Source organism: Oryctolagus cuniculus, chromosome 8, assembly GCF_964237555.1.
Source record: "Oryctolagus cuniculus chromosome 8, mOryCun1.1, whole genome shotgun sequence".
In the NCBI taxonomy this organism is placed as follows: domain Eukaryota; kingdom Metazoa; phylum Chordata; class Mammalia; order Lagomorpha; family Leporidae; genus Oryctolagus; species Oryctolagus cuniculus.
Window position 1 is genome coordinate 142,378,223 of NC_091439.1, and position 72,089 is coordinate 142,450,311.

Consider the following 72,089-nt stretch of genomic DNA (forward strand, 5'->3'; position numbering starts at 1 on the left):
CACACTTAAAGATCAGTGCTTGGTCATACATTATGTGGATGATAGCTTACTTGCTCACAAGAATGCAGCAACTCTGAATGCCTGTCTAAGTGAGACAGTAAGAAATTTACAATTCCTGGGTTTATCTATTGCCACAGAAAAGGTACAACATTTTCCTCCCTTTCAATTCTTGGGTTATCAAATCTCCTCCCATATATCTCCAATAGGACCAAACCTAAAAGTGAAACATAAATACTCACTTAATTAACTTCAGCAACTATGTGGCCAAATCAATTGGCTGAAGCCTTTCCTTCCCCTAACACCTGCAGAACTTAGACCGCTATATGATTTACTGACTAAGGGAAACAGCCCTTCTTCCAAATCACACTGACAGCCAACCAAAACCAGCTGAACAAGACTGAGACTCCACCTTGTTAGCAGACATACCTGCCCTATCATCCTACCTGAGGAACTTCCCATAGCCATACCTGTTACTGTTTTATGCCCCACTAGCTCTGGTCAGCCACTCAAATGGCCCACAGCTTGTGTGCGGTCATGCCATTCCTGATAACCATTATTCCTCATTCCTACCCCTATCTGAGCAAGCAATCCTGTGGTCTCTCGATTTGAGCACTGGTTAGTCAATGATGGGTAAGATCCCCTGGGGAACAACCTAAGACAGGCACAGCTGTGTACGGAGACCACATGGAAATGGGGTCAACAATGTTATGGCCAAGAATCATGCCTCCCGTTGCTCAAAAATAAATGAAAAGGGGGAAATGTGGTGGAATGAGAAGGCCATGCCAAGGTGGCCACTGGCAAGCGAGTGTCAGTTACTCAGGAATGGCTTTGAAACCCACCTGGCAATGGAGCCTGCCTGGCAACAGGCTGTGATTGGTTGGAGCATAGACTGCCCCTTGACCACATTGGCTGGTCTTGACTATATAAGATGTGATTCCAACCGTAATAAACAAGTCTGCAGGCTGCTTGCCTCAAGCCTACTTTCACCCGACTCCTGGGGTCTGTGTGCTGACTCCGCATCTCTTGCCCCCACCACGCTGCTCCTCTCAGAAATGAATACACTGCAACATTCTTGAGAAAGCAACAGCAACACTACACTAGCTCTTTTTGGGTTTCTTTTGGCATAGAATATCTTTTTCCATCCTTTCACTTTCAGTCTGTGTGCATCATTGTTGGTGATAGCTGTTTCTTATAGGCAGCAAATAGATGGGTTTTGATTTTTAATCCATTCAGCCAGTCTGTGCATTTTAACTGGAGATTTAAGGCAATTTTCATTCAAGGTGACTATTGAGAAGGAAAGACTTGCCCTGCCTTTTTCCAAAAATATTCCAATTTTTTACTTTGGATTTCCTTTGTACCTTTACTGGGAGTTTTCTTCCCTTAACTTCTTTCATAATGATGACCATGTTTTTGTGTTTCTGTGTGCAGCACATCCTTAAGTATCTTCTGCAGGGTTGGATGGGTGGTCACAAATTCTTTCAGTTTCTGTTTGTCATGAAGGCCTTTATTTCACCTTCATTCATAAGTGAGAGCTTTTCAGGGTGCAGTATTGTGGGATGACAGTTTTTTTTTTCTCTTATGACTTTGAGTATTTCTCGCCATTAACTACTGGCCTGTAGAGTTAATTATGAGAAGTCTGCTGTGAGTCTAATTTCAGATCCTCAGAAAGTAATCTAGCATTTCTCTTGTGCACATTTTAGAATCTTTTTTAATGTTTTATTGTGGAGAGTTTGATTACAATGTGTCTTGAAGACAATCTTTTCCGGTCATATCTATTAGTTCTATGTGCTTCCTGTAATTAGATGTCCCTTTCATTCTTGAAATTGGGGAAAATTTTCTGTTACTATTTCACTAAAAAGTTCTTATAATCCTACGTCTCTTTCCATGCCTTCAGGAATTTCTAGAACCTGTATGTTGGTTCATTTGATAGTGATCTATAGATTCCCACCAGTGTTTTTTATTTTTTATTTTTTAAATTTCTTCTTCTTGTGTTTGGTCTGACTATAATTTCCTGTGCTTTGTATTCTAAATCAGATAATCTTTCCTTTGCTTAACTGATTCTGTTATTAAGACTCTCCATTGTATTTTTATCTGTTCTATTGAATTGTTCATTTCCAAGATTTCATTCTGATTTCTCTTTAAGATCTCAATTTCATGGGAACAGCCAGGACTCAATTCAATGTCCAGTGGGATGCCAGCAACTCAGGTGGCAGCTTTACCTGTTATGCCACAATGTAGTTTCCCATTTTTGGAGTTTTAGAAGCACTCATACCTCTAATTTTTTAGCCAAATTATTAAGACACCTGACCCCCACAATGGAGAACCTGGATTTAATTATCTATCTGGCTGTGACTCCTAACTCCAATTTAACACAAAATCAAACCCTGGAATACAGTGATAATAGCATAATTAATTGGATTCTTTCTACCCATATAGGAGCCTAAGATTAAGTTTCTGGTCCTGTCTTCTCCCCATTACAGGTAGTTGGAGAGTGAACCAGTGGATAACATGGGAGCTATCTCAATCTTTTTTTTTTTTTCTTTTTTGAAGGTTTATTTATTTACTTGAAACTTGGAGTTACACACAGAGAGAAGCAGAGGTAGAGGCAGAGGCAGAGGCAGAGGCAGAGGCAGAGGCAGAGAGAGAGAGGTCTTCTACCTGCTGGTTCATTCCCCAAGTGGCCACAATGGCCTGAACTGTGCCAATGGGAAGCCAGGATCCAGGAGCCTCCTCCGGGTCTCCCATGTGGGTGCAGGGGTCCAAGGGCTTGGGCCATCTTCTTTTATTTTTTTAACTTTTAATAAATATAAATTTCCAAAGTAAACCTTGGATTATAGCAGCTTCCCCCCCCATAACCTCCTTTCCACTCGCAACCATCCCATCTCCTACTCCCTCTCCCATCCCATTCACATCAAGATTCATTTTCAATTATCTTTATATACAGAAGATCAATTTAGCATATATTAAGTAAAGATTTCAACAGTTTGCAGCCACACAGAAACACAAAGAATAAAGTACTGTTTGAGTACTAATTATACCACTAATTCACATCGAATAACACATTAAGGACAGAGATCCTACATAGGGAGTAAGTGCACAGTGAATCCTGTTGTTGATTTAACAATTGACATTCTTATTTATGGCATCAGTAATCACCCTAGGCTCTTGTCATGAATTGCCAAGGCTATGGAAGCCTCTTGAGTTCGCCAACTCTGATCTTATTTAGACAAGACCATAGTCAAAGTAGAAGTTCTCTCCTCCCTTCAGAGAAAGATGCCTCCTTCTTTGATGACCTATTATTTCCTCTGGGATCTCACTTAGAGATCTTTCATTTAGGTCATTTTTTTTTTTTTTTTGCCAGAGTGTCTTGGCTTTCCATGTCTGAAATACTCTCATGGGCTTTTTTGCCAGATCTGAATGCCTTAAGGGCTGATTCTGGCTATCTCAATCTTAATCTCTGGGTTCCTGCTTCCCAGCTTTTTCCTGGCCTAGCCCCAGCTATTGTGGGAATTTGGGGAGTAATCCCACAGATGCACAATCTCCCTGATTCTCAAAGAAAAAATATATGATTAAAAAAGCCCTGAAAGCCAGCACCGCAGCTCATTTGGCTAATCCTCTGCCTGCAACACCGGCACCCCGTGTTCTAGTCCCGGTTGGGGTACCAGATTCTGTCCTGGTTGCTCCTCTTCTAGTCCAGCTCTCTGCTGTGGCCCAGGAAGGCAGTGAAGGATGGACCAAGTGCTTGGGCCCTGCACCTGCATGGGAGACCAGGAGGAAGCACCTGGTTCCTGGCTTCGGGTAGGTGCAGTGTGCTGGTCATAGCAGCCATTTGGAGGGTGAACCAAAGGAAGAAAGACCTTTCTCTCTCTCTCTCACTATCTAACTCTGCCTGTCAAAAAAAAAAAAAGCCCTGAAAACCAACTTGTGAAATTTTGCCCAGTTTGTACTTCTAGTGTTGATTTACATTTTTATTCCATTACACTTAGGGAATGTGCTTGGTACAATTCCAAGTTTCTAAAACTATTTGAAACTGAATTTTCTGAACTACAGGTGATCCCACCTGAAGAATGGTTAAGAACATGTGATCTGGGATGGGTGTTGTGTTATAGTAGATTAAGCCACTGATACTTCTGTTCCAGCTCATTGCTAATGTGCATGGGAAAGCAGAAGGTGCCTCAATTCCTTGGCCTCTGAATCCTTGTCAGAGACCTGGAACAAGCGCCTAGCTCCTGGCTTTCGCCTGACTCATTCCTGACTGTTGTGGCCTTTAGGTGAGTGAACCAGCAGATGGAAGATCTATCAATTTATCTCTTACTCTCTTTCTCTGCAACTCTGTCTTTCAAATAACTAAATAAACTTTTTTTTAAAAGTGTATGTGTTCTGATGCTGTCAGGTAGAAGGCTCCTTATATGACTGCTCAAAAAGTTGATCTACACTGTTGTTCAAATAGACTATTCTGTCAGGGTCTCAAACCCAATGCTAACCCCTGACCAGCAGGGGCAGCGCAAGCACACCCCAATGGAAGGCAAATGGGAGGGGTAAGGTCGACAGGTGATGAACACACCACAAGCACCCGTGAGTTCTGTGGAAGCAGGAACCACTTTATTGAAGAAGTATGCATGCTTATAAAGCTTACAAAAGACATGGGCAGTAGGGGAGCCAATCAGCGAAAAGGTCATGCAGGCATGGGTGGACCATGCACAGGGGCATCTTAAGCAAAGTGTAGGTATCACGCACTGTCCACATGTCCAGAACTAAAGCAGACCTATCCCTGCCGGTGGTCTGATCAGCAGCTGCAGACACGCCCCTCGAACATCTGCCAGGTGCCATATTGTAATGGAGATTTTAAGCAATGCCCAAGATTTCCCCCTTTTTGTTTTATATTAAAGAGAGGAAGAGGAACTGAGTGGATAGGGTGCCTGTCTTAGGTTTTCCCCTCTGATTGGTATCAGCCTTTTAGGGAGCATGTCTACCTTAGGTTGTCCCCCTCTGGGGATCTTACCTGTCTTTGACTACTTCTCCAGCTATTAAGGGCTGCCCCAAGGGGATCTTACCCATCATTGGCTACCACCTCAGCAACTCAGAGTATGATGTATTATACCTCTACATCTTGGCAGCAGCCATGGGCAAATGTATAGGGTTTCCAATCTGGTGCTTGAAGAGCAGTATAACCCGGTTCTTAAAGAGTGGCATATTGTTGTCTGACCACCATTAACTGGACTGCAGTGATGCAATCTTGGACAAATTTACAAGGACAATGGAGACCAAGGGGCCCACAAGGGAGAGGAGATAAGGAAGCCATCCCCAAGCCCCGACCACAGGTAACTAGAGCTTCAAGGTCTTCTTGGAGGGTCTTTATCTTGTCCTTAATGATGCTGGAGCAATTAGCATAAAAGCAGCACTCCTGATGTACCATGATGATCCAGTCACAATGAGGCAGAGAGTCCAATACGGTCTTTTCATCCCTGTAAGAGAAAAAGAAAAATCACTCCTCAGGAGGGGGTCCTCCTGGGTGACCTTCTTTGGCAGGGTACCCATATGGGATTAGAATTCCCCTGAGGGAAGACACATCCAAATCCTTTACTAACACTTATCAGTGGGTCTGGTCCTTGCCAGCATCCTGTCAGTGGGTCCTTCCATTTTACCCTAACTGAAGGGTAGGATACTTGGAGGGACCAATGTTTGTGAAAGGCTGACAAGGGCTGATGTTTTGGAAAATTTAAAATATGAGCATGGCCATTAGTAGCTGGTCTTGTGGGGGTATGATTCCCCCTTTTTGTTTTATAAGTTTTTTTTATAATCTTATTTTGTTTTTTGATATGTTTAACCTGAGCATTTTAACCAAGGCTGTGGGCTAGATCTGATCAGATTTAAGGTAATCACTCAAACATTAAAGACAGGCAAATCCAATAAAACATGAAACCTTCAAGACACGTGCAAACTTTCATCAGATAAGTTAGCTATAGCAGCACAGAGAAGGGCTGGTTATCAGTGTAGGAGCCCATTGCTTAGGACAGGGAACACATCTCGACTTAATGTTTCTGATTGGCTTAAAGGAACAGTCAGGCATGTCTTTCGTATTCACCTGTGAGGACTTAAGAGGTAGAAGTTTAATCCAAATTTCACGGAGGTAGTCGTGTTCTCTAGCACCTGGTAAGGTCCCTTTTATTTAAGCTGAAACTGATCTGAAGAGGATCTTCTTATGAATGGCTTGCTCAGGAATTTCTAATGTTGGAATTTTTGTTAAAAACTCCTTGATTCCTTGGAACACCTTTGCAGCTCCCCTGTCCAACACAGTGTCTGTTTCAGAGGCTTTTAAGCAAACACAAGGCTTAGAATACAAATCCTGGACTCCATAACAACTTTTGTAGTTACCCTTTTCAGTACAAAGTCTACATCAGGGCCTCTTTAAAGCTATACACAAAAGTTTGAAATACAAATTTTGGAATCCAAATTCCATAGAATCCTGTCATCAGTAATTCCCAATACCGGAGCTTTTATTTAGAAGCTCCTTAGTTCTCTGGAACAACTTTGCAGCTACCCTTTTCAGTACGGAGACTGCATTAGGGCATCTTTAAAGCTACATGCGAAAGCTTGGGATCCAAATTTTGGAGTCCAAAGTTCACAGAATTGTGCCATTCTCAGAAATCTCCTTGGCTGCCTTTAAATATCTGACCCTATGTTATGGCCATGCCTGCGTGGGTGCAGCAGGCCACATTGACTGGAAGAGAGTGCAGAGAAAGGCTGTGGTCCCCCATTTACAGGGAAGACTGCGCAGGCTGTGGGGTTGGGTAGGCACACTGCTGCGAAGGCTGTGGGGTTGGGTAAGCACACTGTTTACAAGATGGCAGTGGGTGATCCAAGGGAGGGGAATACCCTTAAAGGGGTGACCACAGGGGTGGTACTAGGCCAAATGTCCCCTCTGTAATTGGAGGCATGGTGGGTTGAGACAGCACTAGGCCTTTAGGGGTTGCCACCACACCTGAAGGCTCTACCTGAGTTTTAACTGCCTCTGGGGATTTATGAGCCTTCTGACGTTCCTCATTAAAGGCCACCCAGCCCATCTGTTTCATATCAACCAGCTTAGGTGTGCAAAATTTTTTGTGTGGCTATAAGCCTTGAGTCTTTAGTATGTATCTCAGTGCCTTAGGCACTGGGTCCTCAAATTTAGCATGATATTGCCCCATCCTTTCAGGGATACCTTACCTCGAGAGCCTTGCTTAGCCATGTCCGCCAGTACTTTCACTTAAGCCGGAGTCAGTCCTTCTTCAGGGCTCTTTCGAGTCCATCGTGCCCCACATTGGGCACCACTTGTTGGGGTCTCAAGCCCGATGCTAGCCCCTGACCAGCAGGGGCAGCGCAAGCACACCCCAACAAGGCAAATGGGAGGGGTAAGGTCAACGGGTGATGAACACACCACAAGCACCCGTGAGTTCTGTGGAAGCAGGAACCACTTTATTGAAGAAGTATGCATGCTTATAAAGCTTACAAAAGACATGGGCAGTAGGGGAGCCAATCAGCGAAAAGGTCATGCAGGCATGGGTGGACCATGCACAGGGGCATCTTAAGCAAAGTGTAGGTATCACGCACTGTCCACATGTCCAGAACTAAAGCAGACCTATCCCTGCCGGTGGTCTGATCAGCAGCTGCAGACACGCCCCTCGAACATCTGCCAGGTGCCATATTGTAATGGAGATTTTAGGCAATGCCAACACTATTCCTTACTGATTTTCTGTCTGGTAGTTCTATCTTTTCTTGGAAATTATGATTTGACATCTCTTTCTAGTTATTCCATTGCTATCTGATTCCCCTTCTGATGTGTCAATCTTTACACTGACTATTACTCATCATAGAATAATTCACTACAACCTAGATTTGGAAGAAATGTCCCTCTAATGATAAACTTGTGAAGAAAACATGCACACAGTGGGATTTATTGCAGCCATAGGAAAGAAGAAATTCCTTGACATGGATGAACTTTTAAGACATTGAAATAAGTAAATAAGCCAAGCAAAGAAAAATATTGTAAGACTCCACCCAAATAAAATATTTAAAGCAGTCAAAATGTTAGAAAGCAGAAATGTGGTTATGGATGTCAGGAAGGATTTATTGTTCAATGACAAGAAAATATACTAGAGATTCATTGCACAACAATGTGCTTATGTGTGCACTACCAACTGAATATATAAATGTTAAAGATGGTAAAGTTAATATCATTTGCCTTTATCGTAATTATGAATGAGTGTAGTTTTATTTTTCTTGTGAGATGCTGTATCTAAGTCCTCTTGTGCCTTACTCTAAAAATATGACTCTGCCTATGGTCTTATGTCACTCTGAGATTGCATGTGGGCATAGTTGGTAACAGGTCACTCCCAGGAGGATGCTGGGCAATCCACGACTGGTGTGTCTAGGAGTATTGAGAAACACTGCAAGCCCATGTCTCTTTTCTCTTCCCCCAATCTTTTCTGTGTAGTTATCAGAATGTCTTTTCATGAGAACACAGGAAACCCTAGAGGACTCTGGTGAGTTCATAACAATGCAATTGCAGTGTCTTATGAATGGGACTTCCATTTGTCAGTAAATGGACAGTTTCCTTATCTTGGCTGAAGACTTTCAAGTACACCCAGGAAATGTTAATTCCAATTTTACTTCACTAAGACTCTGGTAAATGTATATAGCAGTGCAGAAAAGAATCAAGTATGTATAACGTTCCCCACTTTTTTCTTTTTTTTGACAGGCAGAGTTAGACAGTGAGACAGAAAGAGACAGAGAGAAAGGTCTTCCTTTTCCATTGGTTCACCCCCCAAATGGCCACTAGGGCCGGCGTGCTGCGGCCAGCGTAACGCGCCAATCTGAAGCCAGGAGCCAGGTGCTTCCTCCTGGTCTCCCATACAGGTGCAGGGCCCCAGCACTTGGGCCATCCTCCACTGCACTCCTGGGTCACAGCAGAGAGCTGGACTGGAAGAGGAGCAACTGGGACAGAATCTGGTGCCCCAACCGGGACTAGAACCTGGGCTGCTGGTGCCACAGGCGGAGGATTAGCCAAGTGAGCTGTGGTGCCGGCCAACGTTCCCCACACTTTCACTAACACTTCATTCTCCATTAAGAATGTTTTTGCAGAAAAGGAACATGAGAGACTGGCATTTTTCTTTTCTATCCCATCGTCTTGGTGAGGAAATCATCCTCTATTAACTGTGGCAGTGACTGTAGTGGGCTGTGTGCTGTGAGCACAGGAGACAGCTGAGTGAGAGAAATTCAGTGCCCTGTGGAGGCAGCACCTTCCTCAGCGGGCTCAATAAACACAGTGGTAAAAGTGCTGGAAGAGGGCCGCGTAGCATTGATGGAGGAGAAAAGAGGGGTTAGAGTAGGCAACAAGAAGGAATCATGTGTTTGTGTTCAAGTTTTAAATCAGTAAAAGTTTTATTTAGGATTTAATGGAACATTTTGATAAATTCTTAAAATAATTTAACTTTCCTTCCTGTTTCCAGCAAACCTGTTTGCCCCTTGGTAATTAGTGTTTATTACAATTATAATATAGTTTAAACTTATTTGAGTGACAGAAAGAGACAATTACACAGAGAGAAAAAGAGCTCCCATTCACTAGATCAATCCCCAAATGTCTGCAATCATTAGGACTGAGCCAATACCAAAGCTGGGAACCTGGAACACACATTGATGCCCAGAACCCAATTACTTAATCCATAATGGCTGCCTCCCTGGGTGTGCATTAGCAGGAAACTGAAGTCAGGTATATCAAACCCAGTCACTATGGTTAGGATGGAAGTATCTTAACTATTAAGCAAAATGGATACCCTTCATTCTCAAAATTTTTAAAATTCGTGAAGTTTATGGCAAATATCGTTTCCTTACTTTTGGTCATGTGGTTAGTACATAACAAAAAAAAAGTGGGATAATGTGAAAATTTTTGAATGACTAGTGAAGTCACATTGAATTGAATTTTCTTCTATCCATTTAACAGATAAATACATTAAGATACAAAAAAAAAATGACAACTGGTATTTGGAGGCTCCAGAGAAGAGAACAGGAGGTCTCACCTCCTGGAGAGACCACAGGAAGTCAGGTTATGACCATCCTTTTCTACAGCAGTCTTAGGGTTCCAGGCCTATCTTCTGACTGTACCTTATTTGTTACTGTGAACACATGGCTGTAGAGATGAGGGAAGCTGCACCCACTGATGTCCATGCTGTGTTTAGACCATATAATCTGCAGAATGCTGAACACTGTTTCATCATCCTTTGCCACCTTAACAACAATAAGAAAAAAAGACAATGGTTAGGATGCCAGCATCCCGTATTGGAGTGCCACTTTGAGTACCAGCCAATCTGCTTCTTACCCAGCTTCCTACTGACATGCCTGGGAGGACACCGGATAATGGACCTAAGTGATTGGACCCCTGCTGCCCACCTAGAAGACCCAAATGGAATCCCTGGCTTTTTAAAAAATATTTATTTATTTGAAAGTCAGAGTTACACAGAGAGAGGAGAGGCAGAGAGTGAGAGTGAGAGAGAGAGGTCTTGCATCTCCTGGTCCATTCCCCAGATGGCCGCAATGGACAGAGCTGTGCTGATCTAAAGCCAGGAGCCAGGAGCCAGGAGCTTCTTCCGGGTCTCCCACTTGGGTGCAGGGACCCAAGGACTTGGGCCATCCTCCACAGCTTTCCCAGGCCATAGCAGAGAGCTGAATTGGAAGAGGAGCAGCTGGGTCTTGAACTGGTGCCCACACAAGATGCCAGGGCTTCAGGCCAGGGCATTAACCCACTGTGCCACAGCACCAGCCCCATCCCTGGGTTTGATTTTGGACTTGTCTACCCCCAGGTGTTGCAAGTTTTGTAGAGTGAACTAGCAGATGGACGATCTCTCTCTCTTCCTCACTCACTCGCTCGCTTTCTCTCTCTTTCAAGTAGATGAAAAATAAATACACATAAAAAACAGTGTTTTAAAAATGTATGTTTTTGATTCTGGGGACTAGCATTGGAAAGGTATTACTTTGTGCCTAGCGCTGTGCCAGGACTTGAGCCTACTGTTAGTTCTTAAAGACTGAAACAGACAGCAACAAGACTCTGGTCATTTTTCCACTGGAAGTTTTCAGAAGAGGGTAAGCTTTCCATTAGAACCTCAGCACCTCCTGTCTGAATGAACCACTGTATTTGTGTCAGGTGTTGCATTTTTACTGATAATATTTATATGCATATGCTGTAGAGTTATATATACATGTGTTTATATACTCCTGTTTGGGAGATTTAATAATTATTCATGTCTATATAATTCACTTGAAAGTAAGATATATCAGTATATGTGTAAGTCTATCCATACATAATGGAGTGAACTTATGAGTGTCTTCCATGTTATGGTGAATCATCTAGTGAGAAATATGTTTGAATAAACATGCATTTCATAGACTCTCCAGGTATTTTCATTGTAGTGTGTACATTTGTTATCTTTATTTATACATTTTAACAAACATATACCTACAGATGTGTGTCATTGTTACTTCTTAATTTACAATTGATTATTTGTGAGTTTAATTACCCAAGAAAACCACATAAAGATCACTCACTATTGCTAAACTCCTGAATATTGTCTGAAATCTTCCTAGGGCTAAAAGCCCAAGTGCTCAGATGGGCTTGAGTCCTCTGCCTTGAGCATGCATTGCAGCATGTCCTTTGCTTTAAACATCACAGAAACATCCTCACACTACACCTCAAACACAGGAATGAAATGCATGATCAGAAATACGGGATCTCTCATTAAATATACTCCTCATCCAACTGCCTTGAAATGGGGGTGGGGCTAATACTCTAATTTTGACCAATTGTTGCTCCATCACAAGTCTTGCTAAACACAAAGATATCTGATCTATTCTCCACCTGCAAGGCACCTGAAAAAATGAGCCCTCAAGGATGCTTGATCCCCAGCTTTGTGGAGTCTAGATAATGAGCAGACAACAGACCACCAAAAGAGAAATGTCTGCCTCCTTGTGGACATGGATAGAAATTATCAGACCAAGAATGTGAAGTCCCAGAGTCAGGGTTCCTTAGTCTGGCTTTAGGATATTTTCAGAAGGCCATAGGTGCTGCTTTAAACCCTGGCAACATTTCCCCCCATTCTGAAGCTCTCTTCCTTTCTGTATTTTCTTACTGTTCTCAGGGCTGTCTGAGATCCCAGAGTTGGCTATAGTTCTCCTCAAGGCAGAGCCTGAACCCTACTCTCAGCATTGCCAAGGCACACTCCAAATCTTATTATTTAAAACATGAGTTCTTATCCTGGAGCAACTCTATATAAAGGATGCCAGTATCTCACTGGGAATTTTGTATCTGTAGTAGGCCTGGTTAAAGGCCAGGCTCTAGTGGTTTCTCTCAGTCATAAGTCACCTGCAATAGGCAGCAAAGGCTCCTTTTCTCTGGAAATGTGGCTCTGAGCAGAGAACGAGAGGCTTCTCTGGCCCCTCTCCAAACAAACATGTTTGTTTCAGATTTGGTTTGTTCATACTAGGTTTTGGGGTTTTTTTTGTATAGTGGTCAAGCATTTTGTAGATTTGAGTATATTTTCTTTCTATTCTTATATTTGGAAGATACATTAATTGGTCCATATTCATATAATTTATTTCACAAGAATGTATGTGTTTATTTAGGTACAAATTTATATACAAATCTGTATTCATGCCCTTTCTTTATTTTCTATGGTGAAGCACCTCAGACTTATGAATTTTACTTGTACAGGTTCTGCAATGTTCATTACATATATGATTTTTCACAATGTGATGTAAAATGTTACTATATTAAATCTATGCACACACATGCATAAAATATACAACATAATCATTGCCTAAGGAAATTCATAAAATATGAAATTCATATATTCATTCATTCATTCATGAGAAGGATGAGTATAGACTGTTGTTTTTTCATTATAAATATTTATTTTATTAGCACCAGTATTGTGGCATAGTGCCTTCAACAGCCACCTGCAATGCTGGAATCCTATATGGGCCCTGGTTTTGGTCCTGGCTGCTTTAGTTTTGATCCAGCTCCCTGGTAATATGCCTGAGAAAGTAGCAGAGGATGGCCCAAGTGCTTGCACCCCTGCACCCATGCGGGAGACCTGAAGGAACCTCCTGCTTCCTGATTGTGGCCTGGCCCCGCCTACACCAGCCATTGGAGCCATCTGTGAATTGGACCCATGAATGGAGTACCTCTCTGTGTGTATCAATTCATTTGTGTTGAAGGCATAGTTACAGAGAGATGGAAAGAGAGAGAGAGGTGAAGAGGCGGGAGGAGAGAGAGATTTTCCATCTAGTATTTCACTCCCCAAATGGCTGCAATATTCAGGGCTGAGTCAGGCTGCAGTCAGGAGCCAGAGCTTCATCCACATTTCCCCCATGGGTGCAAAGGCGTAAGTACTTAGGCCATCTTCTACAGCTTTCCTGAGCAAATTAGCAGGGAGCTGCATCAGATGTGGAATAGTTTGGGATGTGAACCAGATGCCCATATGAGATTATGGCATTGCACGGGGTAGCTTAATCTTTACTGACAGCAAGTAGAGAAAAAAACTTCCAGGCAGGCCATTTCCAGCCAATTGCAGCTGCCCATGTCTGCCAGGAACTTCTAGAACTTGGCCCTCTAGCCAGGTACAACCAAAGGTATAGCATTCTTAATGAGATACTGGCTTCTTTATTATTATTTCCATCAGCATAAGAATTCATCTAGTGGACAAAAAAACGGAATTTGGGATTTTGCCACACAGTGCCTTGGCTGGAGTTGATACTCTATCTTAAAGCAAAGCTACACTAATTCTGAGGTTTCAGGTTCCCCTGCAAACTTACAATACAGAAGAGTAGATAACACCAGGGTGCTTTCACTGGCTGATACTCTGGGCAGATCAAAAATTTTTATTCTGACTCTTCAATGTTTAGACCTGATGATCTCCAAATTTGTCTTCAGCTTTTCAGTCACATTGCAGGAAGACATGAATCCAGCAACCACCTTGGAATGGCCCACATCCTACTGAAGAAGAAAAGTCTGAGTAGATGGATCAAAAAGTACTGGGGCCAGCACTGTGGTGCAGTGGGTTAACACCCTGGCCTGGAGCATTGGCATCCCATATGGGCACCAGTTCTAGTGCTGACTGTTCCACTTCGTATCCAGCTCTATGCTATGGTATGGGAAAGCAGAGGAGGTGGCCCAAGTCCTTGGGCCCCTGCACCCAAATGGGAGACCTAGAAGAGGCTCCTGGCTCCTGGTTCAGATCGGGTTATCTTATTTGCAACATCTTCCTTTACTTCACAATTTTTGGTGCATTCCTTAGAACACACTGGAAAATGAGACCAAAATTTTGACTGGGTAACATTTTGTGGCCCAGTTGAACCTCACCCTTCAGAGTTCCTGGTCTTCTAACTCCCCATTTTCTCATGAACAGTGCAGAGGACAGTGGCAGAGAGGCTAGCCTAGCTCATTTATTCTACTGTAATTTGAGGTTCTGGCCTCACTGAGGTGGCTCCAGCCTTGGAAATGTTGCCACTGGTCCTCCTTGCCCCTCAAGATGCTCAGTGGCTGCACTGAGTATATTTGCTTGTATGATATCTTGGTAGAAATAAGTGCCACTGACCCTCATTGTGTGGCTATAAGTGGTCTAGAAATGTCCACATAATGCCTGGCTTCTGGAATCTGAAGACCCCCACCACCTAGATCAAGCAATGCTCTAGCATGAAGTTTGACTAGCCAATCTGAGATGTACGGCACAAGTAGGTTAGCATCCCTTTGGCAGATTTAGCCCATGACAAATCAATGGTTTGACTCCCTCCAAGACATCAAGATCCTTGTTACTGCCTGTGGTTTGGGAAGTTTTCAGGGATGTCTGGCACTTTTTCCTTCTTTCTTTTTTGATCAGACTGGATTTCAGGCTAGATGAAACTCTTTCCCTCTGTTCCTTTCCCAGTACACCTTAATGGGCCATGGTAAACTTTGACTTTCTCATAACCCAGCTCTAAATTTTTGACCTCCATCATTATTCTGTCTCTACTTAAGTTGCCCAATTTTTGTGATTGCATTTTGTGTATCTGGTTTGTCATTTTCCCAAACAGTGGATTCAGAAAAAAGTCCTTATGGAGACATTCATCTTCTCGAACCCCATGAGGAATGAGAAACCACCCTCTTCCTCTTTTCAATAAGGCAAACTCATAGGGAGGCTGTCCTCTTGAGTTGTTCTATCTCAGAGCTTATTTCTGACTTCAACCTTTGTCAGTTCCTGCCTACTGAAAGCCAAGTACAAGTGCCCAATTGGATCTTTATTTTTAAATTACAGAGACTGGGATAACCAAATATGTGAAAGTAGTCATATTTATATGACCTAGCTTCAGGTCAGCAAGATTTATAGTTTTATTTTGGCAAAATTTTGATGTATCTGTGTACCTGTTAAAAGATCAGGGAGCAGGTATTATGGTACAGCAGATTAAGGTGCTGATTATGGCACACACACCTCATATTAGAGTGTCATTCAAATCCTGGCTACATTCCAGGTTCCAGTGAATGTGCCCAGGAAGTAATGGATTATATCTCAGGTACTTGAGTCTCTGTCATTCAAGTAGAAGACCTATGTGAGGCTCTAGTTTCATGACTTCTGCATGACTCAATCCCAGCTGTTGTGGTGACTTGGGTATTGAATCAACAGGCGGAAGATCTCTCTCTCTCTCTCTCTCTTTCTCTCTCTCTCTCTCTCTCTGTCATGCTGCCTATCAAAAAAATCTTTTGAAATGCCTTTGAGATGTTAAAAACTCTGAGAAAGAATTATAGAATGCATTGAGGCAAGTCTCATGCCGGAGAGAGTAGACAGGGCTGCAACCTCCCAGAGTTTGAAGGCCTTTGGTTACACCTCATTGATCTAGAAGCAGATGATCTTTCTTGTAGCACATCCTGACTGCAGCATTCATTAGGAAATATGAAATGATGATCCACATTTGAACACCACATTATAACTGGACTTACACTATAAAATGCCTAGAAGTTGGGAGCAAATCCCATCATGTTCAGTGGACTGTCAGAATGAGGGATTGCACAGAAAATGGAAATTATTTTTTGTATTTATTTGGCAGATAGAGTTATAGACAGTGAGAAGGAGAGACAGAGAGAAAGGTCTTTCTTCTGTTGATTCACCCCCCAAATCGCTACTATGTCCAGAACTTCTGATCTGAAGCCAGTAGCCAGGTGCTTCCTCCCAGTCTCCCATGCGAGTGCAGGGGAGAAAATGGAAAATTTATAGACTGAAAATGTTGAACTTTAGACTTGAAAATATTTCCTCATACTACAAGTTTTGTGGGTGAGGAAGAATTGCTCCTCCAGGCTAGGAAGTAATGAAAAGGGCACATGAGGATAGGCCCCGCTCACAACTTCAGCCTTAACCCCATCACTGAGTCAGCTGGTCAGCCCTGAGAGGCCCCAGGACCAGAATATACCCTTGCTAGAGCAGGGCATCAGGAGCCCAAAATCTCTAACCCCAGTGGGTTTGTCACTCTTCTGTGAGCTTGTCTCCTCAACAGCCCCAAATCTTTTACCATTCTCTCACACAGAGCTCCACTAGATCAAGAATCAGCAACAAGACTAGAATGGCCCTGCAAAGGCAGGGGCCTGGTGATAAGAGGAGACCTTCTGATGCTCATGACCCCTTATCCAGAGCTGATTTACATAATTAAAAGGCACACACTGTTCAAGAAATTCAACAACAAAATCAGCAATCCAGTTAAGGAATGGGTAAAGGAATTGAACACACATTTTCAACAGAGGAAATTCAAATTGACGCTTGAGAAAATGCTCAGGATCACTAGCCATCAGGGAAGTGCAAATCAAAATCCCAGTGAGGTTTCGCTTCATCCCAGTTAGAATGGCTGCCATAAAGAAATCAACAAAATATAAATGCTGGCAAGGATGTAGGAGAAAAGTACCCTCATCCACTGTTGGTGGGAATGTAAACTGGTGCAGCCCCTATGGAATACAGTATAGAGATATTTCAGAAATCTGAATATAGACCTACCATGTGATCCAGCCATCCTCCTGGGAATTTACCCAAACCAAAACAAATCAGCATATGAAACAGTTATTGGTCCACTCATATTCATTGCAGTTCACAATAGCTAAGATATGGAATAAACCCAGATGTCCATCAAATGTTAGCTGGATAAAGAAATTATAGTGTGTGTGTGTATATATATATATATACACTCAGCTGTAAAAAAAAAAAAGAAATCCTGTCTTTTGCTACAAAATAGATGCAACTAGAAACCATTATAGTTGGTGAAACAAGCCAGTCCAAAAAGACAGATACCATATGCTTATCTTGATCTGAAATAACTCACAGAATACCTAAAATAATGTAGTGGAGTGAAATGGACATTTTGAGATTCAATCATTCCTTATAGTCCATGTCTCTTCTATTGAGGAACAGCAATTGTTTTTTTTTCTTCATGCTATTTGTTGAACAGTTTTACTTAGTGTAGAGTTAACTTTATGATGATTAAATAAATTGAAAATATATTTTTGTAAAAAAAATTAAGAGTGGGAATGGGAGAGGGAAGAGGAAGAAAGTCTGGAGTATGGGCAGGAGGGAGAGTAGGGTGGAAAGTATCATAACTTTCCTATATCTGTGTATCTGAAATACATGAAACTCATGTAAGTTAAATAAATTTTTTTAAAAAGAAAGGCACACATCACAGGGCACAGAATTGAGTCAGAGAAATTTATAAACCTAAGGATTTTCTCTATGCACAGTCCAACTTGCATAAATATTCAAATTCTGGTGCCTGCTCACCTCCCTGTGGAGAAGTTGGCTTTTCTGCTGGAGATGATAAATACAAGCTAGGGTAAAGAGTTAGGAGACTCAGTGAAGAGGATCTGCCAGGGATCTGCCCTAAACAAGATCCACAAGATCCTGAGGGACAAGAGAAATTAGGACATTTTGGAGTCTCCTATTGAAGGCAATGTGGCTACTAATCACCCTCCCAACAACTGCTTTATCTGAGAGAGGTCCAGCAGGGCCCTGGAGAAACCACATCACCTTTTGCAGAGGTGGCAGGACTGCCTCAGAAAATCTGAAAAGTAGAGGTCTGAGGCCTGAGCAGTGCAGTGGTTGTTTTTAGAGATTTATTTATTGATTTCAAAGGCAGAGTGACTGAAAGAGGGAAAGAGAGAGAAATATCTCCTATCAACTGATGCACTATCAGACCACAATGGCCAAAGTTGAACCAGGCCAAAACCAGGAGCCCAAAACTAAATTGAGGTCTCCTACATGAGTGTCAGTAGCCTAATACTTGGGCCTTTTACCACGGCTTTCCCAGTCACATTAACAGGGAGCTAGGAAAGAACTAAAACAGCCAGGACATGAACCAGCACTGCCATCTAGGATGCTGGCATTGCAACAGCTTTACATTGTACCAAAAATATGGCCCCAGGGAAGTGGTCCTAAATATGTACTTCATATCTCAGAGTGCCCCACACATCTGGAGATAGCTTCAATAATTGATGATATGCCCTGATACTAACCTTACTCATTCAAGATACTATTCAGTGTTTAACAACTAAGGAGTTCTGAGGAAAGAAGACAAAAAGATACAAAGATCACAAAATTCTGTGAGCCATGACTCCCCACTCTGCTGGAAATAACTGGGGGAGAGGAAGAGATGCTATGTATGAATAACTATATCCTTCACTAATGGCATAAAAAGGACATCAACAATACTTGGGCTTATCAGTATGGTTATTGCAAACAAGAAAAACAGTGGAAACAAAATGCTTGAAATATCTACAAAGAGGTAAAGAATCAGAAAGAACTGAGTCATGCCAATTTCATTTGGCTTAAAACAGATGACGACACAATGAGATTCTCCAGTTAGTCCTTGACCACATCTTCATCTCCCATGAGGGTCTCCAGGTAATCTAGTTAGAGACAAAGTTAAATTTATGCTAAATACTGGAACCTTATCTTCAGTGTTAAATATTCATAAGGAAGACCTTTCTAATAAGAGATGTGATATAAAGAGAACATCAGAAGAGAAGAGACAAAGAGGTTTCTGTAGTCTTTCACCTGTGGAACAGGGATAAAGATGTGAACGCATTCCATTCTGCTTCTGCCAGAATCTCGTGTTTCCATGTTAGAAAGGGAACATTATGTAAGTTAGTGGCATTAATAAACTGAGTCAGACAAAATTTAGATCCACATACCTATACATTGTGGGTTTATTGCAAATACAATAGTGCCTGAAATGGAAAGGATTCCTCCAAGTGTCCTCAGTTGAATTAACTTGGAAGTTGCAGCACAAAGCTGAGTGGACAAGTGGCTTCTGCCATTCCATTAAGAGTAGAATTAAAAGAGATGGATCCCTCGACTGGTGCCGCGGCTCACTAGGCTAATCCTCCACCTAGCAGCACTGGCACACTGGGTTCTCGTCCTGGTCAGGGTGCCGGATTCTGACCCAGTTGCCCCTCTTCCAGGCCAGCTCTCTGCTATGGTCAGGGAGTGCACTGGAGGGTGGTACAAGTGCTTGGGCCCTGCACCCCATGGGAGACCAGGAGAAGCACCTGGCTCCTGCCATCGGATCAGCGTGGTGCACCGGCTGCAGTGCGCCAGCCATGGCAGCCATTGAAAAAGTGAACCAAGGCAAAAGGAAGATCTTTCTCTCTGTCTCTCTCTCTCACTGTCCACTCTGCCTGTCAAAAAAAAGAGAGAGAGAGATGGATCCCTCAACATGGGAACTGGACACACAGCAGATTCATAGACTCACAAATGCCCTAAACAGCACTCTGGCCTCAGAATCAGCCCTCAAGGCATTTGGATCAGGCTAAAAAGCCCATGAGAGCATTTCAGGCATGGAAAGCCAAGTCATTGCAGCAAAAAGATAACCTAAATGAAAGATATCTTTGAGGGAGATACCAGTGGAAAGAAGGAACCATTAAAGAAGGAGGTACCTTTCTCTGAAGAGAGGAGAGAATTTCCACTTTGATTATGGCCTTATCTAAATAAGGTCAGAGTTTGTGAACTCAAGAGGCTTCCATGGCCTTGGCAGCTCATGACAAGAGCCTCGGGTGATTACTGACATCATAAATAAGAGTATCAACTGGTAAATCAACAATGGGAGTCACTGTGCACTTACTCCCCATGTAGGATCTCTGTCCTTAATGTGTTGTTCTATGAGAATTAATGGTAAAACTAGTCTCCGTCCTTAATGTGCTGTACATTGTGATTTAATGCTATAACTAGTACTCAAGCAGTATTTTACACTTTGTGTTTCTGTGTGGGTGCAAACTGTTGAAAGCTTTACTTAATATATGCTAAATTGATCTTCTGTATATAAAGATAATTGAAAATGAATCTTGATGTGAATGGAAGGGGAGAGTGAGTGGGAGAGGGGAGGGTTGCAGGTGGGAGGGAAGTTAATGGGGGGAAAAGCCATTGTAATCAATATTCCGTACTTTGGAAATTTATATTCATTAAATAAAAGTAAAAAAATAAGTAATATTCTAGCAGGTTCCTCAAAATGAAAAAAGACCTATTTCTTCTCTTACAGGTCCTTTTGCATGCCTGCCTGCAAAAACAAAACCAATCTCCTCAACTCTGTTACCATTAGTAACCACATGCAAATTTTTTTTACTGTTTCTTTAAAAAGTAACCTCATATTGGAAAGATACATGATATTGATGGTCCCAAGGCCAAACAATCTGAAGCTATACAGGTGCATAGCAAGAACAGAGATGAACCAAGGCCATTTCCCAAAACTCAAGCCTTCCTGAATGTCCCCCAGGTTCTGTTTCTGTTCCTATGGTAAGCCCTTCCCTGAACTAGAGGGAGAGATGAGGTTTGGAGCAATAGCCATTACCTCAGTGCCTCTAAGTTGGACTATAGAGAGAACTGAGTGACAGATGTCCTTCATTCAGTCCAATAACATTAACTTTGACACAGAATAGTTTATTTGTAAGATGAGTAACTTGAAAAAAGCATTATCTAATAAGTAATGTGATCTGTGTTTTATTTTTAAAGTTCTAAAAAGAATTAGACTTTCTGGCAAAGGAACATCTGTGCAAGAAGTTTCCTGATGTTGACCTTCAATTTGTTGAGGTATCATGTGAGGGCATTCACAGGAAGCTAAACAGTTTCCGTTGCTGATTTTTTTTCTATTTTTTAAAGAATTTATTTATTTGAAAGGCAGAGATCACAGAGACAGGAAGAGAGATAGAGACAGAGAGAGAGATAGAGAGAGAATCTTCCATCAACTGGCTCACTCCCCAAATGGCCACAACAACCTGAGCTCAGTTGATCCAAAGGCAGGTGCCATAAGTTTTTTCCAGGTCTCCCATGAAGGTCCACGGGCTGAAGCACTTGGCTATCTTCCACTATTTTCCCAGACATATTAGCAGGAAGTTGGATCAAAAGTGAAGCATCAAGGACTAAATTGGCACACATATGGGATACTGGCACTGCAGACAGTGGCTTAACCCACTGTCATAGCACTGGCCCCTCAGCTGCTGATTTTGCTATTCTGGACAACAAGCAGTTGAGGCTAACAGAACAGAAGCAATATACAGACAGATCTTGTGTTCTGATTCCAATGCTGGTATTTTGTGGTATACATCTGCCAGACCCTAGCATACAGATGGGCAGAAAGTCCCCAGCAGTGCATGCATGGTTCTGATTTTATCCTCTTCCTACCCACAACACACAGTTTCTTATGGACTAGTGTTTATATATATTCTGCTGCCTCTTCTCCAACCTTCCTGACATGAACAGACAGGGTAGAAATAGGTTTAGAGTAATTTTTATTTTAAAAGCACAAAGCTGAAAGCAGGAAGTTTCCCTCAAACAGGGCAGAGAGCTACTGTTTCTTAAGTATTTCATCCAGAATCCAAGAACACAGCCAGCACCACCAGGAACACATGTTATAATACCCCATTACAGACAACAAGGCTTCTGATCCACCAGTAAGACCATCTTTGAAACGTTAGGAGTTACTTTGACTTGTCACACTCAGTTGCAGCACCACCACAACCATGACGTGAGAACGGGAATAGAGTTCACAGCAGCAAAATGACAGGTGTAGGTGTAAGAATCTTAGTGCTGGGGATAGACAGAGTCATGCCAAATGTAAGACCTTGTTAAAATCAAAACCCTGGGGCCAGCACTGTGACACAGTGGGTTAAAGCCCTGGCCTGAAATGCCAGCATCCCATATTGGCATCGTTTTAGTCCCTGCTGTTCCTCTTCTGCTTCAGCCCCCTGCTATGGCCTGGGAAGGCAGTAGAAGATGGCCCAAGTCCTTGGACCCCTTCACGCATGTGGGAGACCTGGAGGAAGCTCCTGGCTCCTGGCTTCAGATCAGCACAGCTCTGGTTGTTGTGGCCATCTGGGGAATGAACCAGTGGATGCAAGATCTCTATCTCTCCCTCTGCCTCTCTTCCCTCTTTGTGTAACTCTGACTTTCAAATAAATAAAATAAAATCTTTAAAAAAATTCTTCAGTGGCTTTTTAGGCTGTTGGGGAGAATCTTAAGGCTTTATTTATTTAGTTTCTGGGTCCTTCTCTAAGTTCTTTTTCTAAATCATTTCCCATCTCCTTTACCTCACCTTCTGTTACACTTACACTCAATAATTGTCTTATAGTTGCCCTGGTCTCCTTGATACTTCTCAAACAGTCTAAGTAAGCTATTGCCTCAATCCTCAATTCCACTGAACTTACCACCCCTTTGCCTAAAACTTGCTTCCACTGAATACCAGAATTTTGCAATCCTAACTTCATTCAGGTCTGTTCAAATGTCCCCACACCAAAGATGATTCACTGAATATTATTTCCTTATCCAAATTGCTTATAACTCTCCAATCTGTCTCTAAATGGTTAATTTTAACTCACACTTTGTTCATCTCATCAAGTGACACTTCCTCAAGTAACACTAAGCCCAAAATCTAAGTCAACTTATTTGCTAGTTTCTCCCACACAATACACATTTCCCCAAATTTACCCAAGTTGGTAGTTATTCATATCTTGGCATGAATATTTTATTTTCATACTAGATTTTAAGATCCATTAAGACAATGAATATCCAGCACCTACCTAAAAGAGTGCCTGGCAAACAGTAGATAATTAATAAATTTTTGAAGCTAAAAAGAAGGCTAAAAACCACTATATGCCCTATTCCAACGAGTACAGAGGAAAAAACTGTGAGAAATATGGGTGCCTAATAAAGATGTGGTAGTCCTTTAAATTAGGAAAAGAAGCAGTCTTTAAAGATGCATGCAATAAAAAGATGAAGCATAACATTTTGCTAGACTACATTTACCTCCGACCCACCCTTGTCTTTCATGCCTGCCTTTTCTGATGTTCAACAAAGTCAAGTAAAGAAGGAAAGTTACCTTTGGAGAGGTCTAGCTCTTTTGCCTTGAGCTCCAAGAAAGTAATTTCTAGGTAGTTGGAATTTCCTGCCTGATAAGAATGTTTTCCTTACTTGGTGGCCTTGTGCTGTAGGATATCAGCTTGACCTCCAGAAAAGTGAGAGGCTGTGATCAACCGCATGGTCAACTTTGTGATACAGCCAACGTCCAATTAAAATCCTGGACCTTAAGGCTCAGATGAGCTTCCTTGTTTGGCAACACACCGTGTGTATTGTCAAACATGGTTTCTGGAGAAATTAGTTTGCTTGCCACTCCACTGGGAGAGGAATGTGAGAGATCACAAATGTGAGTATAACAACTTTCAGTAAGTTCTATGAGTCTTGTTGGTATATTATTGAACCTGAATGTAATCCTGGATATTCCTGAACTTGCAGTTGATGCCAGAAGTGAGGGTAGTTGAGGCTGGCACTGTGGGGCAGTGAGTTAAAGCCCTAACCTGAAGCACCAGCATCCCATGTGGGTGCCAGTTCAAGACCCAGATGCTCCACTTCCTATCCAGATCTCTGCTATGGCCTGGGAAAGCAGTACAAGATGGCCCAAGTGCTTGGGTCCCTGAAACCATGTCGGAAACCTGGAAGAAGCTCCTGGCTCCTGGCTTTGGATTGGTGCAACTTCAGCTGTTGCGGCCATCTGGGGAGTAAACCAGTAGATGGACGACCTCTCTCTCCATCTCTACCTCTCTATGTAACTCTGTCTTTCAAATAAAAAAAGAAGTGAGAGTAGTCTTCAGCTTCCTGAAGTCTACATAAAGTCACCTAACCCAGGTGGTACTAGCAGAATGAAGTAGACAAATGAACTATTTTGTTTTTTCCCCTAGGTTTCTCAGATGTTTAACATGAGCCTTAGAGTCTATGACTTACTACATTAGTTATATGACTTAGGGCCTCTCTCACACCCCTAAAAATCATCAATAAAAACAAAAAATAGTGTAGCTCCCTCAGAGAATGACTGATGTTTAAATATAAAGTGCTTAAAGCCCAATGTATGGAATGAGAAATTAATCAGTGTTCATTATAGATTTTTCTGACTGTTTCTCTGACTGGTTTTCCTTCTTTCCTCTTATCCGTAGAGTTGGAATTGTCCAAGTTTCTCCCCATGATATATGCGGCCAAGACTTTAAGACATTTGCCAGAATATTTTTACTCTTCTTCAGAGATACAGTTAGACCTATTTCTCAGGCTCCCTTGTAATTAACTGTTGTGATGTTAGACGAAATTCTAACCAAGGAACACCAACAAACGTTCCAAACCTGAGGCATTAAATATTTCCACACGCATTTCTTCAGTACTGGCTGATTAGAAAGTTAGCCCCTGCACTGATTTTGGAAGCCTACTAGAAAGACATTAGTATAGATGATTTAATATTTAAAAGTGGGCCCAACACCCCACCTAATTCCCTGGAATATTCCTGGTCCATTTTGTATGGGTGAAAAACAAACTTCTACTACATTGAACCATCACAAATTTGAATCTTTTATTTACTGTGGCCTGGTTTATCCCAGAAAATATACATCTCTGCTTTTATTTTTGTGTTTGTTTTCCTTCATTGTATCAACTGCAAAATTAATTATTACACTTTGGATAGTATGTCTAATCTGTAAGACAATTTTTCTTCTCAGAACTCTTCAATATGAAAACCTCATTTATTTTGCACTGGTATAAATTTAATTCCCCTAACAAACAGCTTTGACTATGATTCTCCCTTGCTTAGAATATTAAGAGAATTCCCTGAATTTATAACATAAAATCTAAATGCACTAGCAATTGGGGCTTCTTTTAAGGATTTCAGTTTATGCTTAATTTCTCTTATTTAACTTCAAACATTTTGCTCTCATCACTCTTCATAAAAATGTTCTTTATTTTCCATTTAAGATGTCATGCTTGATTAATTCCACTGTTCTCACCTGGGAGCAACTTTCTGCTGCTTCTGTACATATCTACCTTGAGATACCATCTCAAATATCATATAAAATGACTCTTTCACTGCTTAATGAACATAACATTTCATTAGTCCTTGGGAGTGCTGAGAAGTACATACACTTATAAATGTATACATTTATATCAATAGATTTATTTACATTATAGTAGAGATTCACTCAGATATACATAAATATAGATTTACAGATTGAGAAATGATTCCTTGCTCAAGTTCTCTGGAAACCCTAGTAAGGGTTATCCATGAGAAGGTAAAGGTGTGTGGTATGCTAGAGACTGAACAGCAAGTTTGAAAAAAGTACAGTCACACTAGAAGCAAATTATATACACAAAATGAGAGCACCTACTTATAAAAATGTTTTGAAACAATAAGAATGATAAGTATGTATCTTATATAAATGTCCTTACAAAATCCTAAAAGAAAATACAATGTGGATTTCCTCTCAGACAAAAACTGTCTTGGATGATTTAGAGTGGCAATGTTCAGTGAGTTTATTGCTACACAGTGCCTGAAATGTAGCTACCATTAACCAAGATATGCTGTCAGTGTGAGTCTCACAACAGAGTCAAAGATTTGGTGTTGAAAAAAGAATGTAAAATTCTTCACCAATAATTTTTAATAAGTTGAAATATATTTTATATATTTAGCTGAAGAGAATGGCATTAAATAACTTTATCTCTTTATTTTCACTTTTTTAATAATACTACCAGAAAATTTATAATTACAACTCACATCTGTTTCTACTGAAATCACCTGTATGGAAGTAGAACAGACATAGACACTTGTCCCAGACCTTTGAAATTACAGAATATTAGTTCCCCCAGCTTCTAGAGTAATTTAACTTGAAATCTTCTCAATTTCAGAAAATAAAGGAATAGTGAGGACCATGATATCATGGTAGACCTGCCCCACTGCTAGCGTAGCTGGCTAGGGCCAGGACTATCACTGATTTATAGCAAGGATTTCCTCATGCTCTGCTCACCATTCTTCTGTCTTGATAAGCCTGACTTAATTTTTTTTTTTTTTTGACAGGCAGAGTGGACAGTGAGAGAGAGAGACAGAGAGAAAGGTCTTCTTTTGCCGTTGGTTCACCCTCCAATGGCCGCCGCGGCTGGCACGCTGCGGCCGGCGCACCGCGCTGATCCGATGGCAGGAGCCAGGAGCCAGGTGCTTTTCCTGGTCTCCCATGGGGTGCAGGGCCCAAGCACTGGGCCATCCTCCACTGCACTCCCTGGCCACAGCAGAGGGCTGGCCTGGAAGAGGGGCAACCAGGACAGAATCTGGCGCCCCGACCGGGACTAGAACCCGGTGTGCCGGCGCCGCTAGGCGGAGGATTAGCCTATTGAGCCGCGGCGCCGGCCCTCCTGACTTAATTTTTGAAATAGGATGGGGGCAGGGAGATATGAGGGCAGGACACTGACACGGAAACCTGATTAAGAGGGAGGACCTAATACTTGAAAAGAAGGCATAGATCTCCTAGGACTTGCATATGCAATTACATGGAAATGAGAACATATACACATGAATGCATGTGTGCATGCACACACACACACACACACACCCGCTCCTCCTGGCTTTTCATTCATGGTTTCTAAAGATAAATTTAACACACTATCTAAAAGGTAATCTATAGAAGTGAAATTGACACATCGGGATATGATCACTTTGAACAACCTTGTCTCAACTGTTGAGAAACAGTTTTTTTTTTTCATACTATTTGTTCAACTCTTTAATTAGTATAGGGTTAAAAATTTTATAAAGTTAACTGAAAATAGATCTTACTAAAAATAAGAATGGGAATAGGAGAGGGAGGAAGAAGAAGGGTGTAAGTGTGGAAGGGGAGGAGGGTAGGATGGAAAGAAATTATATTCTTAAATTTGTGTTTATGGAATCCATGAAGTTTACCTTAAATAAATATTTTCCAGGTAAAAAAATGAAATGAAAAAATGCTTTCTCTACATCTATTCAGATCATACTATGCTTTTCAGTTTCCAATTTGTTAATATGCTTCATGTTTATTGATGTTCATATGTTGGGCCATCACTGCATCCCAAGTGATAAATCTTACTTTGTCTAGGTAAAGATCTCTTTGATGTGTTGTTGAATGTAATTAGCTAGCTTGTTAAGAAAAAAAATTATAAAAACTGAAAATAATGTCTGAGACTTATGGGAGACTTCAATCAACCAAACTATGTCTGAGGAGTTGCTGAAGGTGTGGAATGAGAGAATTGATTAGAAGGCCTATTCAGTAAAATAGTAGCAGAAAAAACCCCTAATTTGGAGAAAGATAGGGACATCCAAGTACAAGAAGCACAAAAAACTCCTAAAAGCAATTATCAGAAAATATTTTAACACACTGTAAATTTTCATAGGTAAAACATGAGGAAAATGTCCTAAAGTGTACAAAAGAAAAACACTAGATTACCTTGAAAGGATCTACAATTAGATTGACAGCTGATTTCTCCTCAGAAAATCTATAGCCTAGGAGATCATGGAGAGATAGTCCAAGTACTTAAAAAAACCTGTCAACTGTCAATCTAGAATACTGTACACTGCAAATCTCTCATTTATGAATGAAGGTGAAGTAAAGACCTTTCAAAGCAAACAGAATTTGTCAGCACTCAAACAGCTTCACAAATGATACTTAAGGATGTACTACACACAGAAACAGAAAAAGATAGCCACATCAAACAAGAATGTGAAGGCAGAAAATCTAGTAAAAGTATAATAGAAATCCAAATCAAATAATAGGAATATTTATGGGAAATGGCAAGAACAAATTGATACTTATTGATAATAATCTTGAATGTAAATGGCCTAAATTCTAAAATTAAACACACAAACTGATTGAATCAATTTTAAAAAGGACCTATCTGTTGGCTCTCTACAAAAACACAAACCTCATCAACAAAGATATACACAGACTGAAAGTGAAATGATGGAAAAAGTTATTCCATATTAAAAAGCCAAAGAAAAGGAGTAGCCATCCTAATACAAACAAGGTTAACACAAAAACTGTTATAAGAGACAAAGGATGGCATTATGCAATGATTAAGGAATCAATGCAATAGGAAGATGTGAATATAGTGAAGATATATGCACCCAATGCTAGGGCACTGGATATTTAAAGTAAATGTTAATGTACATAAAGGGAGACATAGTTTACAAAGCAATAATAATGATGTACTTCAACACCCCACTTTCATGAATGGACAGATCAACTAGACAAAAAACCAACAGAGAAACAACAGAGCTAATCCACACTATGATCAAAAGGACCTAATTAATATTTACAGAACATTTCATCCCACAGATGCAGAATACATATTCTTTTCATCAGTGCATGGAATTTTTCTAGGATATACCATGTGCTAGGCCATAAAGTAAGTCTCAACATTTTTTTTTAAAAAGCTGAAATCGTATTATGTGTTTTTTTTTTTCTGAACTCAATGGAATGAAGCTGGAATTTAACTCCAAAAATTACACAAATGGAGACTGAAATCAAGAGACATCAAAAAATTCCTAGAAACAAATGAAGATGACAGCATGGCATTTCAAAATATGGAATACAGTAAAAGCAGTGTTAAGGGGGAAAGTTTATAGCAATTAGTGCCTACATCAAGAAATTGAAGATGTGTCAGCTACATGATCTAACAATGCCTCTCAAGCATCTCCAAAAAAGAACAAACCAAATACAAAATTAGTAGGTGAAAAGCAATAACAAAAAATTAGAGAATAAATAACAAAATTGAAGCAAAAAAGATACAAAAGATCAAGGAAGAGCTTTTTATTAAAAAAATGATACATCATTGGCCCAACTAACCAAAAAAGGGGGAGAAGACTCAAATTAGTAAATCAGAAATCAAAAAGTGATGTTACAATGTTTATCACAGAAATAAAAAAAAATCAACAGGCAATACTACAAACAGCTATATGCCAACAAACTGGAAAATCTGGAAGAAAATGATAGATTCCTGGACACATACAACCTACAATAATTGAGTCAGGAAGGCACATAGAGGTCCAATGATCTATCCATTGCACAGCAATGCCAGCTCATGAAGCTATACAAAATGTAAACAGACAAAAACCAACATAAAAATTTCAAATTTCATCAGAAATATACTCTCCCAACAAAGAAAACCCTGGAACCCAATTACTTTACTGTTGAATTCTACAAAACTTTTAAAGAATAATAATTCTAATTCTTCTCAAACTATTAAAAAGTATGAAAAAGAGAGAATCCTCTAAACTGCTTGTATGAAGACCATGTCACTTGAATTCCAAAACCAGAAACAGATTTAAAAAAGAGAGAACTACAGATGATGGGATCAGATTAACATAGATGAAAAAATCATCACCAAAATACTAAGTGAATTCTTTTTTTACAAAACTTTTATTTAATAAATATAAATACCTGAAGTACAACTTTGGGGTTATGGTGGTTTTTCCCCCCATAACCACCCTCCCAAATGCAAACCATCCCACTTCTACTCCCTCTTGCACCCTATTCTTGATTAAGATTTATTTTTAACTATCTTTATATACAGAAGATCAACTCTATACTAAGTAAAGATTTCAACAGATTGCACCCACACAGACACACAAAGTATAAAGTACTGCTTGAATAGGAGTTTAACCATTAATTTGCATAGTACAACACATTAAGGACAGAGATCCTACATGAGCAGTAAGTGTATAGTGACTCCTGCTGTTGATTTAACAATTTTTAATTAATTAATTAATTATTTGCCAGGCAGAGTTAGACAGTGAGACAGAGAGAGACAGAGAGAAAGGTCTTCCTTATTCTGTTGGTTCACCCCCCAAATGGCCACTAGGGCTGGCGCGCTGCGGCCGGCACCCTGCGGCGATCTGAAGCCAGGAGCCAGGTGCTTCCTCCTGGTCTCCCATGTGGGTGCAGGGCCCAAGGACCTGGGACATCCTCCACTGCCCTCCTAGGCTACAGCAGAGAACTGGACTGTAAGAGGAGCAACTGGGACGGAATCCGACGCCCCAACCAGGACTGGAACCCAGGGTGCCAGCACCACAGGTGGAGGATTATCCTAGTGAGCCACGGCACCAGCTGATTTAATAATTTTTAAAAGATTTTTATTTATTTATATGAGAGGTAGAGTTACAGTGAGAGGGAGAGACAGAGAGAAAGCTCTTCCTTCTGTTGTTTCACTCCCCAAATGACTGCAAGAGCCAGAGCTGATTCGAAGCCAGGAGCCAGGTGCTTCTTCCAAGTCTCCCATGCAGGTGCAGGGGCCTAAGCACTTGGGCCATCTTTTACTGCTTTCCCAGGCCATAACAAAGAGCTGGATTGGAAGAGGAGCAGCCAGGACTAGAACCAGTGCTCATTTGGGATGCCAGTACAGCAGGTGGAGGATTAACCCACTGCACCACGGAACCAGCCCCTGTTGATTTAACAATTGACACTCTTATTTATGATGTCAGTAATCACCCAAGGCTCTTGTCATGAGCTGCCAAGGCTATGGAAGCCTCTTGAGTTCACAAACTCTGACCTTATTTAGACAAGGCCATAATCAAAGTGGAAGTTCTCTCCTCCCTTCAGAGAAAGGTACCTCCTTCTTTGATGGCCTGTTCTTTCCTGCAGGATCTCACTCACAGAGATCTTTCACTTAGGTCATTTTTTTGCCACAGTGTCTTGGCTTTCCATGCCTGAGAAACTCTCATGGGCTTTTTAGCCAGATCCGAATGCCTTAAAGGCTGATTCTGAGGTAGAATGCTGTTTCGGGCATTTTTGATTCTATGAGTCTGCTCTGTGTCCCGCTTCCCATGTTGGGTTGGTCTATCCTTTTTAATTTTATCAAGTATTATTAGTGGATACTTGTCTTATTGATGTGATCCCTTTGACATGCAATCCTATCTGTATGATCAATTATGAACTTAAGCTGATCACTTTAACTGGTAAGATGGCATTGGTACATGCCTACTTAATGGGATTTTGAGTCCCATGGCACGTTTCTAGCTCTACCAACTAACTAATTGAATTCAACAGCACACCAGAAATATCATTCACCTGGACCAAGTGGGATTTACTGCCTGAGTGTGCAGGGATGGTTTAACATATACAAATCAACAAATGCTATATATCATACTAAGAAACTGAAGAATACAAAAACATGATTGGGCTCAGCACTGTGGCATAGCAGGTAAAGCTACTGCCTGCAGTGTTAGCATGCCATATGGGCACCAGTCCTGGCTACTCCTCTTCTGAACCAGTTCTGTGCTCTGGCCTGGGAAATCAGTAAAAGAGGGCTCAAGTCCTTGGGCCCCTGCATGCACTGGGGATATCCAAAAAGAAGCTCCTGGTTCCTGGCTTCATATTGGTGCAGCTCCAGCTGTTGAGGCCAATTAGGGTGTGAAACTGCAGATGGAAGACCTTTCTGTCTCTCTGCTGCTCCTTCTCTCTTTGTGTAATTCTGACTTTCAAATAAATAAATAAATCTTAAAAAGCTTATGATTATCTCAAAAGATGTGAACAAAGCAGTTGATAAAACACAAATCACTTCATGATTAAAAAACTTAAGCAAATTGAGCATAGAATTTACACATTAACACCATCAAAGCAATATATCACAAACCCACAACCAGTATCACATTCAATAGGGGAAAGCTGGAAGCACTTCCACTAAAATCTGGAACCAACCAGTATGTTCATTCTTACCATTACCACTCAATATAATTCTGGAAATTTTAACCTGAACAATTGCACAAGAAAAAGAAATCAAAGGGATGCAAAGAGGATGGGAGAAAGTCATATTATATTTGCTTGCAAATGATATGATCCTATACATATGGGAACAAAAGACTCCACTAAGAGATTACTGGAACTCATAGAAGAGTTTTGAAAAGGTGCAGGATATAAAATCAACAAACAAAAACAAATAATCTTTATATAAACAAATAATTTCATGGCTGAGAAATAAATAGTAAGATCAGACTCATTCATACTAGCTTCAAAAAACGTATATACCTGGGATAAATTTAACCAAAGATATGTAATAGTGCTACAATTTATAATTGTAAATGAGACTCACATAAAAATGAAGGTACTCCAAAAAGTTTGTGGAAAATGGACTTCAAAGATACGTTTATTTTGCTATGAATATTTTTAAATTCATACATAACTTTTTAATAATATGCACTTCCACGAACTTTTTGAAGACCTCTCATGTATATGAAAAAAGAGGAAACAAATATGTATGTAAAATAGTGGGAAAGGAAGTAATTTCTGATTACAGCTTTTCATTCTTCCAAGTATGCAAGAGAATACACTTTTCTAATAATTCATGAATGTATAGACATATTTCAAATTAAGATAGTAATTTAGTTATACCTCAGATCTCAAATAAAACTGCTATAAGTTATATTTCTATTTGAATTTATTTTGATTGTAGAAAATGACATTTAAGATTTTGGTAGAAATGCACAAATAAGGGATCCACAGATGGCGTTTACCAACCAGCACTAAACTTACTTGTTCACTAACTCCTGGTTGATGCAAGTGTAGATCAGATAGTGCTGGGTAAACAGTAAGTATGAGATACTAGGCATGGTGCTGGTCACGCATGAAGAATAAGATTGCTGTTGTTATGCCTGCAGGTGGGCCATCAATAAGAACATGATGGTGTAAGCACAAGCAATGGCTGCTTTGAAAGGCAGAGGTCAGGTGCAAGGGCACTGCATGGTGAGAAGCTGTCCTATACCAACAGGGTATAAAAATGGCTCCGGAAAACAGACAGTGATACTCTACTTCAAAATGAGTAAGAATTATCAAAGGGAGAGGGCAAGAATTATCAAAGGAAGAGGGCGATGTAAGTGTGTTATTGCAAAGGGTATGGCCAAAAGCTCTGAGGTGGAAGAACATGTGGTATATTCTATCAGATACTGCAAGCCAAACTCGAGAGGTTTTGAGCTTCTAATTCTAGCTCTACCAATTACAATTTATGTTACCTTAGGCAAAATGTAAAACTACATGTCAGTTTCCTTCATCTGTAAAATGAAGACAATTATTATACTAATACTTCATAGGCTGGTCGGATCAAGAAAATTAACATACAGACAGCATGTTCCTAGTATTGTTAGATAGTATTATTGTTAGATATTATTATTGTTAGATGTTATTGTTAGATATATATGTTTTGATATTTTATACTTTTTTAGATAAAATTAAAACACTGATTATTTTCTCTTCTGTGAAAGGTTCATGCCCAAGTTTATGCACATAGGAATGGATCCAATCCCAACATGTAACTCCAGAGCATACATATTTAACCATGACATAACTCCACCCTTTATGAAATGCTTCCAGAACAGAAATACATAGGAAATGAGACATACTATACAATTAGCCTCTTAAATGCTGTTTATAAATTTTCCTAATTATGTTCTCTTCCAAATAGTCATTAGAGTACAGTGCTTAAGGGTACACCTTACTTTGTGTTGTCAAGCTGCTTGATCTCATTTGGCCTCAGTTTCCTTATACATAAAATAAAACCACTGTGCCCAACCCACAGTGTAGCAGAGAGAATGAAAAACAAATTTGTACAGAATTCTAGGCTCATAGGAAGCACAATAAATGGCTACTGCTATCAGTATTCTTAAACAGAGCACTGGCTCCCACAGCCTCCAGCCAAAGCTGAGTGTACTGCAAATTACTGAAAACGTATAGGATTTTAGGTTTTCCCATATCGTCCAATTTCTTTGGGCACTTCTACTCATTCAATAAACATCTAAGCAGTTTCAAATTCATGTCAGGCTATTCAAAGGTGTGAGCCAAATAGAAAACATGTCTTCTAATCACTGAATAGTGCCCTGGCTGTCTAAGAAATCATCCTTCACCCCCAACTTGGTCTTCCTTCCTGATAAAAAATTAGAGGGAACCTCACTCCCTGCTGACAAATTTACCAATATATTAAACATTGAACTCCAATGAAATTGGAATTATTTTAGGACATTCATGCAAATGAATTTAGTCTGAAAAAAAATTCTTTGACATGTAAAATTGGACTGGTTGGGGCCGGTGCTATGGAAAAGCAGGTTAAGCCTGTGGTTGCCAACATCACATATGGGCACTGATCTGAGTTCCTAGCAGTTCCTCTTCTGATTCAGCTCTCTGCTTTTGACCTAGGAAGGCAGTGGATGATGGTCCAAGTGCTTGGGCTCCTGCACATACATGGGAGATTGAGACAAAGCTCCTGGTACCTGGCTCTGGATAGGCTTAGCTCTTGCCATTACAGCCATTTGGGGAGTTAGCCAGTAGATGGAAGATCTCTCTCCTTGTCTCTCCCTCTCTTTGTCTGCAGTTCTGCCTCACGAATAAATAATCTAAAAAATGGACTGGTTTCTAAATTCCCCTAAGAACTTGTGAGCTCATCTGGTAGACAGGATTTAGTTCCCAAATGTAATTTACCATAACATCCACAGTCAGGTTGGAATGTACTCGGTGTGAGGTGTGACAATGAACTTCATTTTAGAAATGGTGAAATTTCTTTCCTGAGAATGTCTTATGAATTAATGACATTTTGTTTCTTAAGATGCCATTTAAGGGGAAAATTCACCTTTAGGAGTTCAGAAGAAGTAATCCTACTGTACAGTTCAAATTGTGTCACCCCAAAGATTCATAGGTTCTAGTCCCAACCCCAAGACCCCATAATGTGATGTTATTTGAGATAAAATCTTTGTAGAGGTAATCAAGACAAAACAAGTTCATTAGGATGGGATCATGAGCCAGTATGACTGGCATCTTTATAAAAAAGGGAAAATCTGGAGGCAGACATACATATAGTGAGACACCTATATGAAGGTGAAAGCAAGCCCAAGGTGCCAGAAAACCACAGGCTGCCAGGGAGAAATGTGGATCCAGTTCCCCCATAGCCCTCCAAGGAACTCACCCTGCTGATACCTTCATCTCTGACTTTGGGCTCCAGAACTGTAAGACAATAATTTCTGTGTTTTAAGCCACTCAGTGTGTGGGATTTTGTTATGAGAGCCCTACCAGGTACATCAAAACAATATTTGAAGTTTGGACTTAGTATTATAGAGTTTGGCTAACTTCAGAGTGCTTACTTCTCTTTTCCAATTGCCCCCCATTGCATAGTGTATTGTACAAGCATTCCAAAACATTTATGAAAAAGTGTCATTAAAAGATAATGTGAAGGCGGAGCCAAGATGGCGGAATAGTGAGGGCACGCACCGATAGTCCGGGAAAATTTAGTTTAATAAAAGGGGAGTTACGGTAGCCTCAGAAAAAAGAACGAGGAAAATATTGCAGAGGAAACTCTTCTGGATTGAGTGGCTGTGAATCGGAGGACCTACTGGGAGAACAAGGTCGCCCACCATGCGGAAGCCAAGCGGCGGGAGCTGCGGGGGCTGCGGGAGCTGCAGGGTCTGCGTGCCAGTGCAGGAAGGGGAGTGCATGTCACACAGACACCAGCGGGGAGAGTTGGGACGTCCAGGGCTACGAGTCCACACATCGGCACTGGAAGGGGAGGTGAGCTCAATAACCCGAGACATTGGCGGAGAAATGGGGGTCAGAATCTAGAGGGAGCCGGAAAGTGCAGCAGACTCACTACCGGAAAGAAGGAAAAAAAAAAGCTTCGGGGTTTCTCTCTCCACCAACCTTGCAAAGGTTGCAAAGCTGCAAGGCTTGAAGAGTTCCCAAGAGACAAAGAGCTGGCCCCCTCTCTGGATTTACATATCAACAGGGGAGAGCTAAGGAACTGAGTCACTACAATTCAGTAGCCTAGGCAACCCAGTGGGAGTCCAGAGGAGAAATGGAGCCTACACAAGACTCTTTGGGTAGAAGCCAGAGACTGGAAGCTAATTACCATCAATTCTGCACAGCTGTGCTGTGCGGTATTACTTACCCCCTGAATAAATTAAATAAATAAATAAATAAATAAATAAATAAATAAAGAGAGATTTACCACGCATAACCTGAGGGTGTCACTTTGCACACCCGTAACCAGGAAGAACCAAGCAGAGCTCTCAGGCCGCACTCATCTCAAGCCTCCAAGGCTCCTCCAACAGCAGGCAGTCCACTTAACACGGACATAGTATAAAATAAAAAAAAAATTAAAAAAAAAACGCACAGTGACGAAAGAAGAATTAACTATGCCAAGCAAAAAACACAGAAATCGAGGGAACAAGATCAACGATGACACTATGATGCCTCCAAATAAACAAAACACCCCAAGCCAAGATTATGAAGATGATGAGATAGAAGAAATGCAAGATACAGATTTCAAAAAATTTATGATAAGAACATTTAGAAGTTTTCAAAAGCAAATCCTTGAACTACAGAAATCCTTATTGGTCAGGATTGAAAATCTCTCTCGTGAAAATTAAATTTTAAGGAAGAATCAATATGAAATGCAGAAACTAGTAGAACAGGAAAGTGTGATAGTAAAGAGAAATCAAAATGAAATGAAGAGCTCAATAGATCAAATGACAAACACATTAAAAGCCTTAAAAACAGAATGGGTGAAGCAGAAGAGAGAATATCGGACTTAGAAGATAGAGCACAGGAAAACATACAGTCAAACCAAAGAAAAGAAGAGGCAATTAGAAATCTAAAAAATATTGTTGGGAATCTACAGGATACTATTAAAAAAACCAACATTCGAGTTCTAGGAGTTCATGAAGGCATGGAGAGAGAGAAAGGATTAGAAGGCCTTTTTAGTGAGATACTAGCAGAGAACTTTCCGGGTTTGGAGAAGGACAGAGACATCCTAGTACAGGAAGCTCATAGAACCCCCAATAAAAATGACCAAAGGAGATCCTCACCACGACACGTGGTAATTAAACTTACCACAGTGAAACATAAAGAAAAGATCCTAAAATGTGCAAGAGAGAAACGTCAGATTACTCTCAGAGGATCTTCAATCAGACTCACAGCAGACTTCTCATCAGAAACACTACAGGCTAGGAGGGAATGGCGAGACATAGCACAGGTGCTAAGAGAGAAAAATTGCCAGCCCAGAATATTATATCCTGCCAAGCTCTCATTTGTGAATGAAGGTGAAATAAAGACCTTTCATAGCAAACAGAAATTGAAAGACTTTGTGGCCACTCGTCTGGCCCTGCAAAAGATGCTTAAAGATGTGCTACACTCAGAAACACAGAAACACGGCCATCAATATGAAAGAAGGGAAAGGAAGAACACCTACCAGTAAAAGAGCATGGGAAGCTCAAAGCATATACTAGAAATTATCTCTGGGAAAATGGCAGGGCAAAGTCACTACGTTTCAATATCACTTTAAACATTAATGGTCTGATTTCTTCAGTTAAAAGACACCGTTTGGATGATTGGCTCAAAGAACACAACCCAACTATTTGTTGCCTACAAGAAACACATCTTTCTAACAAAGATGCATGCAGACTGAAAGTGAAAGGTTGGAAAAAGATATTCCATGCCAACAGAAACCAAAAAAAAGCAGGTGTAGCCATATTAATATCAGACAAAATAAACTTTAATACAAAAACTGTTAAGAGAGACAAAGAGGGACACTATATAATGATTAACGGTTCAATTCAACAGGAAGATGTAACTGTTATAAATGTATATGCACCTAATTACAGGGCACCAGTATATTCAAAAGATATGTTAAGGGTCTTAAAGGGAGATTTAGATTCCAATACAATAGTACTGGGGGACTTCAATACTCCACTCTCAGAAATAGACAGATCATCCGGACAGAAGATCAACAAGGAAACAGAAGATTTAATTGACACTATTGCCCAAATGTATCTAACGGATATCTATAGAACTTTCAACCCTACATCTACAGACTTCACATTCTTCTCAGCAGTGCATGGAACCCTCTCTAGGATTGATCACATACTAGGCCATAAAGCAAGTCTCAGCAAATTTAAAAGAATTAGAATCATACCATGCAGCTTCTCAGACCACAGCAGAATGAAGCTGGAAATTAGCAACTCAGGAAACCCCAGAAAGTATGCAAACACATGGAGACTGAACAACATGCTCCTGAATGAACACTGGGTCATTCAAGAAATCAAAAGAGAAATGAAAAACTTTCTGGAAGTAAATGAAGACAACAACACAATATATCAAAACTTATGGGATACAGCAAAAGCAGTATTGAGAGGCAAATTTATAGCAATAGGTGCCTATATCAAGAAATTGGAAAGGTACCAAATAAATGAGCTTTCAGCGCATCTGGAGGCATCTCAATACCACATTTCAGGACATACTACAGAGAAGTTGTAATCAAAACAGCATGGTACTGTACAGAAACAGATGGATAGACCAATGGAACAGAATTGAAACACCAGAAATCAACCCAAACATCTACAGCCAACTTATATTTGACCAAGGATCTAAAACCAATTCCTGGAGCAAGGACAGACTATTCAATAAATGGTGCTGGGAAAACTGGATTTCCACATGCAGAAGCAGGAAGCAAGACACCTACCTTACACCTTACACAGAAATCCACTCAACGTGGATTAAAGAACTAAATCTATGACCTGACACCACCAAGTTATTAGAGAACATTGGAGAAACCCTTCAAGATATTGGCACAGGCAAAGAGTTTCTGGAAAAGACCCGGGAGGCACAGGCAGTCAAAGCCAAAATCAACTATTGGGATTGCATCAAATTGAGAAGTTTCTGTACTGCAAAAGAAACAGTCAGGAGAGTGAAGAGACAACCGACAGAATGGGAAAAAATATTTGCAAACTATGCAACAGATAAAGGGTTAATAACCAGAATCTACAAAGAAATCAAGAAACTCCACAAAAACAAAACCAACAACCCACTTAAGAGATGGGCCAAGGACCTCAATAGACATTTTTCAAAAGAGGAAATCCAAATGGCCAACAGGCACATGAAAAAATGTTCAAGATCACTAGCAATCAGGGAAATGCAAATCAAAACCACAATGAGGTTTCACCTCAACCCAGTTAGAATGGCTCACATACAGAAATCTACCAACAACAGATGCTGGTGAGGATGTGGGGAAAAAGGGACACTAACCCACTGTTGGTGGGAATGCAAACTGGTCAAGCCACTATGGAAGTCAGTCTGGAGATTCCTCAGAAACCTGAAGATAACCCTACCATTAGACCCAGCCATCCCACTCCTTGGAATTTATCCAAAGGAATTTCAATTGGCAAACAAAAAAGCGGTCTGCACCCTAATGTTTATCGCAGCAAAATTCACAATAGCCAAGACCTGGAACCAACCTAAATGCCCATCAACGGTAGACTGGATAAAGAAATTATGGGATCTGTACTCTTTAGAATACTATACCTCAGTAAGAAACAATGAAATCCAGACATTTGCAACAAAATGGAGGAATCTGGAACACATCATGCTGAGTGAAGTAAGCCAGTCCCAAAGGGACAAATACCATATGTTCTCCCTGATCGGTGACAACTGACTGAACACCAAAAAGGAAACCTGTTGAAGTGAAATGGACACTATGGGAAACGGTGACTTGATCAGCATAGCCCTGACTGTTAATGAACAACTTAATACATTATCCCTCTTCGTAGTTTTTTTTTGTCTGTTCTACTTAATATGACTGGTTTAATTCTGTAATTATCACACAGTTATTCTTAAATGTTGAAAATTAACTGAAATGTGATCCCTGTTAAACATAAGAGTGGGAATAAGAGAGGGAAGAGATGTATAATTTGGGACATGCTCAAGCTGACTTGCCCCAAATGGTAGAGTTAGAAACATACCAGGGGATTCCAATTCAATCCCATCAAGGTGGCATGTACCGATGCCATCTCACTATTCCAAGTGATCAATTTCAGTTCACAATTGATCATAATGAAAGGACTAAGAGTCAAAGGGAGCACATAAACAAGTCTAGTACCTGCTAACACTAACTGATAGAATAAATAAAGGGGGAATGATCCAACATGGGAAGCGAGATACTCAGCAGACTCATAGAATGGCAGATGTCCTAAATAGCACTCTGGCCTCAGAATCAGCCCTAAAGGCATTCGGATCTGACTGAAAAGCCCATGAGAGTATTTCAGGCATGGAAAGCCAAGACACTCTGCCAAAAAGATCTCTGTGAGTGAGATCCCAGTGGAAAGAACAGGTCTTCAAAGAAGGAGGTACCATTCTCTGAAGGGAGGAGAGAACCTCCACATTGACTATGACCTTGTCTAAACAAGATAAGAGTCGGAGAACTCAAGGAGCTTCCATAGCCTTGGAAACTCATGACTGGAGCATAGGGAGATTACTGATGCCATAGACAGGAGTGCCAATTTGTAAAGTCAACAACAGGAGTCACTGTACACTTAGTCCTCATGTAGGATCTCTGTCCTTAATGTGCTGTACATTGAGACTTAATGCTATAACGAGTACTCAAACAGTATATTCACTTTGTGTTTCTATGGGGGGTGCAAACTGTTGAAATCTTTACTTAATGCATACTAAACTGATCTGCAAAAAAAAAAGAAAAAAGAAAAAAGAAATTATCAATTCCCAAATTGACTCTCACTTGGATTAAACATGATAATAGGTCTGATCTTATTTCATCATCATTTAAAAAAATCATCTATTATTTTTCACTTTATGTTTCTGTGTGGGAGCAAACTCTTGAAATCCTTACTGAATGTATACTAAGCTGATCTGTATATTAAGATAATCGAAAATGAATCTTGATGTGAATGGAAGGGGAGAGGGAGTGTGATAGGGGAGGGTTGTGGGTGGGAGGGATGGTATTGGGGGGAAGCCATTGTAATCCGTAAGTCGTACTTTGGAAATTTATATTCAAAATAAATGTTAAAAAAAGATAATGTTAGCCGGCGCCACGGCTCACTAGGCTAATCCCCCACCTAGCGGCGCCGGCACACTGGGTTCTAGTCCCTGTTGGGGCCCCGGATTCTGTCCCGGTTGCCCCTCTTCCAGGCCAGCTCTCTGCTATGGCCAGGGAGTGCAGTGGAGGATGGCCCAGGTGCTTGGGCCCTGCACCCCATGGGAGACCAGGAAAAGCACCTGGCTCCTGCCATCGGATCACCGCGGCGGCCATTGGAGGGTGAACCAACGGCAAAGGAAGACCATTCTCTCTGTCTCTCTCTCTCACTGTCCACTCTGCCTGTCAAAAAAAAAAAAAGATAATGTGAAAAAAATTTTTCTACAACAAAGTCCTCTCAAATATCAAAACACCAGGTTACATACCTTGAATATACCTTGAATATACACAATTTTTTTCTATCATATTCTAACAATCTTGAAAAAATTAAAACAAGCAAAAAGATACAGGATCCTATATTAAAAATAAATTCAAAATAAGAGTAAACTAGACGTATCTTCAGGATCTGGAAGGCTTTCATGGAGCTGAAATAATTTTTAAAACACTCATAAATTTGGTAGGCAAAATTCTATTTTGAACGTGCAAATACAGATGGCAGCCTGTCAGGAGAAATTGTCAGGGGTACGATGATACCCAAGTACCAAATTACAGGGGTCCCCTGCCCCTCTAAAACCTGGATAAAAACTCTGAGCCAAATAAAACTTCTGGTTTTACTTTACTCAATCTATGTTACTGTGTTACTGGAAACAGAAAGTGGAGCAAGACGCCCTAGAATCAGCAATGTGAAGAGGTCAGAGTCCCGGAAAAGACCCTGGAGCCCACATACTTAGAAAACTTGGGGGAATCAGGTCCCAGGGAAAGGGAGGAGGAACTGACAGCTCCTGTCCAGTGTGAACTCCATAAACAAAGCCTGCATTCTCCCCAGTGACCACCCAGTCCCCACTGCACAATTGGGAGCAACACGGGGCCACTGCCACACAGCTGCCCAGAGATGGCCATGGGGCCGAGAAGTCGCTACAAGCAGGGAAGCGGCAGGACATCAGGGGTCACGGATGCCAGTTCTGTCCCCATCACATGGGTCTGAGGGGATCACAGGAAGCCCTATGCCAGCTCCAACATAGTGCCCATAGATTCCAGAGATGGGAGGCCCATGGCTCCAGGGCCCTTCAGCGACTTCCATAGGGCGACCTTCCCCCTCTCTGCACACGTGGGCCCACACACTCACCATGTCGTGGCTTTTGGCTTCCTAGGTGCCCGGCATCCCCTGGTGAGCAAGGATGGAGAACAGCAGAGCCCGACTTGTCTTGGGAGCCTCCTGGCAGCAGAGGTGTCTCCTAGGACCTCTCTTCCCCGCGGAACTGAAGGATGATTGTGACGTCAAGAACCTGCATGATTTCCTGGTGTGAGCATCACCATTCCTGATTGGACCATTTGCATGGCTGTGAGCGTACCCAGTGTCACACAAGACACAGCCAATCAGCATTCTCCATAGCATGGACCCCTCAGTTCAGGTGGTGCTGGATGAGAACAGCGGCAGGCCAGGCCTGGGTTCAGGTCAGAAACTGCCTCCTCCTGGGCTCCACCTCGCCACAGCAGGAGGGCCTTTCCCCTCCGTGCTGCTGCCACCTGCTGGTATCGCCCTGTGTAGCCCCAGTTCTCCCTGGCGGGTCCTCCCTGGAACTCGCTGTAACCTGCCTCAGTGAGGTACAGTTCTATTTATCAGCTTCTGCGCATTTCTTTTTCCTCGTATTTCTGGTCATTTTTCTGTTGGGTTCTTTGTGTTACTTTTAATATTGATTTGAAGAATGTCACATAATTTAATCCTTTTGCTTTTCTTTTCTCATGTTGATAGTTCTCTTCTAGTCTGCCTTTTATCCTTTCATGTTTTCTATTTGTTTCATGCTGGTACTTGATAATCTAGTGGATTTTATGGGTTTTTGTTTTTTTTTGTTTGTTTGTTTGTTTGTTTTGACAGGCAGAGTGGACAGTGAGAGAGAGAGAAACAGAGAGAAAGGTCTTCCTTTTGCCGTTGGTTCACCCTCCAATGGCAGCCACGGCTGGCGTGCTGCGGCCGGCGCATCGCGCTGATCCGAAGCCAAGAGCCAGGTGCTTTTCCTGGTCTCCCATGGGGTGCAGGGCCCAAGCACTTGGGCCATCCTCCACTGCACTCCTGGGCCACAGCAGAGAGCTGGCCTGGAAGAGGGGCAACCAGGACAGAATCCAGCGCCCCGACCGGGACTAGAACCCGGTGTGCCAGCGCCACAGGCAGTGGATTAGCCTGTTGAGCCGTGGTGCCAGCCGGATTTTATGTTTATCTTTCCAGCAATCAAATTAAATTCATTCATCATTTGCTTTTAGACATTATGGATTATCTATATAAAATACCTTAAATATATTAATTTATTGTTTAGAAATTTATCTTTACACCTTATTTTTTTTTAACTCTTTTTCACTCCTGACTACTCCTGCAGTAAGTAGTTGGAGGCATCCTGGTGTAGGTTTACTTTCAAGGAAAAAGCTGTCCATGATCTTGTATTGATTGTGTTGTTTGTTCTAGGATCTTCTTAAGCAACCTTGATCCGAATAAGAAAGCCACTGCTTTTTTACTACACTATTAGCAGTTTTTAACTAGATATTGAATTTTTAAACTGTATTTCAACATTTATTCTAAATGATCATGTGATTTTCCTCTTGGAATTTTCACCTATCTGGAAAAGTTCTATGGTTTGTCTGTGAAAGTTAACCACTCTTGCATTTTGTTAGTATCTCACTTGTTATTCATTATGGTTTCATATGCGATTTCATTTATTATAGTAATACTTTACTAAGAATATATGTATCTGTTTTTGAAAGAGATACTTATACTTAATTAGCTCAAGTTCTGATCAGCTTGCATCATCATCAATGTTATGCTGGCTTTCCAAAAGAAATTTTAAAATATCCCCAGCTTATTTTATTGGTAGGCTTTAAGTTTGGAGGTTTTTTTTTTTTTTCCTGTATGTTTGGAAGGGACCACTTGTTGAGACTGGATAGTAGGATGTGATGAGTAAATGCTAAGATACAGAGAGAATAGAAGTTTTGCAAGAGAGGGTAATGACCTCTTGAATCATGCAAGTAACAATAGAGAAATTGAGATCCTGACTTCACTCACAATGTATTAGAAACACCTCATAAAACTTACTGAAAATGCCATGCTGATATATGATTTCTAGGTTTGGATATTGGGCTAAAAGATGATTTTTATTGACATTACTATAGGAAGGAAAACTTAAAGAAAATTTGGATATGGTAGCTAGGAATTATCAAGTAGAATAGGACAATAATGACTTTGGTTGAAATGACGGTCACAGAATTAGTCTTTATAAGATAGGAATAATATTTTCCCCATGAGTGGTATGATACTTCCACTCATTCGATTTGGAGGACTATGAGGCTTAAGGAGAGAGAAATAAATGCAATTCAGAAAATTCTCACTTTAAGAGGGTTAAAGATTTTTCCACTTTATGATGATGAAAAAGTGATACATATTCAATAGAAGCCATACTTGCATCTTTAATTGTGTTCTTTTGTTAGAATATCGTTCTGTGCCGCGATATTCTCTTACAGTGCTTGGTAATGGCAGCAAGCCCCAGATTTGATCAGCTATATGTTCACAAGTGCAAAAAAACTGGTCCTTTACAGTGTGCTGTGTTGTTGAGCTCTAAGGTTCAGTGATACAAGTGTATTGAAAATTTTTATTTTGATTCTTTATTTCCAAATTCTTAAATAAGACACAACTAGTAAAGCTGAAAAAAGAGTGAATCTCAGGATCACTCAGAGATCAAGTAGAACAGGAAGAGCTGCAGGCTGGTTTTGCTGTTTCTGCAGAGCAGGGTGATAGAAAGTCCTGAAGACTTTGGGCATGTTGGCTTTGAAATGTGCACACAGACACACAAACTGTACATATCTATACAAAGCGTCCTTTGTTAGGAAAAAGTAGAGTTAGCCCAGGGCATGTGGGCCAACTTCCTCATTGGACCAGCTTCCCTATTAGCTCACTAGCTTGCCCCAGCATGGAGCCCCTGGGGCTGACAAACATTTTCTATGAGGGAAGGAAGTGAAAAATGTCGTTCCATGGGGTTGGCACTGTGGCACAGTTGGTTAAGCCATTTTCTACAGCACCAGAATCCCATATGAGCGCTGGTTTGACTCCTGGCTGCTCTACTTCCTATCCAGCTTTCTGCTAATGTGCCTGTGAAAGGAGCAAAGGTGGCCCAAGTCCAGAAGAAGCTGTTCACTTTGTCCTGGCCCAGCACTGGCTATTGCAGCCACTTGGGGAATGAACCAGCAGATGAAAGATCTCTCTCTGTCTCTCTATTTCTCCACTTCTATCTCTATCTCCATCTCTATCTTTCTCTCTAACTCTGCCTTTCAAATAGGCAAATGAATGAATCATCTAAAAAATGTAGTTCTAGCCCATGGTGGACAGAGGTCAGTGACATGGGGATGATCACTAATTCTCCTGTTCTGAATGATGACTTGGGGGTCCTTAGATGAGGGTTATTATTCTTTTTCCATTTTAACCTTGTATTTTGTTTTTCCTTGTTACATTGCTTCTCTTTGTTTACAGGTTGCTTTGACCTCCATTCTCAATCTTCACCATCCCCAATTCCTTAATTTCTTGCCCTTGGATACTTGGAAGTCAGGTGACCCTTTTACTTTTTCTTTGCCACTACAACTTTCACTGTCTCTCTTTGATTCCCCCTTGGAAGTCACAGAAGCATTTTCTTGGGAATCAACACAATCTCCACCTTCCCCAGAAATCAGATTCTGCTTCTGCTTGCTCCTAGGGGCCTTGATGGCCTGCAGGTCCTTGAAGGTTCCTGCTTCACAGCTCCTTTTATCCTTCTTGCTGATTTTGGTCATGCCTGTGGCATTCTTGAGTCTTTGTTTATATGGGCAAAAAGTTGAAATCATTGAATATTTAGGAAGTTAAGATTACAGATTGTTCTGAGCCTCCTGTAATACTACATTGCATCACTGTTCACTTTAGTAGTATTTTTGGTGGTGGCAGGGATGGTTGAGTGTAGTATAGAATTATGTGGAAGGTAATTTTAATGATCACTTGCTACAAATCTTTTTTTCTGTAACCTGCATAAGTGATTTAGAAAATTGATTTTAATAAAAATAATTATAAAGTATATAGAAAAATATGTATAGCAGTTGCTGAAGAGGGAAGTATGGGCAATCAATTGTTTAACTTTGTGGTAGTATGAATTTATACCAGACGTCACAGTTGAGCTTTTTCATTGTTGTATAAAAATATTTCGAAGATACAGTTTTACATGTTAGAAATTCCAAACATGAAATTAGCTTCAATTATCAGTGGCTTTATGAGCAGTTAAAAACCAATATGGAAAGTATAAAAACAGATTTATGTTTGTCTAAATAAAGTCTGTGAGGGTTTTTTTCTTTACAAAAAAAAAAAAAAACAGGGGTCATGAGAAAGAATCCTGAAAACACTTGAACCAAGTATAGTTTGTATGACTCATGTTCATATATAAGCATTTTCACACAAACAATGATATCTATACCTAGATTAGCAGAATAACCTGGTGACTAGCAGGGAGGAAACACCATTTTATTAAGATGAGTGGAGATCACTATGGCTCATGCACATTACTGGGGTATTTTACCATAGGGATAAACCTATGGTTCCCACTGACTTTTTGAGGGTGGTCTGGAGGACTGGTGGGTTTAAGGCACCAACTTAGGCCTGTGAAGTTTTCTCCTACTATCATTTTATCATGGCACCTGGGCTCAATCTACAAAGGCAGAGCACCAACAAATTTCTTTCAGGCAGGCAGCTGGCTCTGGGAATGCCTCAGCTCTCTCCATGGCCAGGGAGGCTCACAACACTAAGCATGGATACCAATTCCCTATGACCATGGAAGACCTGTGCATTATAACTATGAGAATCCTGTGACTGTATGATAGGATCTGGGGTGTGGCTGGGTCTCTGGGTAATCACTGTGTCTGGCTTGAGAGGCTCATAATTCCCTGAGTGCCTGGGATGGGTCATCAGAGGGGGCTCCATGCACACAGCTCCTTTGTGCAGTTGATGTATCTGCATGGGTGGGGTGTGGAGCCACTGTGGGCTCACCCTCAGAGTTGGTCACCTTGGCAGACATGGGGTGATCATGACAGTTGATGTGGTTATACCCTCCCCTTTACTGACAATAAAGGAGATCTATCAAGCACAGGGCAGAGTTCCCTGGCTCCACCCAACACACATCTCTGGATATCTACTGAATGAACAGACACTTAACTAAGCCATAGAGGCATACTTCAAAACTAAAAGCCATCAGAGGAAAAAACCAACCAGTGTTTTCATAAATGCCTTAAAATAAAAATATAATTACAAGAAACATGAACGTGGAAGACAATATGACTCCTTGATGGAAACAAAACAACACTTCAGTATTAGAATGTGAAGACGAACAGATGTATTAAATTTCTGAAAAGGAATTCAAAAGAACCATCATAAGATTACAGAAAAACACAGAGAAGCAAATGCATGAGTTAAAGAAATGTATACATGAAATGGATGAGAAATTCTACTGGAAGATGGAGATATTGAAGAGAACACAAACTGAAATATTATTAATGAAGAATTCAATATATTAGATAAAAATACAATGGAAAACCTTAACAACAAACTAGTGAGCAAAGAAAGCGTATTCAAGCTAGGACATAAATCTTTGAAAATACCTGTCAGACAAAAAAAGGAAAGGAGAAGGAGGAGAAGAAATAGGAAAATTAAAAATAATGCTTGAGATTTTTGGGATACTATGTAATGACCATATGTGAAATAATAGCAGCAAATTTCACTAATCTGGAGAGATAGAGCAATCAATGTATAGCAAGCACATAGAATGTCTATATAGAAATGATCAGAAAATATCTTCACTGCCATGCATTATAGTCAAACTTTCAAATATAAATATGAAGAAAAGATGCTAAAATGTGCATAAGAGAAGTGCCAGTTACCTTCAAAAGTTCTCCAGTTGAACTGGGAGCTGATTTCTCATTAGAAATCCAATGAGGTAGGAGAGAATGGAGAGACAGAGGCCATATCCTAAAAGAAAAAAAAAAGCTGTTATCTCATAATACTGGACAAAAGAGGCCTCTCAATTATAAATGAAAGTGAAATAAAGACCTTCCAAAACAAATTGAACTTGTCACCACTCACTGACTCAGACTTATGAATGATATTTAGCAATGTGCTACAAATAGACTCAGAAGAAGATTGCCTGATCTGTGAAATAATTTTAAAGCAGAAAATCTCTCACTAAAAGTACAAAGGAAATCCAAAACAAACTATAGGGATATTTATGGGAAAATAATGGGACCAAGTTGCTATTTATCAACAGTGATTTTGAACTTAAATAGCCTAAATTCTCCAATTAATTATACAGACTTTCTGAAGCTATAAAAAGTACCCATTTATTTGCTGCTGACAAGAAATGCAACTCACCAACAGATACATGCAGATTGAAAGTGAAAGTATGGAAAAAGCTATTCTATGCTAAGGGAAAGCAAAAACAAGCATCAGTAGCCATCCTAGTTTTAGAGAAAATAGACTTTAACACACACACAAAAAAATTTATACTTGATCTGAGCTAAAAGCCTGAAAAGTAGTAAAAAAATTTAAGAGAGGCAAGGGCATTTGAAATGATAGGAATATGAAGATGTGATATATAATGTGTATATGCACACAATACTAGACTATGTGGCTATTTAAAACAAATGTTAATAGATCTAAAGGAAAACATGGACTCCAGTACAATAATAATGGGGGACTACAGCAGCCCACTTTCATCAATGGGCTGATCAACTAGATGACAAATCAATGAAGAAATAATAAAGCTAATCTAGACTTTGAACAATTGATATCCATAGAACATTTCATTCCACAGATGCAGAATACACATTCCTTGCCTCAGTGCATAGAACTTTCTGTAGTATAGGCCATCTAATAAGCCATAAAGCAAATCTCAATAAATTAAAAAAAAAAATAAAGTCATGCCATCTGTCTTTCCTTATCACAATGGAATAAAGCTGAAACTAACAACTTAGCAAATTATAGAAAATATGTATACATTAAGACTGAACATAATCCTAGTTGAACAATAGATCATAGAATTAATCAGAAGGAAAGAAAAAACTCCTCTTTCCCTTATCAACAGATGCCTGTTGCTCAGTGGATCACAAATAGATTCACAATCACTCAAAATTCCAACATTTACACTGATGCATTCTAAGTTAATAAAGTTATTTTGAATGTAGAATTTGTCTTACACTAGATCAATGTTGTTAGGAAGCACAAGAACTTAAGTAATCCAGTTAGTGACTGCAATGGGCTTAAGAAAGCACATCTGTAGACTTGAGAGGAGCAAAGAACACTTGTACTTCTGTGAGTTAGTGCCAACCAGAGTGATGCAACTATTTTCACACTTTATTTTCTATAATTTAACTGCATTAAAGTTGTGATACAATATACTTAATATTTTAAAAACACCAAACAAGATAAATTATCCTTAGCATTCATGTATTCATTCTTTGTGTTCATTTAATAAAAAAAGACAATCAAGGCCCTTTGTATTAAATACTTATTCAAATTAGAAACCAAAAAAATTGAGTATGTCTTTAGGAGAAATACAATAGTAGTTACAGTAAACTGTAGGGTGCACAGACATCATGTGTAAATAATAAAAATCTGAACCCATCAAGGGTCTCTGTTATTTTGTGAGCAGAGACATAGGATTAAGAGCTTGAAGAGATGACAAAAAAATGGTATTATGAGGTCCCAAATAAAACAAGAGGAAAAGGCAGCCCAATAGCAAAAGAAGAATGCAGTCATCACCTTCTCTCATTATAGCAGTTCTGGAGCCACTGGGTTAGATTGTGACCCCATTGGTCTTCATCTGCTCTACCAACTCTGTGTGAAACCTGTTCAGTCCTGGATGAAGCTAGACATTGCTTCATGGTGATCTGACATTTTATGAAGAATAGGTCCATCAATTGTGTTTACTCAAGGCTGTAATATTCAAAAAACTATAACAATTATTTTACAGATTAGAAACCTGAGGTTGAAGCAAATGAGTATTTTGTTCATTTTCACACTTGGTAAGCAGAAGATGATATAAATTGCTTGTTAGGATATTACCTGCCTGTTAATGAGTCTCTAAAGCAACTGGAAATTGCCTGGGGTGTTAGTTATGAAATATACCCCAAGTACAAATTTTAAAGTCATGTCTCAGGAAATCAGCAGTAGCTGATAATGATAGTGACAAAGTAAGTTTAAGCCAGCCCTAATGTGATTCCCTATACAATTGGAATTATTTTGTGTTCAGAATATGTGCCTCACTGTGAGTATGCATGGAAGACAGGCTCTGTGCCTGGAATCTATGACACAGGGACAGATTAACGTACAAACTCCCCCTTCTCCAGCACTAGCATGTCTACTGAAACTTTCTGTGTATTTGCTTCTGTCCAAAACAGAATGATGATTTAGAAACCAGTGACATTTATGATGTGGCTACAGACTTCTAGGAAGAATGGACCCTGATAGATATATCCCAGGGGAAGGTGTGCACATGGATGTGATGCTGGACAGTGTCAGTCACTTGATACCTGTGGATGAGCCTGTCAGCACGGAATGATCTGCTCAAATAGTACCCACAGTACCTTCTCTATATATGCCCTTTCTGTATCCAGACTCATATTTTTATAGCAGTTACAATTGCCTCAGGATGAATTTTCATTCAGCTACTCAGATCTGGTTTTGACCTGGTCTTTGAGAGACCATGTGTCTCTCAGTGACCCATCCTTTACACTGAGAACAGTGTCTGACAAGCAATGAACATTTGTTGAATGAACAAATTCCAAGCCCATCAGAGACCCTTGGGCTCTCAGCCCTAGGAGGGTTTTAGACATCACTCAGGACTTCAGTGATAGTGGTCTTCTTGGGTAAATAACTCACCCACAATCAATTGTAAATTAGTAAGAAGCAAAGATACAAACATGTACATGCATTTTTCTTAGTATTATTGATGGATGTAACAAATATACACATTACAATGAAAATACATGTACATGGCAAGCCTATGAAATACATGTTTATTCAAACACATATTTCTCAATGGATGATTCACTATACTCTGTAAGACATCCATAAGTTCACTTCAAACATATGGTTACACTTTCATATATACTGAAATACCTTACTTTCAAATGAGTTATATAGACATACATAACTTTCAGATCTCCCAAACAGGAGTATACAAATCAATGTATATATCACTATACAGCATATGCATACAAGTATTATCAATAGAAATGCAACACCTGGCAAAAACACAGTTGTTCAAACAGGGCCAGTGGAAAAATAACCAGAGTCTTGTCACTGTCTGTTCCAGTGTTTAGGGACTAACAAGAGGCCCAGGGCCTGGCACATACGCCAGGCATGAAGTAACACCTTTCCAATGTTGGCCCCCAGAATAAAATTATATATTTTTAAAGCATTGCCTTTGGTTTTATGTTTATTTTTCATCTACCTGAAATGGAGAGAGAGAAAGAGAGATATCTCCCGTCTGCTGCTTCACTCTACAAAACTTGCAAAAGTTGAGGGTAGGTGAGGCCAAAATCAGAAGCCAAGGACTCCATTTGGGTCTCCCATGTGGGTAGCAGAGACACAAGCACTTGGGCCATTATTTGGTGTCCTCCAAAACATATTATCAGCAATTCGGATCAGAAGCAGAGTGCCTGGGACTCAAATTGGCACTCTCATATGGGATTTTGACATCCCAACCATTGTCTATTTTTGTTCAGGTGGCAAAGGATGAGGAAGCATTGTATAGCATCCTGAAGGTTAAATGGTCTAAATATAGAATATGGGGATCATTGGGTGCAGCTTCCTTCATCTCTACACCAGCCATGTATTCACTGTAATGAACAAGGCACAGACCAGAAAAAGGCCTGGATCCCTGAGACTCTATAGAAAGGGTGGTCCTAACATGACTCTTCCCTCCTGTTCTCTTCTTAGGAGATTCCAAACATCAGTTTTCATTCTGCCTTTTTTATCTGTTCAAAAAATATTTATTTAGGGGCCATTGCTATGGTGTAGCAGGTAAAGCCACCACCTGCAGTGCCAGCATCCCATATGGGTGCTGGTTCAAGTTCCAGCTGCTCCACCTCTGATTTGGCTCTTTGTTGTGGCCTGGGAAAGCCATAGAAGATGGGCCAAGTCCTTGGATCCCTGCACCAGAATGGAAAACCCAGAAGAAGCTCAAGGATCCTGGCTTCGGATTGGCCCAGCTCCTGCTATTGTGGTCCTTTGTGGAGTGAACCAGTGAATGGAAGATGGCTGTCTGTCTGTCTCTTCCTCTGTCTCTGCCTCTCTGTAACTGCCTTTCAAGTAAGTAAATAAATCTGTAGAAAAAAGAATAAGTAAAGATTTCAACTGTTTGCACCCACACAGACACACTAAGTATAAAGTACTGTTTGAAACTTAGTATAGAGTTGATCTTCTGTATATAAAGATAATTAAAAATGAATCTTAGTTAAGAATGGGACAGGAGAGGGAGTAGGAGGTGGGATGGTTTGTGGGTGGGAGGGTGGTTATGGGGGGAAGAACTGCTATAATCCAAAAGTTGCATTTTTGAAATTTATGGTTATTAAATAAAAATTAGCTATTAATAAAACAGTGGCGCTATAAAAAAGAAAAAGGACTGATCCTGACTCCCCAGATGAACACTTAAAAACATTTATTTATTTATTTATTTGAGAGTTAGTGTTACAAACAGAGAGGGAGAGACAGAGTGGTGTTCCATCCACTGGTTGACTCCTCGATGGCTACAATGGCCAGAGCTGAGCCAATCTGAAGCCAGGAATAAGGAGCTTCTTCAAGGTCTCTCATGCAGTTGCAGGGGCCCAAGAACTTGGGCCATGTCGCTGTGGCAAAGTGGGTAAACCACTGATTGCCCACATCCCATATGGGTGCCGATTTGAGTCCCACCTGCTCCATTATCCATTCAGCTCTCTGCTGTGGCCTGGGAAAGCAATAGAAGATGGCCCAAGTGCTTGGGCCCCTGCACTTGTGTGGCATTATCTAGAAGAGGCTGCTGGCTCCTAGCTTTGGATCAGCCCAACTCCAGCCATTGCAGCCATTTGGAGAGTGAACCAGTGGATGGAAGATACCTCTCTCTCTCTCTCTCTCTCTCTCTCTGCTTCTGACTCTGTCTCTCTGTAACTCTGCCTTTCAAATAGAATAAATAAATATTAAAAACCATATTTTAATTGTAACCCAAGCTAGTTAAGAGAGAAACTGGTTTGTTGGAAATAAGGGAAGATCAATTTGTGCTTTTAAGAATTACAAAAATTTTCCATTAAATCCCATAAAAGTTTTTACAAATATAAAATTGGTAAACATAAACTTATGATTTTTCCTTTTACCTGGTTTAACTTTTCTCCTTTATCCTCCATCAATATTGCATGGCCCTCTTCAAGCACCTTTTTGCTACTGTAGTTAATGAACTCACAGAGGAAGCCTCTGCCTCTGAAGGGTACTATGTACTTCTATCTTACTCAGCCTGTCTCCTGTGCTTATCAAACACTAAGCTCACTGCAGTCATTGCCATGGTTAATGAGTGGATGATATCTTTGCCAAGGCCAGGCTAGAAGAGAAAAATCTCAGTCTTTCTGTTCCTTCTATGCAAGAACTTACTTAATAATAAATGTTAATGTAAATCTGGGGAAGCCTAACATTATTGATTATTTTCTACACTGCTATATACATCTACCAGAGTCCTAGTGAAGTAAAATTGGAATTATTATTTTCAGGGTGCAATTAGAAGTCCTAGAACAAGATAAAGAAACTGCCCATTTACTGACAAATGAGGGCCAATTCCTAAAACAGAGCAAGTTCCTGCTCCGTTGCAGTGTGTTGTCATGAACTCAGCAGAGAGCTCTGGGGCTTCTTGTAATCTCATGCAAAGACATTCTGATCATTAAGTAGACATGATAAGGGGAAGATAAAGCAGACATTGGATTGCAGTGCTTCTCAACATTTCTGGACACACCATTCATAGATCACCTGGGAGTGACCTGCCACCAGCCCTGCCCACCTGCAATCTCAGAGTGACTTAAGACCACAAGGGGAGTCATCTTTTTAGGGTAAGGTAGAAGAGGACATAGATGCTGCATCTCACAAGGAAAATAATCCCTCATTTACAATTATGCTAAAAGTATATAATATTAAATTTACCATCTTTAACAACTATATGTACAGGTCAGTGGTGATACACAGACATATACACATATATAAACACATTGTTGGGCCAGCACTGTGGCATAGTGGGCTGAGCCTCCATCTGTGGTGCCGGAATCCCATATGGGCACTAGTTCAAGTCCTGGATGCTCCACTTCTGATCTAGCTCTCTGCTATGGCCTGAGAAAGCAGTAGAAGATGGCTCAAGTACTTGGGTCCCTGCACTTGCATGGGAGACCCAGAAGAAGCTCCTGTCTCCTGGCTTTGGATCAGCTCAGCTGCAGCCATTGTGGCCATCTGGAGAGTAAACCAGCAGATGGAAGATCTTTCTTTCTGTGACTCTACCTCTCAAATAAATAAATAATATATAATAAATAAATAAACAAAAACACATTGTTGTACAACAGAGCTCTAGAACTTCATTTTGCTAAAAAGTAAACCCTTTATGCCATCCATAACCTCATTTCTACTTTCTAGGACTTTGGCTATTTTAAATACTTTATTTGGGTGGAATCGTATAGTATTTTTCTTTGATAGGCTTATTTCTGTATCATAATCTCCTCAAAATTCATCCTTGTCAAGGAATGACAGTAAAGTAGCTGCATAAAATCACATGCATAAAATATGCATGCACAACATTTTCCTCACAAATTCATCTTTAGAGTGGACATCCTTCCAAATCTTGGCTGTAGTGAATTATGCTATGATGAATAATACTCAGCAAAAATATTGATACATCAGAAGGGAAATCAGACAGCAATGCAATACGTGAAGGCGGTGTCAAAACTTGACTTCCAAGAAAAGATAAAACATCTAGAAAGAAAATCAATAAGGAACAGCAGATTTGATCAACACCGTAGATCAACTTCTTTGACAGTCATATAAAGAGCTTTTCATCCGAAAGCATCAAAACACACGTTCTTTTTTAAAAGAAAGTTTTATTTAGTAATTTATTTGAAAGGAAGAGTTACCGAGGCAGAGATCTTCTGTCTGCTGGTTCACTCCCCAAATGACCACAACAGCCAGACCTTTACCAAGCTGAGGCCAGGATCCAGGAGCTTCTCCTGGTTCTACCACATGGATACAGGGGCCAAAGATTTGGGCCATATTCTGCTACTTTCCCTGGTGCATTAGAAGGGAGCTGTAACAGAAGTGACAGTGGCTTAACTCACTTCACCACACCAATCCCAGAACACATATTCTTAACTGCTGTTTTTCAGGTAGAATCATCTGTTAGTTCAGGAAATAACCATCAACCAGATTTAGAAAATTGGGATCATCAGGGCCAGCGCTGTGGCATAGCAGGTAAAGCCATAGCCAGCAGTGCTGGCATCCCATATGGGAGTTGGTCTAGTCCCAGTTGTTCCACTTCCAGTCCAGCTCTCTGCTATGGCCTGGGAAAGCAGTAGAAGATGGACCAAGTCCTTGGGCCCCTGAACCCATATGGAATACCTGGAAGAAGCTTCTGGTTCCTGGCTTCAGATCAGTGCAGTGCCTGCTATTGCAGCCATTTGGGGAGTGAACCAGCAGATAGAAGACTCTCTCTCTCTCTCTCTCTCTCTCTCTCCCTCCCTCCCTCCCTCTCTCTCTCTCTCTCTCTTCCTCCCTTCTTCCCTCCCTCCCTCTCTGTAAACTGACTTTTTTTTAAGATTTATTTATTCATTTGAAAGTCAGAGTTACACAGAAAATGAGAGGCAGAGAGAGAGAGGTCTTCCATCCAATGGTTCACTCCCAAATTGGCTGCAACAGCCAAAGCTGTGCTGATCCGAAGCCAGGAGCCAGGAGCTTCTTCTGGGTCTCCCACATGGGTGCAGGGGCCCAAGTACTTGGGCCATCCTCTACTGCTTTCCCAGGCCACAGCAGAGAGCTGGATAGGAAGTGGAGCAGCTGGGTCTTGAACCGGCGTTCATATGGGATGCCGGCGCTTCAGGCCAGGGTGTTAACTCCCTGTGCCACAGTGCCGGCCCCAAACTGACTTTCAAGTAAAATAAATAAACCTTTAAAAAAAATAGAAAAATATTGGAATCACATCAAGTGTATTTCCTAAATGCTGTGAAATACTATACAACTCTCAAGTCCAAAGATGGATATATGGAGAAAACAGATGAAAATGGAAGACCACCAAAAGAGAACTTGGAAATCTAAGAACCTTGTTTTCTGTTTTGTTATGTTTTTATGTTTTGTTTCATTTTTAATTTGAGCAGAAAGAATTTGTGATATTCTTCACAATAAAGTGAGGACCACAGGCCAATGATGCACTTTTACAAATCTGAAGCCGGGGGGGCCGGCGCCATGGCTCACTTGGTTAATCCTCCACCTGCAGCACTGGCATCCCATATGGACGCCGGATTCTGTTCCAGTTACTCCTCTTCCAGTCCAGTGCTCTTCTGTGGCCTGGGAAGGCAGTGGAGGATGGCCCAAGTGCTTGGGCCCTATACCCGCATGGGAGAGCAGGAGAAGCACCTGGCTCCTGGCTTTGGATTGGCACAGTGCCGGCCATAGTGGCCATTTGGGGAGTGAACCAACGGAAGGAAGACCTTTCTCTCTCTCTCTGTCTACAACTCTACCTGTCAAATTAATTAATTAATTAATTAAAAAATTGAAGGCAGGCCACCAAATCATGTGATTTAAATTTTAGCTGTAAACTATACAGCCTTGAGCATGCACAACATGTCCACTGCTTTGAGCATGCACAGCAACATCCCCTCACCACACCTCAAATGCATGAGACTGAAACTCATGGGCAGAAATGTGGAAGCCCTCATTAAACATACTATTCATTCATTTACCTTGGGATGGGGTGTGGTGTTGACACTCTGAATTTAACCACTGATTTTGATCCATCAAAGTGTTGCTAAACACAAAGACATCTAGTCCATCCTCAGGTCTGCAAGGCACCTGAAAAAGAGCCTTTAGGGCCCCTTGATCCTCAGCTTTGTGGAGTCTAGATAATGAGCAGGTCAACCACTCATTCAGCAAGGAATGAATGCATCCTTGTGGACATGGACAGAAACTATCAGAGCAAGGATGAAGAGTCACCAGAGTTAGGGGCCTTTAGTCTGGCTCTAGGATATTTCCAAAAGGCCATAGATGCTACAAACCCTGGCAAGATTGCCTCCGTGCTAAAGCTCCTGTGTTTTCCCACAGTTTCTCCCCTGTGTTTTCCTACCATCTCTAGGGCACCCTGGCAACATCTACTTAGCTCAAGTTCTCCTCAGGGTGAAGCCTGAGCTCCACCCTCAGCATCACAAGGCCACACTCCAAATCTTAGTACTTATTCAAAAGATGAGTGATTATCCTGGTGCAGCTCTGTGTAGAGGAGACCAGAAACCCACTAGGAATGTTGTACCTTTAGTAGCCCTGGTTAAAGGTCCAGTCCCTAGATGTTTCTGTCAATCAGAGGTCAGCTGCAAAGTCTTCCTGGATATTCCCTGACAGGGTGGCTATGAGTAGAGGACAAGAGGACTCACTGGCACCTCTCCAAAATGAACAAACATGTTTATTTCAAATTTAGTTTACTTTTTGTGCTAGCTTTTGTTTCTATTTTTTATGTTATAGTGATTGTACATTTTGTAGACTGTATATTTTCTTTCTATGCTTATATCTGGAAAGTATAATAATTTCTTTATATGAATATAATTTATTTCAAAGGAATATATGTCTTTATGTAGGTACAAATTTACATATACATCTGTATTTATTATCTTCCTTTATTTTATATGGTGATGCACCTCAGACTCAGGAATTTTAATTCCATAGGTACAAGAATGTCCACTGTATATTTATATATGCATACATTTTTTCCAATGAGATTTAGATATGTTACTATATTAAATCCATGCACACAATGCAATAAATATGCAGCATAATCATTGCCTAAGAAAACTTATGAAATACGAAATTTACACATTCATTCATTCATGAGAAGGACAAGCAGGGTCTCTTGTTCTTTAATCATAAATTTTGTTTTCTTAGAGCCAGTGTGGTAGCATAGTGGGTTAAACAGCTCCCTGCAATGCTGATAGGTCATGTGGGCACTGGTTTGAGTCCCAGATGCTCTATTTCTGATCAATCTCCTTGTTAATGTCCCTGGGAAAGCAATAGAGGATAACCCAAGTGCGTGTGCCCCTGTACCCATGTGGGAGACCTGGAGGAAGCTTCTGGCTCCTGACTTTGGCCTGGCCTAGCTCCAGCCATTGTAGCTATTTGTAGAGTAAACCAGTGGATGGAGGACCTCTGTGTACCATTTTAATTATTTGAAAGGCAGAATTAGAGAGGGAAAGAGGAGAAGGTGAGAGAGAAAGAGAGGAGAGAGAGAGATTTTCCATCTGCTGTTTCACTCTCCAAGTGGGTGAAACTTACATGGGCAGAAGGGCTTAATACTTGGGCCCCCTTCTGCTGCTGTCCCAGGTACATTAGTGGGGAGTTGGCTCAGCAATGGAGCAGCTGGGATGTGAACCAATGCTCCTATGGAATGCCGGCATTGCAAGTGGTGACTTAACCTGATTATGCATTCTTTACTCACGGCAAACACTTCCAGGGAAGCCATTCCCTGACAGTTGCAACTGCCCTCAACTGCCAGGAACATCTAGAGCCTGACTCTCTAACCAGGCACAAAGGTACAGCGTTCTTAATGAGATGCTGGCTTCCTTATGCTTATTTCCACCAGCATAAGAATACATACAGTTTCAACAAATAGAATTTGGAGTTTGGCCTCACAATACCTTGGGTGGAGTTGAGACTGTATCTTAAAGAAAAGTTTCCCTAATTCTGAGGTTTCAGGTTCCCCTGCAGACATATAATACAGAAAAGCAGATAGCACCGGGGTGCTTTCTCTGGCTAATGCTCTGAGCAGATCAAAATCTTTTATTCTGATTCTTTTCAGTGTTTAAACAGTGAAAGCACCTGATGATATCCAGGCTTGTCTTCAGTTTTTCTATCACATTGCAGTAAGACATGAAATCAGCAGCCACTGTGGAATGGTCCAGAGCCCACTGAAAAAGAAAAGTCTGAGAAGATGGGTCACAATGATGTCAGTGATCCCTCTTCATGATAATGTTGAGCTCTGCCTTTGAGGGAGCGATTCTGCCTCCATGCTCTAACACACAGCCTATGCAGGGGCATGATGCTGCACAGTGCTCACACACACCCTTATATGTGATGACAAGAATGTCCTCCCTGACACGTTCATTTCTCCCTGAAAGATGTCAGTGTCCTCTGCTCAGGAGATTGCGGCTTCAAAAATTATTTGTCATGGCTGTCTTATTTGCAACACATTACTTTGCTTCACAACTCTTGGTGCCGTCCTTAGAACACATTGGAAACTGGAACTGAAATTTTGACGAGGTAACATTTGGTGGCCTAGATGGGACCTCTTCCCTCAGAGGTCCTAGTCTTCTAATTCTCCAGAAGACAGCAGCAGAGAGCCTATTCTAACTCATTCACGCTACTCAGAGTTGGGTTTCAGGCCTCACTGAGGTAGCTCCTGCCTTCGTGCTGTTGCCACTGGTGCTGTATCTGTGCCCTTCAAGATACCCAGTGGCAAAAGCAGTGGAAGATGCTCAAGTGCTTGGGTCCCTGTACCCACCCAGGAGACCCAGAAGAAGCTCCTGGCTCCTGGCTTTGGATCAGCCCAGCTCCGGCCATTGCGGCCATTTGGGGACTCAACCAGAGGATGGAAGACCTTTCTCTCTGTGTATTCCTCTGTATGTCTGTAACTCTACCTCTCAAATAAGTAAGAATTTTGTAAAAAGATACCTAGTGGCTGCACTGAGCATTTTTGCTTGTAAGAAATCTCAGCAGAGGTAAGAGCCACTGACCTCCATTTGGTGGCTATAAGTTATATCTCAGAGTGGTCTAGAAATAGTCATCTCATCCCAGGCCTCTGGAATCTAAAGACCCCCACCAGCTAGATAAAGCAATGCCCTGGTATGCAGTTTGATTAGCCAATCTGAGGAGGGCTGCACTAGCAAGTTTAAGTCCCCTTGGCGGTTTTATCCCATGAGAAAGCAAAGGTTTGGATCCCTCCAAGGCGCTGAGATCCTTGTTATCATCTGTGGTTCAGGAAGTTGCCAGGGATACCTAACTTTTCCCTTCTTTTTTATTTGGTCAGGCTGGCCTCTAAGGCCAGGTCAAATACTTCCTAATTTATGTTTCTTACCCAGTACACCCTGATGGGCCGTGGTAAACTTTCAGTTTCTCATAATCTGGCTCTAAGTCTTTGTACTCCACCCTTATTCTCTGTCTCTACCTAAGTTGCCCAATTTTTGTGGTTGCATTTTGAGTGCCTGGCTTGTCATTTTCCTGAACTGTGGATTCCAGAAAAAATAAAACTTCTCAGTGGGACACCTTTCTTCTAGACCCCCTTGAGGAATTAGCAGCCACTCTCCTTTTCTATTTTTTTTTTTTGTAAGGGAAAGAGTTTATTGGGGGAAATCCAACAGACTGCAGGGAAGGGGCAAATAAGGATAAAGAGAGAGAGGAGAGCATAAGAGAGAGATCAAGAGAGAGATAGACAGAGAGACAGAAAGATCAGGAGACAGAGAGAAAGAGCCACTCTCCTTTTCATTAATGCAAAGTCACAGGGTGGCTGTCCACCTGAGTTGCTGTGTCCCAGAGCTGACTGCTGACTCTAACCCTTGGGGACTTCTGGCTAATGAGAGCCAAATACAAGCACCTATTAGGGTCTTTATATTTAAATTACAGAGACTGTGATGATCATTTCTGTGTGAAAGTATTCATATTCATATGACCTGGTATCAGGGCAGCAAGATGTGTAGTTTGACCTTGGCGAAATGCTGCCATGTCTGTATACCTATTAAAAGATTCCCCCAGGATCTGGTGCTGTAGCTGACATCACAATGCAAGGTTTATAATGTCACAATAGTATGTATGGCTTCACAGTTAATTATGACATCATAGTGGTTGGTTTGTGACACGACAATTGTTGGTTCATTGTATCATAATATTGATGGCCAAACAATGGTTTTCATGATGTCACAATTGATTATTATACCACAATGGCATTTTACCACATCACAATTATGACTCCCTAAAGTTAGATCTGTGACATCACAAATGGTTTTTATGTGTTCACAACTATGACATCACAATGGTAGCTTTATAACATCACATTGTTTTATTCACATCAGAATTGATTATAATGTCACAATGATAGGTTCATAACATCACAGTGGCTTTTAAGCCTGCAATATTGATGACATCAAATGGTTGATTTATGACATTACAATGATTTTTATGGCACTTTGTGACATCACAATTGATCATGACATAACAGTGTCATGTTATGGCAACACAATGGTATGTTATGCCATCACAATATTGGCTTATGGCATCACAATAGATTTTACAACATCACAGTTACACCATGATAATGATGGTTTATAACATCACAATTGAGATGACATCACAATGGTTTATAATTGATTATGTTATCACAATGGTGGTTTATGGCATCACAAACTGATTATGACTTCATATTGGTAGATATGACATCACAATGGTTTTTATGTTAATTGATGATTATGACATCATAATGGTAAGTATATTATCACATATTATTTATTAGGATATTACAAGGATTTCTATGAAATCACAATTGATTATGACATAACTGATAGCTTCGTGTCATATATAACATGGTTTTTCATATCATAACAGCTTTTGACTTCAAAATTATTTTAATTACCTCAATGTTTTATAACATATTGGCAGTTTTATGACATCACATAGAGGCTTATAATATCAAAATATTGGTTCATGACTTCACAAATGATGAATTACAATGGAAATTCATGTCCACACAGTGCTTATTTATGACATCCAATTGATTATTATCTCACAATGGCAGATTTATGACATCACAATGATTTTCATGGCTTTAATTTGTCATCATGACTACACAATGTTTTACCTATGATATTAGAACTACATATTTATGGCAGTACAATATTTTTATATAACATCAAAATGTTTTTCATAATATCGGAATTGATTATAACATCAATCTTGTGTTTTATGACATCACAATTGATAATACCATCACAGTGATGATTTATGATACAGTAATGGACTAAGATCATAATCATAGGTTTATGACATCACAATGGTTTTTTATGATTTCACAATTGAATAATATCATAATGATTAATTATGATGTCATAATGGTAAGTTTAAGGTGTCCCAATTATTTCAATGACTCACAACTGATTATGACAACACAGTGGTAGTTTTATGAGATCACAATGGTCATTATGACATCACTAGGGTTGTTTATGAAATTGCAATTGACCATAATGTCACAATGGTAGTTTTATGATACCAGAGTGGTTGGTTTATTTCATTATAAGTATTTTTAGGACATCACAATTAATTATGACATATCAAAGGCAGTTTTATTGCAGTACAATATTTTATGCCAACAAAATCCTGATTTATGACATCATATTGTTTTATGACATCATTACTCATTATAGTATCACAATGGTGGTTTAGGACATCTTAATTGATTATGATGTAACGACATTGGATTTGTGGCATCACAATGACTTTTATAATTAGACATCACACTGGTTGGTTTATGATGTCGCCATGGTGGCTTATGAAATCCTGAATGATTATGACATCAACAGGGTTTTGATGATAATATGGTTGATTCCATAACAATGGTAATTTTATAAAATCACAGATTTTACATGTAATCACAATAATTTTTAGGGTGCACCCTGCCCTGCTGCCTTCTCCTTCCACCTTGCCACTGCCACCACGCATGCTCACTCCCACTCCTGGGCACAGCAGAGGAGCTGCCCGCGGGAAAGCTGCGGGAGGCAGCATCGGGCAGCCAGGAGGGGGCTGTGTGTTTGGGCTGGGGCTGGGAGTGTGTTCCCAGTATTAAAATGAGGAGGAGGAAGGGGAGGCAGCCGCAGTGGCGGCGGCGGCAGCAGTGGCCCGGAGGACTGTAGCCCTGGTGGACGCGAGGGACCTGGGGCGCGCCAGTGGCACCAGCGGCCAGGATGAGTCACTGACCCTTCAGTGGGGGCAGAGGTGGCAGCCAATTGGTGAGTAAACCAGTGGATGGAAGACTTCTCTCTCTCTCTCTCTCTCTCTCTCTCTCTCTCTCCCTCTCCTTCTCTCTCTGTGTAACTCTTTCAAATAAATAAAATAAATCTTAAAAAAGATTTGATTTATTTTATTTATTAAATATATGAAATTTTATTTTATTTATTATTTTTATCTTACCTTGTATTTTATCTTTTATCTTATTAAATCTTAAAAAAGGTTTATTTTATTTATTTCAAAGTCAGAGTTACAGGGAGATAGAGACATAGACAGAGAGATCTTCCACCTGCTGGTTTACTCCTCAAATGAATGGGTGGGGCTGGACATGAGCTGATCTGAAGCAAGGAGTTTCTTCCAAGTCTCCCACATGGGTACAGCGGCCCAAGGGCTTAGGCCATCCTCTACTGCTTTCCCAGGCACATTACCAGGGAGCTGGATGTGAAGTGGAGCAGCCAGGACTTGAACTAGCATCCATATGGGATGATGGTGTTGCAGACCAGGGCTTTAACCAACTGCACAACAGCACTGGCCCCATAAATAAATCTTAAGAGAGGGGGGGGGGATTGGGAAACCAGAGAACAATACCATGAATATTAATGCTTTCATTTATGATGAGATTCACCAGGAAATGAAAGCGCCACAGTGCCCCAAGCAATGTTTGCAAAGGTTGTGGCAACCAAAAGCCAGGGATGGTGTGTAAGCTGTTATGCTGGAAAGAAGATGCTTCTCCAGAAAATAGGACCTTGTGGGAGAACCTCTCCATGATCCGAAGGTTCCTCAGTCTTCCTCAGCCAGAATGGAATGCTGCTTATGAACAGGAGAGCAATGGGGTGCATCACCATGGCGACAGGCCCTCCCACTTCATCCATGCTCCAGAAAAGCGGATTCAGCAGCCTAGCACCACCACCCCCACAACCACAGCAGCAGCCACAGGCAGGCCCCCACTCCCAGCACGGCAGCCCACAGTAGCCTCGTCTGCTGAGTCAGAGCAGGAGAACCACAAACAAGCCCTGGGAATCCTCCAGTTCATCCAAGATGTAAGCCTATACCCTGATAAGAGGTCATCTGGACTCTGCCTGCCCAACTTGACCTTCCCTAGTACACCATCATCAGGTTCTTTCACAACCGGTGATATTATCTCAAGCACCACGGCAAATGGAAGACAACTCCTGTTTAGAGGTGGATGCAGCAGAATATAAAGAAAAGGAGCTGGTTAAGGATCTAGAAGAGTGTCCAAGATGCAAATGCTAACATCTTTTTTTCAGTGAAACTAGAAGAGCTGTCAGTGGAAGGAAACAGACATTAGTGCTGATTTAAAAGACTGAGATAACAGTATTATTTTCATCCAACAATGCCACTGGTATTTACTTACAAGATGAAAAGTCCACCTTGCATTCTCTCAAAAAATCTTTGTTGTTCATTGTTTGGCCAATCAATCTTCAGAAGCCTGCACAAAGTGGGAGATAGGATGGTTGCGGGTGGGAGGGAGGCTATGAGGGGGAAAAGCCGCTATAATCCCAAAGTTGTACTTTAGAAATTTGTATTTATTAAAAGTTAAGAAAAAAGGAATGCTAAAAAAGTTGAAAGTCATGAAAGGAATAATACGGACTGCACTAAATGTTTTACTCTGTGTTTGGTATTGAAACGTGTTCACAGAACACACCAAGGTGTGTACCCATAAGCATGGAACCAGTGCTTTTTACTTTTAAATTATTATTATGGAGCCTCAAACAAGCATTATAACTTCTGTGATTATGATTTCCTTTTCTTTAATTATTTCTGTAACACTCCACACTGATCTTTGGAAACTCACCCCTTTTTATAAAAAAGAGAGAAAAGACTTTGTTACTCTATTGTATGTTCCAAAAAAACTATAGACTGTGCAATGCAGTTTAAAGATGACATATGCCAACAAATGCCTTGTATTATATGGCCCTGACATAATTCAAATTTGTTTTTATTTTGGAAAAAAGTTCACTGTATTTTTAAAAAAAGAATAATAATTTCTATGACATCAAAATTAACTATAAATGATGAGGGTAGTTAGTGACATGAAAATATTTATGACATCAGAATGTTCATAACACTACAATATTGTTTTATGATGTAAATATTTTATGGTCTCATATTTGGTTCTGATATTGCATGGAGGTTCATATCACAATTGATGATGATGTCACAATGGTAGGTTTATTATGACATATTGGTTCAATGGCTTCACAATTGATTATGAAATCATAGTGGTAGTTTTATAATATGATAATCAATATGACACCATAATAGTTGTTCATGACATCATAATTATTACATCACAGTGGTAGGTTTATAATATCACAATGGTTTTTACAATTCACCATTATGACATCACAATTAATTACACAAGAATTAGTTACAGATTTCTTGTAACAAATTTTATGTCACTGAATGATAGCAGGAATTTTGATCATATATTTTCAACAAATGAATCATAACAAAATGTCTGTATGTGCACTTATTTGTAATGTGATTTTTGTGGGATCCCTTTTAGAATTTGTATAACTATATATGGTTTTCATAATATCTGAAGATCACTTGTCTTTTAATGATTTATTTACTTAAAAGGCACAATGATGGAGACAAAAGGAAAGACATATATTATATATGCTGAAATACCTGCAACAGCCAGGGCTGTGCCAGGCTGAAGCCAGGAGCAAAAGGCTCCATTCAGGTCTCCTGAATTGGCAGGAGAAACCCAAGAATTTGAATATTGTCTGCTGCCTTTCATGTTCATTTGCAGGAAACTGTATCAGAGAAATGGTTTGTCTGGGTCTCAAACCAGGCACTCTGATGAAAGATGCTGGTGTCCCAAGCACTAGCTTAACACACTGCATCATCATGCCAGTTCTATGAGGATCTCTTATTCTTAATGCACAGCCTAATTTATTCAGGGCTATTAGCTTATTTTTTCCTATATATTGCTTTATTTGAATTCCTTTTTGTCCCCCTATATTTCATTTGATGACATAGATTTCTCTCCTGTTTTCTCTTTGTATTTTTGGTTTGTTTTTCTAGTCTTTTTTCCAAACTATAATTCTGTTTTTAAATATTATATTCATTTACTTGGTTATTAGAAACAAAATATGGTAGTGGCATATTTTGCACACTCACACAATTCTAAGCTCAAAAATGATATGCTTTACTACAAATGTCATAATTTTTACTTTACATTGTTAATTATTTTTTTAAAGATTTTATTTATTTGAGAGGTAGAGCAACAGACAGTGAGAGGGAAAGACAGAGAGAGAGGTCCTCCATCCACTGGTTCACTCCCCCAATGGCCACAATGGCCGGAGCTATGCCGATCCAAAGCCAGAAGCCAAGTGCTTCTTCCTGGTCTCCCACGTGGGTTCAGGGGCCCAAGGGCTTGGACCATCTTCTGCTGCTTTCCCAGGCCATAGCAGAGAGCTGTATCAGAAGAGGAGCAGCCAGGACTAGAATGGGCACCCATATGGGATGCTGGCACTGCAGACGGAGGATTAACCTACTACGCCATGGTGCTGGCCCCGGTAATTATTTCTTACAACTCATTTATATTTTTAACATTTAATTTTTCTTGTCCTTAAGGCATCTTTCTCTTCATCAAATGTATCCTGTATTTCCTTTGCTCTACCATAAAAATTATTGACATTCATTGAATCTAAAATGAAGCCCTCTCAAATTATTTGTTTTTTCGTGTTTCTAATAAGTTCCTTTAGCTGTTAACAAATATTTCGCTTCTTATAAGTCAAAGAATATTTTCAGAAGCATCATAAGAGGTATAACTCTAGTTTTTTGTAATCTTTGTATTGGTGTGGATGTTTATTGCTATCAACTTCCATCTTGGACTGCCTTTACTGTATTTTGCAGAGTTTGGCATTCTATATTTCCAATTTTATACCTTAAGAAAATTTTAAATATCTTTCAATATGACAGGCCTAGTCATTGGGGATAGTAGTGGCATTGGTACACTTGGGGTGATTAGGCTACCTGGTATTATCATTCTGACCTCAGAATCAGTTCTTAAAACATTCTCATCTGGCTGAAAAGCCCATGAGAACACTTTAGACATGGAGACATGGAAAGCCAAGACACTGTGGCAAAAAGTATCCTACATAAAGGACCTCTGTGGGTGAGACCCACAGTATGATAATACCTGATCTCTGATTGACTTCAAAACAACTATGATAGTCTTCCATTGGTCTTTATAGTTACTGTGGTCATTTGGAGGTCCTCTATCAAAAAGCGTTCAATTCTGAAAAGTTTGGGTTATTTTATCAGGAAAAGAGCCATGATCAATACAGAAGCTTTCTGAAGACAAAGGCAATACAGACTCTACAGAATATAAGAATTATGAATACTAGGCATTTCTCCAAAGACATGTGCTGCAATTATATAAGTATTTCCTCATTTTGGATATTAAGTTGAAACATATACTTACATATATATGTATTTTCTATGGATACATATGTTTATATACACATATATTTACAACAATGTAAACATATATACCTACTTATTTTCATTAGTACTAGTAAATTATTAACATAAATTACAATGAAGTTAATATATTTTAAAATGGTTAAATGAAACATAAAAACTGTATATATTTATGTAATACCATGTGGATTATACATTGAGTAATATTAAAATGAGGGTAAACATAGCTGTCCTCAAATATTTATCATTTTCTTTTTATTAGATTATTAGTTTTTATTGAAACACAATAAAAGCAAACCTTTCTAAGGTTTAATTTACAACTTTTTAATTTTTAATTTTTTTTTCATTTTTAAGCATTTTTTGAGAAACTTAATTAGCTTTGAAGAACCCGAGAATGATATATCTTTTGTGAGCCCATAGACTTAACTATAGCTTACGAGACATAAGAATATCCTCCACTTAATACCTGATAATGAAGTAAATAATTGAGAACAAGTTTCTTTGTCTAACTCTCATAATCCAACTTGTTGAAAACAAAGGTCCTAAATGGAAGTTAATGCACAGTGACTCCTGTTGTTAATTTAACAATTAACACTCTTTACCACTCTTTGTACACAAGGCTCATGACATGAGCTGCCTATGCTATGGAAGCCTTTTGAATCCACAAACTCCTTCAGTATTTAGACAAGGCCATAATCCCAGTGCAATTTCTCTCCTACCTAAAGAGAAAAGTACATCCTTCTTTGATGACCATTTCTTTCCACTCTGTCCTCACCCACAGAGGTCCTTTATGTAGGACATTTTTTGCCACAGTGTCTTGGCTTTCCATGTCTTAAGTGTTCTCATGGGCATTTCAGCCAGATGAGAATGTTTTAAGAACTGATTCTGAGGTCAGAATGATAATTAAAGTGATTGTCATTCTATGAGTCATCTATATGGATGGTTCTCTTGTTGGAGCATTCACTCCTTTTTTTAATTTTTTATTTATATTTTTTGACAGGCAGAGTGGACAGTGAGAGAGAGGGACAGAGAGAAAGGTCTTCGTTTTCCATTGGTTCACCCCCCAATGCCCCCTGCGGCCAGCGCAACATGCTGATCTGAAGCCAGGAGCCAGGTGCTTCTCCTGGTTTCCCATGTGGGTGCAGGGCCCAAGCACTTGGGCCATCCTCCACTGCACTCCTGGGCCACAGCAGAGAGCAGGACTGGAAGCCTTCAGTGGAAGCATTCATTCCTTTTTAATACTATCTATTATTATTTCTATGAGTTCCAATAATCTCTTAGTAGAGTTCTTTGGGTCCCCTAAATAAAGAATCAGAATCTTTTGGCAAAGTAGCAGGGTATAAAATAAATGCACAAAAATCAACAGCCTTTGTATACACAGACAATGCCATGGCTGAGGAAGAACTTCTAAGATCAATCCCATTCACAATAGCTACAAAAACAATCAAATACCTTGGAATAAACTTAACCAAGGATGTTAAAGATCTCTATGATGAAAATTACAAAACCTTAAAGAAAGAAATAGAAGAGGATACCAAGAAATGGAAAAATCTTCCATGCTCATGGATTGGAAGAATCAATATCATCAACATGTCCATTCTCCCAATAGCAATTTATAGATTCAATGCAATACCAATCAAGATACCAAAGACCTTCTTCTCAGATCTGGAAAAAATGATGCTGAAATTTATATGGAGACACAGGAGACCTTGAATAGCTAAAGCAATCTTGTACAACAAAAACAAAGCTGGAGGCATCTCAATACCACATTTCAAACCATACTACAGGGCAGTTGTAATCAAAACAGCATGGTACTGGTACAGAAACAGATGGATAGACCAATGGAACAGAATTGAAACACCAGAAATCAATCCAAACATCTACAGCCAACTCATATTTGATCAAGGATCCAAAACCAATCCCTGGAGTAAGGACAGTTTATTCAATAAATGGTGCTGGGAAAATTGGATTTCCACATGCAGAAGCATGAAGCAAGACCCCTAGCTTACACCTTACACAAAAATCCACTCAACATGGATTAAAGACCTAAATCTACAACCTGACACCATCAAGGTACTAGACAGCATTGGAGAAACCCTGCAAGATATAGGTACTGGCAATGACTTCTTGGAAAACACCCCAGAAGCACAGGCAGTCAAAGCCAAAATCAACTATTGGGATTGCATCAAATTGAGAAGTTTCTGTACTGCAAAAGAAACAGTCAGGAGAGTGAAGAGACAACCGACAGAATGGGAAAATATATTTGCAAACTATGCAACTGATAAAGGGTTGATAACCAGAATCTACAAAGAAATCAAGAAACTCCACAACATCAAAACAAACAACCCACTTAAGAGATGGGCCAAGGACCTCAATAGACATTTTTCTTTTTTTTTTTTCATTTTCAATTCTCTTTATATACAGAAGATCAGTTTATCATACATTAAGTAAAGATTTCAACAGTTTGCTCCCACACAGAAACATAAAGTGAAGAATAATAGATGATTTTTTAAATGATGATGAAATCAGACCAGACCTATTGTCATATTTAATCCCAGTGAGAGTCAAGTTGGGAATTGCTAATTTCTTCTCTTTTTTTAACAGAAGATCAGTTTAGTATACATTAAGTAAAGATTTCAACAGTTTGCACCCCCATAGAAACACAAAGTGAAAAATACTGTTTGAGTACTCGTTATAGCATTAAGCCTCAATGTACAGCACATTAAGGACAGAGATCATAAGTGCACAGTGACTCCTGTTGTTGACTTTACAAATTGACACTCCTGTTTATGGCATCAGTAATCTCCCTATGCACCAGTCATTTGTTTCCAAGGCTATGGAAGCCTTTTGAGTTCACTGACTCTTATCTTATTTACACAAGGTCATATTCAAAATGGAGGTTCTCTCCTCCCTTCAGAGAAAGGTACCTCCTTCTTTGAAGACCTGTTCTTTCCACTGGGATCTCACTCGCAGAGATCTTTCATTTAGGTTTTTTTTTTTTTTTTTTTTGCCAGAGTGTCTTGGCTTTCCATGCCTGAAATACTCTCATGGGGTTTTCAGCCAGATCAGAATACCTTTAGGGCTGATTCTGAGGCCAGAATGCTGTTTAGGACATCCGCCATTCTATGAGTCTGCTGAGTGTCTTGGTTTTCAAAAGAGGAAATCCAAATGGCCAACAGACACATGAAAAATGTTCAAGATCACTAGCAATCAGGGAAATGCAAATCAAAACCACAATGAGGTTTCACCTCACCCGTTAGAATGGCTCACATTCAGAAATCTATCAACAACAGATGCTGGAGAGGATGTGGGGAAAAAGGGACACTAACCCACTGTTGGTGGGAATGCAGATTGGTTAAGCCACTATGGAAGTCAGTCTGGAGATTCCTCAGAAACCTGAATATAACCCTACCATTCAACCCAGCCATCCCACTCCTTGGAATTTACCCAAAGGAAATGAAATCGGCAAACAAACAAGCTGTCTGCACATTAATGTTTATTGCAGCTCAATTCACAATAGCTAAGACCTGGAACCAACCCAAATGCCCATAAACAGTAGACTGGATAAAGAAATTATGGGACATGTACTCTATAGAATACTATACAGCAGTCAAAAACAATGAAACCCGATCATTTGCAACAAGATGGAGGAATTTGGAAAACATCATGCTGAGTAAATTGAGCCAGTCCCAAAGGGACAAATATCATATGTTCTTCCTGATCGGCGACTACTAACTGAGCAGCAAGGGGAAACTTTTTGAAATGAAATGGACACTATGAGAAACAGTGACTTGATCAGCTCTTGTCTTGACGGTTGATGTACAATGTAATACTTTATCCATTTTAGTATTTTTTTTGCTTCTAGTACCATTGGTTGAATTCTGTAATTAACACACAATTATTTTTAGGTGTTTAAATTTTAACTGAAAAGTGATCCCTGTTAGGAATTTGGAAAACATTATGCTGAGTGTAATAAGCCAATCCCAAAGGGACAAATACCACTTGTTCTCCTTGATAGGTGACAACTAACTGAGCACCAAAAA

The 72,089-nt window shown here is 40.3% G+C and overlaps 1 long non-coding RNA gene across 5 annotated transcripts; it reads right to left on the reverse strand.

Annotated features, from left to right (window-relative positions):
• Positions 1-4,580: 4,580 nt before the first annotated feature.
• LOC138843431 (uncharacterized) lies at positions 4,581-42,528 on the reverse strand. 5 transcript variants are annotated; one of them, XR_011378135.1, is made up of 4 exons: positions 42,430-42,528; positions 13,843-14,020; positions 10,141-10,263; positions 4,581-5,465 (listed from the first exon to the last, which is right to left on the reverse strand). It is a non-coding gene; the product is annotated as an uncharacterized lncRNA (long non-coding RNA). The 5 variants fall into 5 exon arrangements; XR_011378133.1 differs by having other exon boundaries at positions 13,843-14,023; XR_011378134.1 differs by lacking the exon at positions 42,430-42,528 and adding an exon at positions 33,838-33,896 and having other exon boundaries at positions 13,843-14,023.
• Positions 42,529-72,089: the final 29,561 nt, after the last annotated feature.